This window comes from Micropterus salmoides, unplaced genomic scaffold (genome assembly GCF_014851395.1).
Source record: "Micropterus salmoides isolate LMB-PRFRI ecotype aquatic unplaced genomic scaffold, ASM1485139v1 Ms_hic_scaffold_8, whole genome shotgun sequence".
Classification (NCBI taxonomy): Eukaryota; Metazoa; Chordata; class Actinopteri; order Centrarchiformes; family Centrarchidae; genus Micropterus; species Micropterus salmoides.
This window is the reverse complement of record NW_024044570.1, coordinates 33,902,679-33,962,685: the sequence shown is the minus strand read 5'-3', so window position 1 is coordinate 33,962,685 and position 60,007 is coordinate 33,902,679. Positions and strand designations below refer to the sequence as shown.

General features: G+C 41.9%; 2 protein-coding genes and 1 pseudogene across 2 annotated transcripts; 1 reads left to right on the top strand and 2 right to left on the bottom strand.

Annotated features, from left to right (window-relative positions):
• Nucleotides 1–15,291: 15,291 nt before the first annotated feature.
• Nucleotides 15,292–35,103, bottom strand: LOC119894224 (olfactomedin-like). Its single transcript, XM_038706854.1, has 5 exons — nucleotides 34,970–35,103; nucleotides 34,676–34,834; nucleotides 34,119–34,331; nucleotides 31,877–32,009; nucleotides 15,292–17,172 (listed from the first exon to the last, which is right to left on the bottom strand). Exons 1-5 carry the CDS (start codon nucleotides 35,090–35,092, stop codon nucleotides 16,325–16,327), a joined length of 1,476 nt encoding a protein of 491 aa, XP_038562782.1. The 5' UTR covers nucleotides 35,093–35,103; the 3' UTR covers nucleotides 15,292–16,324.
• A 5,451-nt stretch (nucleotides 35,104–40,554) lies between these two features.
• LOC119894225 (olfactomedin-4-like) lies at nucleotides 40,555–49,500 on the top strand. The gene is made up of 7 exons (XM_038706855.1): nucleotides 40,555–40,712; nucleotides 40,855–40,977; nucleotides 41,127–41,345; nucleotides 44,186–44,339; nucleotides 44,696–44,923; nucleotides 48,179–48,347; nucleotides 48,535–49,500. The coding sequence occupies exons 1-7, from the start codon at nucleotides 40,659–40,661 to the stop codon at nucleotides 48,968–48,970; spliced, it is 1,383 nt and encodes a 460-aa protein (XP_038562783.1). The 5' UTR covers nucleotides 40,555–40,658; the 3' UTR covers nucleotides 48,971–49,500.
• A 4,755-nt stretch (nucleotides 49,501–54,255) lies between these two features.
• On the bottom strand, nucleotides 54,256–58,432 carry LOC119894226 (annotated as a pseudogene).
• Between the last annotated feature and the right edge of the window lie 1,575 nt (nucleotides 58,433–60,007).

Genomic DNA, 60,007 nt, shown 5'->3' with positions numbered 1-60,007 from the left:
AATTTAAATTACTATCAAACCAGACACCAAGGTTCTTTGCCACAGGCTTAATGTGATTTACTAGGGAACCAGCCGATGGCAGTATTTGTTTTGCCATCTGCTGACCCGATGACCAGGATTTCTGTTTTGTCTGAGTTCAGCTGGAGGAAATTATTTGACATCCATTTTTAACTTCACAAAGGCAGTTAAGTGAACTCAGCATTCCAGGGTCTGTGGATCTAACGGGCAAGTATATTGTGTGTCATCAGCATAAATATGAAAAGAAACCATGTTTATGGATAATATTTCCAAGGGGAAGCAGATACAAGGAAAACAAAATGGGCCCTAAAACCCCTGAGGCACACCATATTTAACTGGACAGAACAAAGAGACATAGTTGTTTACAGACAAGCAAAACTTCCTATTTGACAGGTAGGATGAAACCATTCTAGGGCAGTACCAGAGATCCCCCCCAGTGCCTCTCTGTCTAACATGATGTTGTGATCAATGGTGTCAAAAGCAGCGCTAAGGTCCAGGAGTACCAGGACTGAGCACATACCTTCATCAGCAGACATTAAAAGGTCATTGGTGACTTTAAGCAGGGCAGTCTCAGTGTGTGGTACTTCCTGAAACCAGATTGAAACTTTTCAAATAATTGTTATTTTCCAGTACAGTGAGCAGCTGTTTGGACACAATTCTTTCTAGAATCTAAAAGTCAGTTTTGAAATTGGTCTAAAATTATGTGGGAGGGAGGGATCTAAACCAGGTTTCTTTAAAAGTGTGTTCACGCAAGCCGTTTTAAAATAATCAGGGACACAACCGTAGATAGGGAGCTGTTGAAAACAGAGATCAATGGGGCCCAACAGAATCTATTACTTTCAGTAAAAACTTTGTAGGTATTACATCAAGTGGGCTGGAGGACACTCTCATTTGTGATACTGTTTTTAAAAGCTCAGACAAGTCGATGGGATAAAATTGGTTAAACTCTCTTGTTGCTGGTGAGGAACCTCTGAGTAAGAGGCTGCGGGGGTAATAGAGACTCAGATTGACACCACCTTATTGGTAAAATAAGATAAAAATTCACATCATCATTACTTCCAGCTGAGGCCCAATGTCTCTTTGGTGGGGCTGGACGGTGGATCCCGTGTGTGTGTGTGTGTGTGTGTGTGTGAGAGAGAGAGAGTAGGTCAATATTGACCACTATTTTTGAGGTCTCATCGGCCAAAGTCACAACTTCTTAAATGGACCCAGCATGTCGCTCTCTAATTTCCTGCTTTCCTTCACTGTTTTGTGTTTCAACACATCTCCAACAGCAAAGTTCCTCCCAAACCTTTTCCATCTTGTGCTTGGTGTATTTTGTCGTTGGATCTTTTTACATTTTGCTGGATTGTTTCATAGACCTGCTGCTTTGTCAGTCCCACAAACCCACCTCGTTCATCAATATGCCAAGTAGTGTTATATTCCAAGCCATATCCAAGTTATTATGACCTTGACTCCCAAACAAATGGAGCCACTTACATACTCCTGGCACCTCTGAGGGGTACCTTGCCTCCCTGCCAAACATTGCTGGCTGGAGGTGTTTATCCCCTTGTTGGGTGTAGTCGGGCAACTTTGAGAGACCTGGAAAATGTCCACATTTAGATAACATGCCATTTGTCATTAATTTAGTCTATAGCATTAATATTTAGTATATCTGTCAATTTAACAATATGTACCTTAACTCTGGATGGTGCCAGTAAGCTTCTCAACCAAGCCATTGGTTTGAGGGTGGTAAGTTGTACAGAAGCTTCTGTGAATCCCAAGGGCTTTGCATCTTAAATTCCATTTTGTAGAACAGACATTAGCATTTACAGTACAGCTTACTAAGAAATCATGTTTCTCATGAATGTTGTACCTGGATTTTAAACTCTGTCCCCTGGTCTGTAAGCAGTTTTGAGGTGCACCAAATTGTATACAAAAAACACAATTTGTCACCACCTCTGCAGACTTATTCTTAAAAGGGTAGGCCTCTGCCCACTTTGTGCATTTTTATATTAAACGCTACATGTCACGTTACGCTTGGACACAAACTGGCCGTGACCAGTTTTGCCTCCATTTTTCTTTTCCTTTTTGTTTGTCGTCTTGTCTTTTTTTAATCAGTGTAACTGTTACCCGACACTATATATATATATATGTGTATATATATATATATATATATATATATATATATATATATACAAATTTTCCTCCATTTGGTGTTAATGGGGTGACTGTCTACAGGCGTGGCTTGATTGATGGGGTCAACCAATGTGCACCTGCATCAGGTTTCCCCTTCCCTAATTATGAGGACATACCAACTCCATGTTTTTTAAATGATATGCTCAAAAATCATGTTTGGGTGTACAGTGCATTACAGTAATCCAACAGAGTGGTAACAAATGCATGGATTACTGTTTATTTTGGCCAATTGCCTCAATTGAAAAAAGCTTGTTTTTACGACTATCCTTGTCTGTCGAGCTCAAGGTCAGTCGATTTTAACCCCAAGGTTAGTGATCATTGGCTTGATGTAGTGACTCAAGGAACCTAGATCGACACGGGGGGGTCACAGTAGTGCCACCAAAAAACATCACTTCTGTCTTCCTTTCATTCAGAATTAGAAAGTTTACAGCAATCCAAGCCTTTGTCGTCTAGACACAAGTAATGGTCCAACAGTTTCATTCTTTTTAAGAGGCATATAGATCTGAGTATTGTCTGCATAACAGTGGAATGACATACCATGCTTCCTAAGTATGGAACCAAGCGGGAGCAAGGAAAGAGAAAGTGCCTAATACTGAGCCCTGTGGGACCCCACAAGAGAAAGGAGCAGAAGAGGACACAGACTCTCCACAGCTGACACAGAAAGTTCTACCTTCCAAGTAGGACCTTAACCATTTCAGTGCACTGCCCTTTATGCCCAGTCACTGCTCCAAACGAGAGAGCAGGATTTCATGGTCCACTATGTCAAAGGCAGCAGTCAGATCAAGAAGCACAAGAATAACAATGCCCTGTGTCGGTAGCTAAAAGGATATCATTAAAAACTTTTAGAAGAGCTGATTCTGTGCAATGTAGGGTTTTAAAACCAGATTGGAAGACTTCAGGAATATTGTGCTTGTCCAAGAAGGCCATTAACTGACTGCAGGATCCAGACCAAGTTTTTTAAGCGACTATCAATAAAAAAGTGAAGAAACTTTTCACACACAGCATGGGAGGCATCAAAACCGACAGTTTGCGGGACATTGAGGACTGAGTCAATAGTCTTAAACAAAACATGAGGCTTGTACAGTTTGACAGAATAATTTCAGCGAAATATTTCCTTTTAGCTTCTTTCATAATTGTCTGATAATGCCGCCATTAGTCCCTTAACATTTGAAAATACATATGAAGTTTATCCTCTTTTCCATTTGCGCTCAGCCCTACGGCACTCACGTCTGACAGCACGGGTCGTGTCATTCAGCCAGGGTTCAGCTTTAGTTTTAGATTGCTTGATTTTCAATGGAGCCACAGAGTCTATAACAGTTTGGCAAGTGGAATGAAACCATGAGCTAAGCTCCTCTGAATCATTAGGACTCAGTTCTGACTGAAAACGGAAGAGAACTGAATAGCAGTGGAAGGGCTAATAATAAGGCAGCACCGTGCAGTAGCGTGAGGTTTAACTGTATTGCAGGCAAGAACAATCTCAAATATCAGAGGCCGCAGGTTCCGCGGATTTACCCCACGCCAGTAGGGGCCGCATAGCTGGATCTCATCCAAGCCGACAACCAGGCGTCGACAGGGTCCAGCAATCGCCTAGGAATGAGGAGTCGAGGCTTCAGGTGGTTCTGTTCCTTCTCTCTGGTTTGGGCGCTTGTTGGTATGTTTTCCGCTCTGTGGTGCAGTGTTCTCATGACCCCTAGCTTGTGCTCCAGTGGGTGGTGGGAATCGAAGAGTAGGTATTGGTCTGTGTGTGTGGGTTTTCTGTAAACACCAATCTGCAGGCTCCTGTCCTCTTCAATGTGTACAGCGCAGTCCAGGAAGGCCAAACTGTTGTTGTCAACATCTTCTCGTGTGAACTTGATATTACTGTCCACAGAGTTGATGTGTTCTGTGAAGGCTTGCACTTCCTGGCTTTTAATTTTGATCCAGGTGTCGTTCACATATCTGTACCAGTGGCTCGGAGCTATTCCTCTGAAGGAGTTGAGGGCCTTATTCTCCACTTCTTCCATGTAGATGTTTGCCACAATCGGGGATACTGGTGAGCCCATGGCACAGCCATGGTTTTCTGACGAGTCTGTAACTTTGTGGAAGATTTACTGCTTAAACAGCAGAGTGTGTGTGTGGGTGTGTGCAAGCTCTGTGGACTTGGCGAACTCCTGTATGGTGCAAGAGTCTTGCTACTACTGTTGAAAAATAAGTTAGCTTGCTGTATGATAGTACTGCCACTGTACTCTTTTTGTGCCGAAACATTACCATGGTAATGTGAATCATGAAAATGTACCATACTTCTATGGTAAGCCACCTCCACAATACCATGCCAAGGTAAACTACAGTAAATGTGAATCCTGAAATTCAAAGTCCCTGTATTATCTGACATCAGAATACTGACTGACGTTTGAATAATGAAAAAGTCAGACATCAGTCCTTCCTTCTGTCCTCCTCCTAATGACTGCCTGCAACGTTACCTGGTGGAGAGTAGCAGGTGGTTTGTCTCGGGCAGTACCTGAGTTTTCAAAATCTTAATTAGGGGTTGTACCAGAACAGGTTTACATGGTTTAATTTTCAAAAAACACCATATTTTTCTCATACTGCACATTGCTGCAGCTCTCTTTGACGCTAGCTAGAGTGATGCATCTTACTTGTACAAAATCTTTGTTGGGAGTTGCACATGCGCAGTTCCCAGGTAATGACTACTATCCAATCAGAAGCAGAGAAGGGCGGGTCGTAAGAAACAAGGTAGTGTGATTCAACTCAAAGCCGCTTCAGACTGAGACCGTAACCTAGCAGATATATAAGTTAGTACCAGTCGACAACCACACAACATCATTGTTCCACATCTTACCATTAGGACTAAACGTTGAACTGTTGCCGAAAAATGCTTCCATAGCGCAAATCGATAGACTCGATTGTACTCGGCCCTGCTCCGTTTTCAATTGCAGATAGTACCCAGAGATAGCGACGCCACACAAAACTGCTGCGACGTAATGTTCAATGCGACATGCACACCAGCGATCCACACAGCTCTTAAAATATATATACAGTCTACGGTTAAAACATTTCAACATTCCTCAGAATGTAAAGACAGATAAGCGGCATGAAAACCTTCCAGCTGTGTTTTCCTCTGCAGTCGTTGCTGCAGCGGTCTGTATGACGGCGGGAGCAGAGGGCTCTGTGAGTGGGCGGCTGGGCGGCCTCACACGCTCCTCCCGTGGGTTGACGCAGGCTTCCCCCGCAGCCACTTGCGGAGCTCCTCAACTCCGAAAATATTCAAGCACATTTTTGTTCCGCCATCACTTCTCGTAAAACTGTCAATATTCGAAATCTACACAGCTGATTTCTCACCTCAGAACTTCTCAGAAGTGGATTTAGTGATGAAATTCCATACGAAAACTGTAAAATATAAAACTTTCTGTTGCTGGCCTCTGTCTGGTGCACACACTGATGATGCAGTGAGTAGTGACTGTTCTCTCTGACCAATCAGCAGTCTGTCGTGTTTTCACGTTACATTTTAGTATCCCTCAGCTCGCTTGGAACCTCTACGGAGGTGAGGTGATACAAAAAAAAGTATCACCTCACAACATTACATTAGTACAACATTTCTACAATGGAAAACCGAACAAAGGCGAGGCCCTTTGTCGAGCCAAAGGGCCTCCGCTCAGACTAGCTTGGTTTGAGGGCGTGCCTGACCCCGCCAGCCGCTTGGCAAACTTTGTGACGCGTTTTCATTGTGACGTCACAAGTCAAGGAAGTGAAGGGCTGGACTACAAACAAGCTGTTTTCAAGCGGTTCTGAGCACATCTTTCTGTGGGAGATGGGAATTCCCTTTGAGCTGGACTTTGGGCTTTTTCACTTTGCAAACCTGTTACATGCACAAAAAAGATATAACTCAATAAAGGAGAGGGGAAAAGCCAAAAAGCATAATACCACCACTTTAAAACCCATGCGTAGGCCCATTGAGATTCCCAAAAAGGCAGCGAAAACTAATGTTAAACATTTCTTGAAGGTAAAGCATTCTGTTAGAATTTGCAAAGGCCTTTATAACTTTAAACAAACTACAAAATAAAAGCCCTAGCCTAAAAAAAAAAACTCTACATCCTAAAAACTAAGGAGAAATCAGACATCTTCTTAAATGGTACATGCTGGATAGTAGAATTCCTGCTCCAACGGTGGTTTTCCAGTACAAATCCAGTAGAACCATAGGCACGCACACTGTACACTGGATCTGAGGAGAAGCATGGCAGTAGATTAGTAATACATTACATGTGTAAGCATAGTGAACTGTTAGTTTATTCTCACCCAGTGATGCTCATCTTTCTTTTTCCCTGGACTTCGGTATGCATTTCCGCATGCTCTGCATAGTTCAGACAAGTTTTCTAACACATGTAATTAATGTCTCCATAACACCTTAAGCTAAAAGAACAAGCTGCTGATTACTGCATTATTGTTATATTTTGAATTGTCACCTGCCAGCTGAATTGTTTCCTTTTTAAAAATAAAGACATTTCCACCACAAATTGGTGCAGAATATTTCTCCAGAAGTCAAAAATTAAGCGTGTTCAAAAACATCTGTGGGAGGACCCTCAGACTCCCCACTCATGTATCTCAGCATTGATTACTTCAAATAGGGTTAAATGGTTAAAAGGTGTATTGTCACACCCCTAATCTGAGCTCTTATGTCCCCACCACTTTTCAACAAAGTTACTTTGCGCACACACAAATACTTGTGAATTGCTGCTATATAATATATAATTAATTGAATAGATAGTATGTTGATTTAGTGGTAAATAATACATTTGCTGAGTGACATTAATGTCCACTGCTCAATTTTAAGGTCTGACATAACGTTACCATTCATGGTAACATTTTAATTATGACATTTTCAGGTAAGTAGCGAAGTATCACTGCTCCTAAGTCAGTCCTCTATTCTCTGCGACGCTTTTTCTCGCTGTTTTAATACTGCAGCCGTGTTTCTGCGTTTTTTTGCTGTTGATGCCCATTTATCTGAATTACATACACCTGGCTTGACATAGTCGCACCTTCAGAGCCTGGTTTGGCTTTTGTGAAACTGATAAAGCCAGGATGCACTGATCACACTAGGTTAAGCTTAGCTTTCTCTTATCCTGGATTTCTAAATTTTGCTTTTGTGAAAAAGCCCTGAGTCGATGAGCAGAAAAAAAGTCTGAACTGTCAACAACAGAAGACAGACAACCACTTAAATACAGGAGGGGGGAAAAGACTAATTACACACAGGTGGCACTACTCAGACAATCAGAGACAAACACAGGAAGTACAACATGACGAGACACTAGAGCAGACTAAACTAAAACAGGAAGTACAGTTAACTGAAACACAAAAGTCATGTCACAAAAACAATGTCACAAAATGAAACACGGACAACATAAATGACTAGCTGGCAAAAACCAACAAAACTAAAGAACACAGACAGTAAAACAAGACTAGAAACACTAATGAACAAGGAAACCTGACGAATAAACAAATGACCAAAGTAATTCAATTCAATTCAATTTTATTTATATAGCGCCAAATCACAACAACAGTTATCTCACAGCGCTTTTCATAAAAGAGCAGGTCTAGACCGTACTCTGTGATGATATTTACAGAAGTCCAACAGTTCCCAGGAAAAACTTCCTTTTAAGAGGCAGAAACCTCGAGCAGAACCATGACTCAGGGTGGGCGGCCATCTGCCTCGACCGGTTGGGGTGAAAGAGAGGGGGGAGGGCAAGAGAGGAACAGAGAGAAAAAGAGAGGGATGGAAGGAGAGAGGCAGCCTAAACAATATACACACAGAGGTACAGACAGTAAAGGTGATGTTGCTATAGACTAAATGAAAAATGGTACAGATATTTATAGTAGTGTTAATGATAATAATCGTAATGTTAATGATTATGATAATAAACAATAATAACAATAGACTAGTAACAATAGTCGTTGCAGCAGAGGGTGTCCAGCAGGAACACGGGGGCAGCAGGTGACCCGCAGCCACAGATCCAGACTCCACAGCTCCAGAGCCAGAAACACCTGCAGGAAGTGATAGGAGGAGAGAGGAGAGGACGAGAAAGCACAAGACTACCGGAAAGGGGAGAAGTTGTGTTAGTAACATGCAATAATGGGATGAGGTTGCATACAGAGGGAGAGAAAGTAGAGGAGAGAGGAGCTCAGTGCATCATAGGAAATCCCCCGGCAGTCTAGGCCTATAGCAGCATAACTAACGGATGGTTCAGGACTCACCTGAGTCAGCCCTAACGATAAGCTTTATCAAAGAGGAAAGTCTTAAGCCTACTCTTAAATGTGGAGATGGTGTCTGCCTCCTGAACCCAAACTGGAACCTGGTTCCACAGGAGAGGAGCTTGATAGCTGAACGCTCTGGCTCCTAGTCTACTTTTGGAGACTCTAGGAACCACAAGTAACCCTGCATTCTGGGAGCGCAGTGCTCTGGTGGGGTAGTAAGGTACTATGAGCTCTTTAAGATAAGATGGTGCCTGACCACCAAGAGCTTTGTAGGTAAGAAGAATGATTTTAAATTCTATTCTGGATTTTACTGGAAGCCAATGCAAAGAAGCTAAAACAGGAGAAATATGATCTCTTTTCCTGGTTCCTGTCAGAACACGTGCTGCAGCATTCTGGATCAGCTGAAGAGTCTTAATGGACTTTTTCGAGCAGCCTGATAATAAGGAATTGCAGTAATCCAGCCTAGAAGTAACAAATGCATGGACTAGTTTTTCTGCATCATTTTTAGACAGGATGTTCCTGATTTTCACAATATTACGTAGGTGAAAAAAGGCGGTCCTTGAAATTTGCTTAATGTGAGACTTAAACGACATGTCCTGATCAAAGATAACTCCAAGATTCCTCACAGTGGTGCTGGAGGCCAGGGCAATGCCATCAAGGGAAATTATATCTTTAGATAATGCGTCACGGAGGTGCTTAGGCCCCAGAGAACAATAACTTCAGTTTTATCTGAGTTTAACATTAGAAAATTACAGGTCTTCCAGGTTTTAACATCCTGAAGGCACATTTGAAGTTTAGCTAACTGATGAGTTTCATCTGGTTTGATCGATAGATACAACTGTGTATCATCTGCATAACAATGAAAGCTTATGGAATATTTCCTGATAATATTGAAGGGGAGCATATATAAAGTGAAGAGGATTGGTCCGAACACAGATCCTTGTGGAACTCCATGACTGACTTTGGCATGCATGGAGGACTCATCGTTAACATGTACAAATTGAAATCGATCTGATAATTAGGACTTAAACCAGCTTATAGCGGTTCCTTGAAATGAAATGCCAATGAAATGTTCCAGTCTCTGCAATAGGATCTGAGGGTCAATGGTATCAAATGCAGCACTAAGATCTAATAAAACCAGTACAGAGACAAGTCCTTTGTCTGATGCAATAAGGAAGTCGTTAGTAATTTTCACCAGTGCTGTCTCTGTGCTATGATGAGCTCTAAATCCTCACTGAAAATCCTCAAATAAACTATTGCTCTGTAGAAAGTCACACAGCTGTTTAGCAACTGCTTTCTCCAGGACCTTAGAGAGAAATGGAAGGTTAGATATAGGTCTATAGTTGGCTAAAACATCCGGATCAAGTTTGGACTTTTTCAGAAGAGGTTTAATTACAGCTACTTTAAAGTACTGTGGTACATAGCCTGTTGATAAAGATAGATTGATCATATCTAGCATAGAGGTGCTGACTAAGGGTAAAACATCTTTAAGCAACCTAGTCGGGATGGGGTCTAAAAGGCAGGTTGATGGTTTAGATGAATAAATTATTGAAGTTAGTTGGTAAAGATTGAGGGAAGCAAAACAGTCTAAACATATATCTGGTTCTACAGCTGTTTCTAAGGTTCCTGAGTTTAGAGATAAGTCGGTGCCACATGAAGGCAGGTCTTGGTGAATGTCATTTCTAATAGTTAGAATTTTATCATTAAAGAAGCTCATGAAGTCGTAACTACTGAGAGCTATGGGAATACTTGGCTCAATAGAGCTGTGACTCTCTGTCAGCCTGGCTACAGTGCTGAAAAGAAACCTGGGGTTGTTCCTATTTTCCTTTATTAACGACGAGTAGCACGCTGCTCTGGCATTACGGAGGGCCTTCCTATAAGTTTTAAGACTATCTTTCCAAATTAAACGAGAATTTTCCAGTTTGGTGGAACGCCAATTCCTCTCACGTTTCCGCGATATTTGCTTTAATTTGCGAGTTTCATTATTAACAGTAACACAAACGACTTTGGCAAGGTGGTGATGCTGCTACTCGTCGCAAAATTGGTGGCACTGGTAATACAGTTCCCCATCTAGTGATTACATTGCATTAACACTTCAAATGACATTTTAAAATTCAATAACGTAATGGATTCAGTGCTGTTGTGTGGTTTTCCTTAGCCTACTTATTAAGTCGCAGATCTTAAGACTCAAAAGACTCATCACCTGCTTCATTCTTCTTTTATACAAAAATTATTCATTTGGATAGCATGGCAATAAAGAATGTGTATCATTTGTTATTTTCATATTCAACCCCTGTTGAATATAAAAATATCGCGGTAAGTTAAAAACCATTTATGTAGCCTAAGCAGCTGAAATTTGTTCTATTTATGATCGGTGTTGTATCCTTACTGGTTATCAAACCAACTGGTTGCTGTGCACGTGCGCCTGTTTGCAACAGCTGTGGGGCCTGTAACATGAAGCGAGTTCAACCTACCCAGGATATCTTTATCTGGCTTCACTAACCCTAACAATCACAATCTGGATAAGCGTCACACAAAGCTGTTTATCAAGACATGAACAAGTCCACTGGCAGCAGAACGTGATATTTTACAAACTAAGAGCAAACTGCAACACTACAGACATACGAAATGGTCATGATATGCTCACATGTCTGCACATGTGGGTATATCATGACCATTTCGGAGACAGAAAACTCTTCATTACCTGCGCCCTCTTCGCAAACATGTTCTACCGAGACTGGTGGAACATGACCAGTCTCGGTGATAGCCTATAAGATAGCTAACCTAAAATAGCCTACATTAATATTAAAATTAATTTCAGTATCCCTACTGAACTGCTCATAATATTCAGCCTCACATAAGCAAAATGAAACCCATTTATTTTAACGGCTGTGACAGGCGGTGTGAAATGGACTGGGGAGAAAAATAAATAAATTTCAAAGCAGTAGGCTTACTGTAAAATCCTACAATAAGTAGTAGCTTACAAGGCTTTTAATTAGTCTCTGTAGGATGATATCGCTATACAAAAGTTTCTCCACATCAAACATAAACAGCCTAAAAAACAGTCTGCAGGACACTGTAGACACTGCGTCGACGGTGACGACACTATGGGAACGCCTCTGGGCGTGGCAGGACTGAATTATGAATGAAACTACTCCAATCCTATTGGTGTTGCTAGAACGGTAGCGTGTGACGGCATAACCGGAGGCGTATATAAGCACGTCAGCACACAGGACACATTAGCCCTTTTCTATGAAGCAAGGTACTCCAGGCGGGGTGAGGTATGGCGGACCGACACAGTGTCTCGTCCCCCTTCTCGGGGAACAAGGGTTACATACGTAACCCGAGACGTTCCCCTTCGAGGGAACTCGAACTGCGTCAGTGACGACACTATGGGAACGAGATACCCACTTAGGCCACGCCTGAACCCCGCCTGCCCCCAGCGTGCAAAAACCTGAGGAGGGCCCTAGAGGCCGCCATGCCTCGAGTAGAGTGCACCCTTACGGCCATAGGTGAAGGCAAACCGCGCACCTGATAGGCCAGGGAAATAGTCTGAACGATCCAGTTGCTGATGGTGTTGCCGGGGCTGTGCTCCCCGCTGTTTAGAAGCAGGGAGCCCAGCCTTGGGGGAGGGAGAGGAAGCTCCCTGCTCCTACTCGAAGCCTCAGGACCCTCTTCCCCCGGACCCGCCAAGACTGAAGGACAGTCCTCAGATCCGCCTTCCCGCGTTCCCAGGTTGGTTGAGGAGGACCCCGTGAAGCGACGCTCTGCCTCTGGCTGCGGCGGTAGGCGCTGGACGAGGGCTGCGCCCGCCTCTCCTAAGCCATTGCCGTCCTGGAGCCTGACTGGCGGGGGGAGATATCGCTCAAATGCCTCTCCCTGTGTTTTGGCGTGCTGAAACCTGCTGACGACAGTATCCACTGCTTCGCCAAACAGGCCATTAGTCGAGAGGGGCGCATCCAGGAGAAAAGCCTTCTCCTTCCCCTGGATGCCCAAGGTGGTGGAGCCATAGATGGCGCTCCGTAGCCACCAATGCTGCCATGGAGCGGCCAATGGAACGGGCCGTCTCTTTGGTAACACGGAGAGCTAAGTCCGTAGCTCTACGGAGCTCGGCCAGGTCCTCCTCAGAGGGACCACCCCTAGGTCACAGTCTCAAAGAAGATCGGCCTGGTACGCCTGCAAGACGGCCATCGCGTGCAGGCTGGCACCAGCTCGACCTGCTGCCATGTAGGCCTTGCCCACCAAAGGCAGGCATCTTATCCATTGTGCCACCACCACCAGTAACTTATACTGTACATTTATTTAGTTTGGCTGAGGGAGTGGCTGGAATGACGGATGGAGTGGCATCACTTCCATCTGCAGATGGGAGCACTCTCACCACCTAAAAAAGTAAAGCATATTTTAAACTTAGCACACTTTTAAAAGAAATGGAAGTAACTTGGAGGATGAATTATTGTAATGTTAAAATTACCTGGGTTAAGTCAACAGCCCCCCTGGACAGAGGAAAGATGCCTGTCTGGCAGAACCCAGCTTTAATATTTTGGGCAATGACAGCAGTGGGGTAGACATTTTTGAGAGAGGTGAAAATTGCTTCTTCCCCACAGCAAGTTCCCTTTGCACCAGACCCATCTGGAAAGCCATGGTGGAAAAAGTAGTCTTTGGTAGGGTTGTGGATGTGTGTGGTATGGGCAGGTATGCACAGAATTTTAATTTTGTTTTCCCTGCAGTAAACAGGTTTGGATACTCGTGTTGGTCCATGATTAAAAGAAGTGGTCGCTCCTCAAAAGCATACAGCACAAAATGCTAGAGCCATTTGAAGAGGAGCTCCAAATCAATGTAACCCTTCTCCTAGATGCCATAGAGTGCACTGGGAGGCCCATCCAGCATTTCTTCTTTGGAAGCAGCCATGTTTGTTGATGAAAGTTGATGGATTGTGGGATTGTGGGTCCCTTCTTAAAACATACTTTTATAGGAGAGCTTTTCCCGATCTTATTTGACTTTATTTTATCCCTTTTATTTTATTGAATTTTACTAATTTTATATTAATTTTTCATGCTCTTATCTTGTTTTTTTGTATTATTCTTTACACTTGTTAAAGCACTTTGTAACTTGTTTTTGAAAAGTGCTCTACAAATAAGGATTATTATTATTATTATTATTTTTATTTCTTATTCTAAATGTATCTACCTTGTACTGTAACTTCCACTTTAAGTTAAATACTTTTTATGAAAAGTTAGCTATGAAATTACATCACAATCAGTTCAGTTAAAGTTCATGTTTAATTTTTTAAAGAATGCCAATTTAAAATATTTGATTAATGTTATGTTAACTTACCTTGCCTGCTGGAGCCTCACCCAGCATGTTAGCCACCTGCCTGCTAACCCCAAGCCTGATCCCCAGCCTGCTAGCTCTGAGCTCCGGTCTGCTAGCCCCCAGTCAGCTAGCCTCCAGAAAGGCCAGCTGGAGGGTGATGTGGATCCTGCCATCGAGCGGCCCGGACACCGGCCCACACCACAGCTGATCCATCTCTGCTGACTCCAATACCCAGAGCCCAGTCGACGGTCTCCATCACTGTGGTTGAGTCTTGGCCGACTCCTGCACCCAGATCCCAGTCGGTGGTCTGACCGACGCCTGTTCCTGGGCCCTTGTCGGTCATCCAACTGACACGGGCTCCAAGCTCTATATTGGAGGTTCAACCGTCTCCTGTGTCATAAAGGCTCATCTTGTGGTATACATTTTCTGTTTGAACTCCTTTAAAAATCTTTATTTTGTCTGATAGCGGCTGCTGGTGGTTCTATAAAAAATAGCGAGAGAGAGTGGGCAACCCTGCCTGGTACCCCTCTGAGGACTAAAGCTTGGCCAAGTATGATCATTTTTCTTGAAAGATGCTCTTGGGGAACTGAACAAGATTTTAATCCCAGTCTACGAAAGAGTGTCCAAATTCAAATTTATGTAAAGTAGCTAATAGAAATTTACAATTTACCCTGTCAAATGCTTTCTCTGCATCCAAAGAAACAACTGTAGTTTCCAAGTTATGAATAGTGGCATAGTCTATTAAGTGATATTGGGAGATAACTGGACGAGAGTGTGGGATCTTTGTCTGGTTTAAGGAGCAGGCTGATATTAGCACTATTAGCAGAGTTCATTGTTGGAGGCAAATCGCAAGTACCCCTAATTTGCATTACCATCCCATACAATGTGGGCATAAGTATTTCCCAGAATTCCTTGTAGAATTCAGCAGGAAAACAGTCTGGCCCAGGGGTTTTATTATTCGGCATATGTAAGAGGTCTTCATGGAATTCAGCCATTACACTCATTTAAGTTAGCAGAGCAGCATGTGGGAAATGCTACAACACCCCCAATCAAAGAAAATGGGGTAAACACATTTCAAGACTTGACATTGTACTGAAATGTTTGTAAATGTTTGGCCAGTTATAATACAACCTGGGGATTTCATTATGTTCATGATGATTGTGATTCTGATGATTTTGACCCACATACAGGGATTTTTAACAGAAAAGTGTTCATGTGTTGTGCTATTCTACTAGATTGGCATTAGGGATGGACAGTGTCAGTGGATTCATCACTTTGGGCCAGATAGAAATATATTCGCGAAAGTTAGCATGCTAACACACTAAACTAAGATGGTGAACATTTCGGTTAAAATAGTCATTGTGAGCATCCTAACATTAGCAGACCCCCCATGCATTAGCACGGCCTTAGTAAGCTACAAGCGCGTCTGAACACCTGACACACCAGTCTGCAATTACAGCCAACACCACAATAACACCATTTTCTGTTGGGAAGAAAATGCTATTAAAGTTAGATACAGGTTTTATCATATTATTGGTTTTTATTGATTTTCACCTTTATTCCAGTCAGTGTTTCTACATGACATACATTTGCTACAACATAAAGTTTGTAATATGCTCTACAAAACTTTGGTGGCCTGTCCCCGTCTGGAGCTGTCCCCGGAAATGTCCCAGTTTTTAACTGTGTTGTACATAGACTGTATAAGGTGTTAACAGACCTGAAATCAGATTTACGTGGCCAGAAAGACTGGACAGCAGAGTGTACAGGTGTCGTGCCAAAAAGTGATCACTGAAAACTGATCCGTGGGAACACGCGCAGCTGCAGCTGCTTTTATCTGGATCAAACAGACATAACGTGCAAATAAACATCACTTTATGTCCGCGGTAATAGCAAAGATATGTCATTATGATAGGCCTACTTTTAACATTGCTTTTAACAGGATAATCACAATTGTGGCCAAATAAGTGTTTGCAGTTTATCGTAACCAAGCATGACATTTACGTGATTATAGGCAATAATTGAAGCCTGTTGTTGCCGATAGATTATGTGTTTGGCAGGCCTATGTCTAATATCCTTGTTTATATTTGGAAAACAAATGTAGCCTATAATTGACATGACTTACTGCTGAGTTATATATAAAATTAAGACAAGATCTCTTTTGCAATTATCCTTATGACTCTACATTATTTAACTTGCTGTGTACCAACCAATCCGGTTTTACCTTTAAATGGCCAAACACACAGATAAAATGCATTATTCTACTTGACAGAAAGTAATTGAAGCCTCTACTTATTGACTGAAAGGTAGTTTCTGCCTCAAAATGACTTGATTTCATTCTGAAGAGTTATATTTGACAGATTATAAAACTGAAATCGTCCCTATTTTTTATTTCAGAATAACATATTTTTAATGACATACTGACCATCAAACCAAAAATGTCCCGGGTTTTCATTTCAGAAATTTGGTCACCTTATACAAATCATAACATGGAGTCTTTAAGATGGATCTTGTCTGGCTCTCTATCTTGTCAGTTCTATCTGAAAATGGCTAACATGGGGACAACAGCTTCAGATCAGAAGTTGGCCTGGTAGGCCAGCAGATATCCATCGTTGTACATGTAGATCTGTCTGTTGATGGGGTTATAGCTCAGGCTGGCCACTCCTTTAGCTACCTTCTCCAGTGGCAGTGCTAGTGAGTTGTTGTCTTTGCCTGTTGCTGTGTCGAAGGCGTAGAACACCTCCTCCCGATATTCGTCCACAAATCGAGTGGCATATAGCACACCGCACACCATGAAAGCATTGCTCACTGCCTTCTTGAACAGCCTCGTCTCCCACGTCTGGGAGACATTTAGTGTCTCGGCCTCACTGTCCCAAACTAGCCGACTCACCACTAGATTACCATGGTTACCGACAGTGGCATAGATTGCCCATAGTCCCGTCTCGTCTGCCTCCACATCCACATCACTATTGGCACGGCACTCATAGTAACAATACGGGAACTTGTTGTTGAAACCCACGCCGGTGCCTGGAAGTGTCACCCGTTTGACGGCGTTGCTCTTCAGGTCGTAGCGACAGACGTCTGCAGAGCGGTAGCAGTTATAGTACAGCGCTTCACCATATAGAACAGCACTGGGACCCTCAATGCTGTTGGGGTGACTGTGGGATGGAGCAAAGGTAAAGTCCTTGTTGTTAGCAGAGGCCATGAAGTCTTCGTAGGTTTGGTAAACACGCAGGGAGTTGCCCCAGATGTGGCTGCTGAGCAGAGGTTGGACCCAGTAGCTGTTCTTCTGCCCCTCGCTGTCCATCTGGGCCTGTTTGCCCCACGAACCAGAGATGTAGCTCTTACCGTAGGGACTGACCTTAGTCATGACAGGTTCGCTAATATTTGTGATCAGGCCCTTGAGGCAGTACCTGTCCTGGCCTGGAAACAGACAAAGATGAGAAGGGTCTGAAGATCAGGTGATGTACAGTACAGTATCACCTTTTTTGTCTATTAAAATGTTGAGGAAATTATAATAAATTTGGGTGGAATCGCTTTCCATAAGAATAGTAGACTATAATAGTAACATAGAGTAGGCTATAACATGTTTTGAAATTGTATGTAAACCTCTGTAAAATGTTAATACAGTAACCCTACCTAAAATCCTTTACGTATCCTTGATAGAGGCCTGATACCAATGCTGGATTTGTGTCTTTACAACAAACAACACTCTGCTTTAATGCCTTATCTGCGATTGTTTCTATTCTGGTGTCTTTTTATGACAATATTTAGTATTTAGTTAATGAGCATGAATAGAAAAAATTAAGAAATATTTTAGTTTGAAAAGAGGTCTGTGCATCCAATGAAAGAAAAAGTTTGAGAATCAAAGAACCTCTTGTCCACCAATTTAATCTTCATGAAAAATTACAAATATTGGGAATATTACAGTTTTTTCTGAATGCTTAAGCGCTAATCGTGATTCTTGTAGCACTATTTCTAAAACTATTAATACGTATAGCAAAACCACTCACTGAGTTTGCAAAACTAAAAGCACAAACACTGCTTTGCACTCAGTTTGCAATTTTGTAACACACACTTTGCAAAACTGTAGGCACAATTCACTGCACAACACTCTTTTTGCAGAACTTTAAACACAACTCACTGCTTACACTCAATTACCAAATTTCCAACACACTCCTAGCAAAATTATACACATGTATGGCTATCATTAACACTATTTTGCCAACTGTCTGGCACACTTTCACATGTTAAAACTGTTTTAGATAATTAGTTCACTTTGCAATCAGCCTAAGCACTATAAATAAGCCACAGGTAAGCTGTCTGTGTGGAGTACAATGGAAGGAGCAGTAAGAGTGAGAAGAGTGAGAATCAGAGGAGGCCGAGGAGGCCGAGGGAGAGGACGTGGAGGTGAAGAAGTTGGAGGAAGGGGACGTGGAGGTGAAGAAGTTGGAGGAAGGGGACGTGGAGGTGAAGAAGTTGGAGGAAGAGGACGTGGAGGTGAAGAAGTTGGAGGAAGAGGACGTGGAGGAGCAAGAAGAGGACGAGGAGGGGAAAGAGGAAGGGTAAGAAGAGTAAGAAATAGAATAACTGATGACATCAGAGCTACAATAGTGGACCATGTCATCAACCATGGGATGACCCTGAGGGAAGCTGGCTAACGGGTTCAGCCTAATTTGAGCCGCTACACTGTGGCAAGCATCATTAGGACATTTCGAAATCAGAATCGGTAAGTACTTTGTAGCACTGCCTTACTCTAATGAGAAACACAACAGTACCATACATGCAAAAATAGTGAAATTGTTACTTAACAGAATTGCTAGACGTCCACATGTTGGGGGCAGAGGAAGAATGTTCACTCCAGAGCAAGAGACCCATATAGTGAACATGGTGATTGCCAATAATGCAATAAGACTGCGCGAAATAAGGCAGCGCATAATTGATAATGACACCATCTTTCAAAATATACACAGTGTAAGCATTTCTGCACTAAGTCGTGTACTTGCGCGCCACAGAATAAGAATGAAGCAAATTTACAGAGTTCCTGTCGAGAGAAACACAGAACGTGTAAAGCAACTGCGATATGACTGTGCAGGTAAGCTATAGTGTCATTGGTTCTGAATTTGGAAGTGCATACTGTAGTGCTGTGCATGGGCCTGATGTGTTGCATTTGTTTTGTCTTGTCCAGAGAGTGATGGAACTAGAAGCAGATGCCATGGGACATGAGCTACTTTTTGTAGATGAGGCCGGTTTTAACCTCAGTAAAACCAGGAGACATGGCAGGAACATTATTGGACACCGTGCCATCATCAATGTCCCAGAACAACGTGGTGGTAACATAACCATGTGTGCAGCTATAAGCCAAAATGGTGTTGTTCATCATCATGCAACCATAGGCCCATACAACACTGCACACATTATTGCATTCCTGGACATCTTACATGACATGCTCACTGTTCAGAGACCAGAGCAGACCCGATATGTCATCATATGGGACAATGTTAGTTTCCATAGGGCTGCTTTGGTCCACAACTGGTTTACAGACCACCCATTCTTCATGGCACTCAACCTCCCTCCATACTCTCCATTCTTAAATCCCATCGAGGAGTTCTTCTCTGCCTGGCGCTGGAAAGTGTATGACTGTCATCCTCATCAACAGGTAGCCCTTTTACAGGCAATGGAGGAGGCATGTGGAGATATTGACCAGGCATCATGTCAGGCCTGGATACGGCATTCAAGGAGATATTTTCCCCGGTGCCTTGGACTGGAGGATATCGCATGCGATGTGGACGAAATTTTGTGGCCGGACCCAGAAAGACGACATGATGTAGGCTGATTGTCTTTTTTTGTGAAATTACTATTTTGTGTTCTGACTTTGTCTTGGTTTTGATGAGTGTGAATAAACACCAATACTTGAAGTTTGGATCCTTGTATGTTTACATGACACTATGTAGTGGACCTAAATTTATTAGTTATGCATTTTAATAAATTTATGAGAATTGATACCCAATTATGAATTATTATTCATAAAATCAGAATTTCCTCGTAAAGGGCACCACCGGAGTTGTTATAATCCTAGAGTCTCCGGACCTCTAGGTAGTTTTGAATAATTATACAATTATTACTAGTGATCAGTTAGTTAATAATCGCACAATTATCTTAAATCAGTCAGTCAGTCTCATATCTAAAGGGTCAATTCTCTTGGCAGGAACTATAAATAGGCAACACACACAGCTCTTGATTATATTACAGTGAATTTATTCTCTAACTAAGGTGATAAAAGACGGTTGGATACAGGGAACATAAACATTTGCTGAACAATGAGCCTGGAGGTTCGATTGTGGGAAGCATTCGACTCATACGGCATAGAAGAGCTAATGAAAGTAAACTAATGCTATAGTTTAGGAGTTAAAATGGACATCTGATCACAGGACGTGTGTTAAGTCTTACTGCTTGTCGACAGCCTGCTTTTGGCCTGTTGCACGGGTCCCACGCTAGCTGCCCGATCCTGGCTTTTTGCTAGGGATTCTTCGGGGTTCTCCGTGTCTGATTGAAAACGCCTCCTCCGTCTGGCAATTCGGCTGTTTGCAGGTTTCCTTGGTTGTAGCTAGCGAGACCACGTGGCTTGGTCTGACCTCGGTGAAGTTGGCTCGACGAAAAGGCTTAAAATGGAACTTGGTCGTTCCTGAATTAGTCCAGTGTAACTTAACGGACTGATAACTTTAACAAACAAAAGAAATAAAGAAAATAAAACAAACTGAAGGCAGATCGATGTCTCGGCACTTCAGGTGTGTAGCTTCAGGCGAACAAAGGCCTGTTTGTTTCGCTGGCCGAGTCTGGGCGTGTTGTCTGGCGAGGCACGCCACGCGCGTGCCGAAGCATCCAGGGGCCAGAGTGGAAGAGCGAGAGGGAAGAGACAGAGCGAAGAGTGAAGAGACTCGCGAGCAGGTCGCGTGTCGCTCTTTTGTTGCCTGGGGCGTGGTTCCCCAGGGGGCGTCTCAGGTTTCCCAAGGGACTGCCTTTCCAAACTTAATGTCTAAAGAAAAGAAATCTATTTGCACGTATTATAATCAAATATTTTCCACAATCGAACCTCAATGGTTGAACGGTTGTACTGTTCTAAGCATTTGGTAAATTGTCACATTATTGGTCAGGATTTTTATACATTTAACCGCATTTCCGACGAGGGCATGTAATACTTATTTCGTCCACTTGGGGGAGCTCAGGTTACATGAGGAAAGCTTGGATTAAATCAAAGATCGTCTCTCCTTAGGAACCGGGGAATATTGTTGATTCATCCTTAAATTCAAGCTGGCGATTAAGAGTGTAGTAAAACATTTCTTTGTCATCATTTCTAAAGGGATTTTGTAAGAAAGTATTATGAACAAGCATTGATTACATCAGATGAAGGAGTGTCTTGCTGAAAATAAAAACATTGCACAAGTAACTTCTTTTCAGCACTAATATCAACAACAGATAGCAACGACAGTTAACATAACTACTCAAATAGAGGCAAACGTATTCAGGTAACTAAAGATTTAATTAAATTTAATTAGATGCTTTGAGTCTTTTGGAGAATGCAGTCCTTTGTCATCCAAAGTTCAGTGTCTGGAACATGTCACACTTAGGTGAGACAAGGAGTATCCTTTTGATGTGGTAATAAACAAAGAATAAGGTCAGTTTCCACGGAAACGTGTGTGGTGGGGTAAGTTTTGATAGGCTGTTCAGGGAGATGCCAATGGCTGGCTCGTGTCCCTTTGTCAGTTTAACAGTCAGGCCCCGCGTTATCAGCTTCGGAATCAAAATGGTACCAGTTTTATGGTCGGGCTAGCACTTAGAGAAAGCAACTTTGACCCCTCCCCATCTTCTCTGGGGAGGAGAAAGGAATTTAGGGTAGCTCCACATTTATTCATGAAAAATGCACAAATCCACACTGTTGTTCACTACAGTCCCCCCTTCGGCCAAAATGTTCCCTCCGATAGGTAACGTTTTGGACGCAATGAGAAACAACATGTGTGGTTTGTCAGGTGCAGGTCGACTTTGTCAGGAGCTGATGATGTGTTGGTCAGCTGCTGGTCAGGTACTGATGATGCTGGTGAGGTGGAAGGAGTCAAGCAGAGCAGAGCAGGTGGCAAAACACAACATCTGTGATCAGGTTGATGTCCTTCTAAGGCTACTAATTCTGCTAGTCACTTAGGGTAACCCCAATTAGCTAGTCTTAAAGTAGCAGGTGCCTGCTGTGTTACTTAATCACCTGAAACAAAGTAAAGCGGAAAATTAATTTGGGAAGCAAAACAAATATCTTAACAAATTGACAAGTCGTGTGTGAGCATGACCAACATTATTTTTCTCAGAAATTCATTGATATTCAGAACCATAACCTGCAGTGAGCTTGAGGGTTGTTTAGCTGGTTTAGGCTAACAGTCTAGTCTGAGGGTCTTCGCCCTTTCAAAACAAACTTTCATAAAAGAAGCGGCTTTTAGTCCTGAGAGGAACTGTTCTGAGTGGTATTCTATTTCTGCAGTTGCTGCAAGAAGATGTCTGCTCTGGAGCAGGTACTCTTAATTGGTATAAGGAACAATAAATTTAGACAGTAACCCCCACTTGTGACTAAGTGGTCAGGTTGAGAGCGGCTCCACCTGGTGGGTGGAAATTTTTGGAAATTCAAGGTAATTGGTTAAAGACCTCCACTGGTAACTTAGTGGTAGGTTTAAATTGCAACAGGGAGGCACAGAATAGTGGCTAGAGCTGTGGGTGGCGGACCGAAGTAAAAGATACCTGGCTTCCAAGTTCTGTTTTACAAGGCACGCACGCGAACTCTAATGACCTTTTAACCACTAGCAGCTATTGTCCCTAATTGAGGATTTCTGTTAATTAATTTATTAGGACGTTATCGTTCCCAACAAGTCCCATGGGATTTTTGTGAAGCTTGGTTTGGTCCAGAACAGGTGAATGTTTGTCTGTGACCACAGAAGGATCGGTCCAGTGGGGAGAGAACTTGTGTGCAAGTCTTCCTGTTCTCTGGCCGTCCTGTTTCCTTAGTGGAGCAGAGATGTGATGACACACTCTGTCCCCCCTTCGGAGCTTGTTGTGAGATGCATTTTGGTCGTTATAGACTTTGCATCTTTGTGTACTGTCTAAATTATTTTGGCCTGCGAGGAAATGTTTATTTCCTCTGGCTGGTTCAGTTAGGGGTTCCCTCCTGTCAAATTGTGTCTTTGACAAGGGAAAAGAAATGCCTCTCCGTTGTAAGGAGGCTCTGAGTGATGGTTTTGCTGGTTGAGACTGGCAGCAAACCTTACAGGTTTTGATGTAGTCTGCTACATCTTTTTGCATGTTTGGCCAATATGCTACTTGTTTTAGTGCATTGTGGGGTTGCACTGAACCCTTTGTGGCTTTTGTAAGGTGAGTCATGGGCGTGCATGAGCATCACCCCCCTGTGGCTCTGAGGCACCACGAACGCAGGTGAAGTGCGGGCGTCTGAGACATACGAGAGAATGCCCGTGACGACACGCAAAGAAGAGCGCACCAGGTAAAGGTGTTTCAAGCCAGGGATTGAAGCAAGCTCAGTGTTGGAGACAGGCTCTGCGTCAGAAAGGCAGAGGAGCATTTTGCTAATGGTGGGATCAAGAGTTTGAAGCCGAATTAGGTCAGAGTCACCAAGAGAGTCAGGGACTGAGATTTGTGGCGCAGGGGCGGCTGTCACAGACAAGCCTGCTGCCTGGGCTCTGGTGGCATCGCAAGTCATAAGGGCGGGATGGGTGGTGAGCAAATCCGCTTGGGAGTGCTGGGGTGTGTCTTTAACAGCACCCTGTTTGCCTAGTGCTGTAAACTTGGTGTCAAGTTCAGCTGTAGGATGACTATATGTGGTGTCTGACCCCCCTCTCATGCCTTTATGTAAAGTCGTGGAGGATGGCTCTGGTGGTGACAGTTTGTGCACCCATCTGTCTGTCATTGGTCATGTTGCCTGTGGGAACAGAGTCGCTGGTAGGCAGCAAAGAGGAAAGGCTGACAGTAGCCTTTGAAGGCTCAGTGTGAATCACTTCCTTAGAGAGGTCAGGAGGCAAGGAAGAAGGCATGTGCCCCATCTCTGGAGTCCTGAGCTCACAGTCATGAGTGTCGGTGCTGATCGGCCAATCCAGTGGAGTGGTTTTGGGGATCAGTGCGTCATTTGAGGTGGTAACTAAAGCACAGAGGCGGGTTTCTCGTCCTGTGATGTATTCAGACAGTGAGATAGGCAGGGGTCGTTTCACCTGTGCCCAGATCGTCAAGTTCTGAAAGTCAAGCAGTGGCTCAAAGCGGTTAAGGAAGTCTTTGCCAATGAGTAGAGGAATGGCGTCAAATGGTGAGACATACACCGGGTGGATGAGGTCCATGGGACCGATAGACATGTGGACTAATGTCATGGCTGTCAGATTGAGGTTTTCAGGGCCGAGTGGCTGGACCTCAATGTCACAAGTCTGTAGTTTCAGGTCTGTGTGGGAGCGGGTCATAGCCTGTAGCTGCCTGAAGAGGGCTGATGACATTACAGTGATGTCTGCAGCTGAATCAAGAAGTGCTTCCTGCACCAGAGTGTTTTCAAGTGTTACAGGCAGGTAGAATTTCCGTGAAACTCCCCTTTCAGTAAGGTGACACAAGAACTGTTGGGAGGGCGGACTGCCCTGAGTGGCTTCGGACTGTACCACCAGGAGTGTCCTGGAGGGAGCAGTTCTCTCAGTCCATCTGTGTGAGCGTGTCAGTCGTTTTGACAAAGTGTCAGGAGAAGGGGACTTTGGCTTTGCAGCAGCTGCGGCCAAGTGCTCTGCCTTCTTATCTTCCTGTTTGGACAGGGTTTGGAGCAGGCGCTTAAGCGCTGTAATTTCCTCCTTACTAAAAGTGGGTGTGTCAGACTCACTTTCAGTGTTATGCTATTTGTGTCTCTATAGTGGGATCTCTGGAGTGTAGCTCTCTGAGATCGCCTGTCCCAATTGTTTTGGGATTGTGCTGCTTGTGTCCCCCTTCCGTGAAAAGAGGTGGGTTTCACAGCGGTTGGGCGTGTACCTGGGCCGATGGGTTTCAGGCCTCAGATTTTGGCTCTTCTCAGACCAAGATGGCTCTGAGTGACGTCGACCATGCTCATTTTGCTGAGGCAGGCTGCACCTCTGCTTCTGGCTTGGTCTATAATTCTGGGAGGTGATGCAGGTTGACGCAGGTGTTTCAAGACCAGGAGCTTGTTTTGGCTCCACCTGTAGGGAATTGATGCTGCGAGTGAGGACACCATGGGGCTCAGAATGCTTCGTCATGGTGAGTCTCTGCTTTTCAAATCCTTTTGTAGCTAACTCGCGTAGCTGTCGACTGGTTTGGGTGCGTGGGCAAGCTGCCACACCCAGATGATGACTGGTAGTGGGGTGGAGGTTTTGGATAAAAAGATATTTGAAGTTTAACTCTTCCTCCATATCGGGCTCATTTTTGGTACCAAAGTACGCTTGTCTGAGTCGGTTGTAGTACTGCTGAGGAGGTTCTGGCCTCCCTTGCTTAACAGCAAGTGCAGCTGTTAGACCTGATTGTGCTGTCAAGTCAGAATATTCCTCCACCAGTGCCTGGCAGAGCGAGTCATAATCTTGTCTGACATACCTGGGCTGGCGTTCAATAAAGCTGCTGACCTCTCGACTAGATGTCACCTTGATCAGGTAAATCTTGTCGTCAGTGGTGGCAGCAGGGAATTTCCGCAAGTAGTATTCAATATCTTTTAGATAGATACTGGTCTCATTTGAGCCTGTAGACTCAGGCTCGAAGCGTGTTATGTGGCGAGCGATTTTGTCTAAGTCCCTGTCAGAGGGGCTTAAGTCATGGTCAGCAGTGGCGGCGGATGCAGCCGAGGGGAGTAAGCCGTCTTCACCTGAGTAGGTGGAGGGCTATTTCTCTGGCGCTCTGTCATATGATCCTGTGGGATCAGTTGTGGGAGTGGTCGTGGAGACCATCCTCCTGAGGCTGGCAAAGGGGAGCAAGCCTTGTCTCTCTCTGGTGGGAGTGTTTTGTAGGAGGGAGTATGTTTGGCTGTCTCACATGAGAGCTGGAACTCTCTTCTGGTATCAGCCAACTCCTCCTTGTTTTCCTGCTGTAGCGGGGATTGGGTTACTCTGTCCCTGTCCTCTAGCTGTCTTCGCATTTCTTGCATGCGTTTTTGGTCAGCTTCTCTAAGTTTGCTATAAACCTTGACTCGTAATTTTAGCTCTTTAATTTCCCCCACTGCTTGTCTAAGGAGGGTTTCTGATTGGTCAAGAGATTCAGTTGTGTCTTTAACTTTACTTTTGGTCCACTCTAACTCCTGTTCTTGCTGAAAGAGTGAGTGTTCAAGCTGATTGGTCTTTTCCTGCAGCTCAATTTTCTCCTCATCGACTCCACCCTCCTGTGGGAGGTGGCAAGGAGCCTGTAGGTCAGTGATGCGTTCTTCCGCTTCACTTAGTGACTGCCTGGTGTTTTCCAGCTGCTGTTCAAGCTGGTGCGTGTGCTTAGACTGGGCAGACATTACAATAGCTAGTTTTCCTAGCATCTGGGACAAGGCTTTGTCCTTTGAGGAAGTGGCTAGAGCAGTTGTTAGCAGCTCTGCAAAAATTGTTCACCGCATCGGTGCCTTGTATTTGGCTTGAGTAGCCAGGTACCATGGTCTCGGTCATGTGGGCCAAGATGGAGTCAAAGTGTTCCAGTGGGTCGCCCCCACTGGCTGCCACTAAGCGTGGGTCTGCCATGTTCACAGGCAGGTGCTCAAGTGGTTTGGTTAAGGACTTTGCTGTGAGTCCAAATCAGACAACAAACAAGTGTGTCAACTCAGAGGATATACCTACAAATACAAAAATAAATGGGTGTTGCTTCTATAGCTTCCTGGAGCTGTTGATGTTCCTTTAAGTTAATTTGGAAGGCTGGAATCTGAAGAAAAGGATCAAATCAAATCTATGGACTCAGTTATACAATTTGCTTTAACAAAATCAGAAGTGGACTACAGGTGTTAGCTGGTACAGCAGACCTGAGCCAGTCAGTTAAACAGAGTTTCAGCTAGTGTGTTTACTAGTTGAGAAAAAGGGAATGTCAGGTTGGAGAAAGCTGACTTTCAAGTCAGACTTAAATGCCCAAACTGAAAATTCAAATTTAGGGTGAAGGCAAAAATAGGAAAAGAAATTAAATCACACTTGGGATTAAAGTTAAATGCTATAGATCAAATCAAAGTTCATGTTACAACTAGCTTGACAATCAAAGCTCAAAGTCCTTAATGATCAAAGTCAAAGTTGGAAAAATTGTTTGAGAAAAATTAAATTTTAGAATCAGAGTTCAAAATCGGAAAATTAAAATTTTGAGATTAAAATTATTAAATTTCTAAAAGTTCAAAGTTACATTAACAAAAATCCCAGGCTGATTAAAGTGGATTTAAAAAAAAAAAAAATCAAAGCTGATTAGACTGAAGGTTTTTTTAATTACCCTTTGGTAATTATCAAGTTATCAAAATTCCAATTGCTATAAAAGTCAGAGTCCAAATTACATTTATGATGAACAAGGATTAAAGAAAGCCTAGTTGGAAAGCTATCAATTCAACTTATCAAGCTTAATGTAGGTTTCAGAATTCCAATCAGTCCAAACAACAAAAGGTTAACAAAAATTCAAATCAAGATGTTATTCTGTATTTATCTTATTCCTGCAAGGATCAAAAATAGCACTACAGAAAAGGCTTCAAAATGACAAAGTCAAAATCAGGGATATTGCAGCAGTAATGAGAATAAAGCTTTTTATTCAAATACAGCTGGATCAAAATTAGAAAAGCGAATCTTTGAATAAAAGATTGCATCAAAATTAATAGAACTACTCAGTGTAATCCTAGGTTAGGGTGCTAAACTGGCTCAGTACCTTGTTACAAGCAAACACCCAATAGATCTTTAAAAGTTATTCAAGGAAAAAGGAGAGCCTGTGCTCTATCCTACACTTAAGGAGTAACACTCCTTATTAATTTAATCTGAGAGTCGACACAATGGTTTATGTGTCTCAAGTTAACAAGATCTATCACCAAAGTCTGGTTTAATTCACTCGATTCAAACGCTCATCTCTGTCACTGATGACGCTGAAGTCGATTTAATGCAGAGCATGCAATTTATTCCGCCAGCCAGTAGGGGAGCTGTGGCTCCGCCTCGGGCGCGGCCTATTTCTCAATGTAGAAGAAGAAGCAGCTTCCTCTCTGGTCCTCGGACCCAACAGCTGTTAGCTTCAGGCTAACGCAGTTAGCAAACCGTCGTTGCAGCAACGGCAGTAAATCAGAACACTGACGGACACAGTCCCGCTCAAAATGGGGGAAGGACTCGCTCCTTTGTTTCAATGACTCAGCTTGCTTTCAAGCTTCGATTTAGCGTTAACTTAGCTCGGTAGGTACAACGCTACAGGCTAAACTCGGCGTCTTCACGCCTGTGACTCCACTGCCGGGCAGCTGTATTTGTTGAAGTAGCTAATTCCAACAGGATACCGGAGTTTTGCATATGACATAACAATCCACGGCTCAGCGCGTCAGACTGTTATTTATAGCAGCAAACAAATCACATTGGCACAGCGCAACTGTAATCTGTCTGCCTCTTATTAGGCCTTAAAATGATCAATATCGGTTAAGTTTCTCTCAACCAAAAGGGCATTTCATCCACTCGTCAGCGGAGATTGTGTGTAGCTTTAGCTCAGATTTCTCATATGGCAACGTTACAGGAATGCATTCAGTTTAACATTAGCTCGGTCCTCATAGCTCAGCTCACTACAGCTCTGTACTGAACAACAAAGAACAATGGCCCGGCGGCCAAACAAGTTGCACAAAGCATTTCATTTCACAACAAAGAACATGGTCAAAACTCACACACACTTTCATCACTAACGTTAAGTTAAGAGGGAAGACAGAAGAGTTTCTAGGGAGCAACTTACTGGGCGATAATTATTTCAGTGGCAAAATTTTGGAGGGAATTTTTTTCTGGGACTCTTAATAACTTCTCTGCATCAGGACTGTGTGTATAGTCTATTATAGTATGTCACAAGGCCTCACACGGGGCACCATTATGTAGTGGACCTAAATTTATTAGTTATGCATTTTAATAAATTTATGAGAATTGATACCCAATTATGAATTATTATTCATAAAATCAGAATTTCCTCGTAAAGGGCACCACCGGAGTTGTTATAATCCTAGAGTCTCCGGACCTCTAGGTAGTTTTGAATAATTATACAATTATTACTAGTGATCAGTTAGTTAATAATCGCACAATTATCTTAAATCAGTCAGTCAGTCTCATATCTAAAGGGTCAATTCTCTTGGCAGGAACTATAAATAGGCAACACACACAGCTCTTGATTATATTACAGTGAATTTATTCTCTAACTAAGGTGATAAAAGATGGTTGGATACAGGGAACATAAACATTTGCTGAACAATGAGCCTGGAGGTTCGATTGTGGGAAGCATTCGACTCATACGGCATAGAAGAGCTAATGAAAGTAAACTAATGCTATAGTTTAGGAGTTAAAATGGACATCTGATCACAGGACGTGTGTTAAGTCTTACTGCTTGTCGACAGCCTGCTTTTGGCCTGTTGCACGGGTCCCACGCTAGCTGCCCGATCCTGGCTTTTTGCTAGGGATTCTTCGGGGTTCTCCGTGTCTGATTGAAAACGCCTCCTCCGTCTGGCAATTCGGCTGTTTGCAGGTTTCCTTGGTTGTAGCTGGCGAGACCATGTGGCTTGGTCTGACCTCTGTGAAGTTGGCTCGACGAAAAGGCTTAAAATGGAACTTGGTCGTTCCTGAATTAGTCCAGTGTAACTTAACGGACTCATAACTTTAACAAACAAAAGAAATAAAGAAAATAAAACAGACTGAAGGCAGATCGATGTCTCGGCACTTCAGGTGTGTAGCTTCAGGCGAACAAAGGCCTGTTTGTTTCGCTGGCCGAGTCTGGGCGTGTTGTCTGGCGAGGCACGCCACGCGCGTGCCGAAGCATCCAGGGGCCAGAGTGGAAGAGCGAGAAGAGGGAAGAGACAAGAGCGAAGAGTGAAGAGACTCGCGAGCAGGTCGCGTGTCGCTCTTTTGTTGCCTGGGGCGTGGTTCCCCAGGGGGCGTCTCAGGTTTCCCAAGGGACTGCCTTTCCAAACTTAATGTCTAAAGAAAAGAAATCTATTTGCACGTATTATAATCAAATATTTTCCACAATCGAACCTCAATGGTTGAACGGTTGTACTGTTCTAAGCATTTGGTAAATTGTCACATTATTGGTCAGGATTTTTATACATTTAACCGCATTTCCGACGAGGGCATGTAATACTTATTTCGTCCACTTGGGGGAGCTCAGGTTACATGAGGAAAGCTTGGATTAAATCAAAGATCGTCTCTCCTTAGGAACTGGGGAATTTGTTGATTCATCCTTAAATTCAAGCTGGCGATTAAGAGTATAGTAAAACATTTCTTTGTCATCATTTCTAAAGGGATTTTGTAAGAAAGTATTATGAACAAGCATTGATTACATCAGATGAAGGAGTGTCTTGCTGAAAATAAAAACATTGCACAAGTAACTTCTTTTCAGCACTAATATCAACAACAGATAGCAACGACAGTTAACATAACTACTCAAATAGAGGCAAACGTATTCAGGTAACTAAAGATTTAATTAAATTTAATTAGATGCTTTGAGTCTTTTGGAGAATGCAGTCCTTTGTCATCCAAAGTTCAGTGTCTGGAACATGTCACACTTAGGTGAGACAAGGAGTATCCTTTTGATGTGGTAATAAACAAAGAATAAGGTCAGTTTCCACGGAAACGTGTGTGGTGGGGTAAGTTTTGATAGGCTGTTCAGGGAGATGCCAATGGCTGGCTCGTGTCCCTTTGTCAGTTTAACAGTCAGGCCCCGCGTTATCAGCTTCGGAATCAAAATGGTACCAGTTTTATGGTCGGGCTAGCACTTAGAGAAAGCAACTTTGACCCCTCCCCATCTTCTCTGGGGAGGAGAAAGGAATTTAGGGTAGCTCCACATTTATTCCATGAAAAATGCACAAATCCACACTGTTGTTCACTACAACTATGACAAACGTATGACCTCAAATTGACATCTGTACACAGAGAAAGCAAAAGCCAGATGTGTTTTGTATTCATACCATCAGTGTGTAGTTGGCACATTGCGTGCTTAGTAGATGATGGCTTGTGTTTACTGTTTGATACGAAAACACCATTTTTACGAAGGTGTGAAGAGTTAATCTAGCTGTGTTCGCTTTTGCAAGAGAACTACAATGTTTTGATAATTGGGTGAAAGGTTTTCTTATTTGTGTGTAGAGTTTTGCAAAAATAGCCAATAGTTACAAAAAATGTGCTTAAGCAATCAGAAAAAACTGTAATATGCAAGTAATCCACTTGGAACTGTATATTATTAAGTTTCACTCCACATATTGCATTCCATACATTGGGATTTTCAGAATATACCAGGGCTATCCGGAAATGTTGGCATGTAAGTGGCACTGTTCATGTTAAGGGATCAATCTACACATGGTGATTGTAAGACAAAATCTTAAGGAGCATTCTTATGATTTCTAAGCAGAATCATGGATGTTTTATTCAGAGACATCACTATTACTGGAAAGAGTAAGTTGCTCTGATTCAAGCAGCGTGTGTGTTGTCATCTATTACACTGCGATTTTGAATGCAAAATTAACATCATCAATCATCAATCATCAATTTCTTTCCAGTTCTCCTCCATAAAATGCTACCCCATAGTTTGAGAACCACAGTTTAAAAAAAATGTGTCAGGTTCCTTGGACAACTAGATGCATCTGTTGAAACAAACTTACATTTACAATCAGTTGGAACTGAGTTTAAAATCCCGGGATTCTGGTTCAACAATATTTGGACTGTCCAGTTGTTTTACTGACAAATAAGGCCAAATCGATTGCAATTTTTCACTGACGTCTTTCTTAAAATGCCTTTCGTACTGTGCTGCACAATCGAACATGGTCAGAGGCCAACTTACTTAATTTTAATGCAGGTAATGCACATTTTCCCACAGAGTCCTCCTGGTTCTTCATAGTTATTGCAATGACTGAGTGAGTGCTCTCTTACACACACACACACACACACACACACAGCACCATACTTACCTCTGAAGTCTTTGGGGATTGACTTGCAGGACTCAGCGGTGTTCTTCAGGTAGCGCAGTTTCTCTTTGACTGTCTTCATGTTTAATGTGTTTGACATTTGCATCTTGTCTACATCTGCACGCAATTTACCCACCTAACACACACAAACACACACACACATATTTACAACAATGTATCCAGACAGCTATAGACACATATATACACGGTAAGCCATATTTATCTTAAAAACATTTCAAATAACTCAGGTATGTTTCTTCATATTATCATTCTTTCATATCTGCGGTATTCCTGTGACATGTTATTATGAGCAAAGTTAGTTTTTTCAATTACTGAGATGCAATGGTCAAAACTGAAGCCACTTTTTCAAAACTTTTCACACAGTCTGCATTACCAACATGCATCTTGGCCAAACAGTTAATCTCACCTCTAAAAGTCACTCAAACCACCAAAACTCTTCATACAAGTTTCAAAATAAACTCGTTCAACCAAAACACTGGCAACAATTCTCACTTAGAAAGCATTCATTGTCACTTATAACACACTGACTTACAAAACACTAACAACAGGAAGCATTACAAAAATTTGAGGAACTTTTATCTTCAAAACGTTTTTTTAATATAAATCAGTATTTCATATAGAATACAGTTGTTCTCACTTTTGGTACATTTCTCAGATCAGAATTGAAATTCTACTTGTTCAACCTCCACATCATCTAGTCACTTGTGCACATAGCAATTTCTCAGGCTTTTGAGAAATTGCTAATTGCTTTGACACATTTATGCAAATGATTATGCACAATTGTCTGCTGTTTCCGACAATATCAATTCCTTACTGTATACCATGTTGATCACAATGTATTATACTGGTTCTCTGTTGAATAGTCTTACCCAACAAAACATCTACTCAAAAGTGCATTGCCTAAGTCACTACATGCAAAATAGTTGAACACGTAATCTGCAAAATGTTTTTTCTACATGTGTCTATTAGACTTTTTTTTGTAAATGTGTCCTACAGTAAATTGATGAAGATATCTGTTGTGATGTGAATATGTATCTGTGGCCCACTAGATAGGAACATCAACCTGAGGGGTGTTTCCATGTTTCCATTTCTTATTTTGTAATTGTTTCTGTCATGCTATGCAGTGCTGTAAAATAGTCTAATAGTTTATTTTCTCTCCATCACAATGACATGCTCTGTCAACAAATTACAGTGCATACAGTAAATGTGTAACTGTGAATCCTATCCCAATCCAATTTCTTGCAATGTATAACTCAATACTGTTGAAAGTGATCTATGCCATACTGAAAAAGTGCAGCCTTGTGCATTTTCAATCATTGTCATCCAAGCATAGTTTACCAATATAAATAGTTGTGCAAGTGTTACTGTAAGGATAATTCTAGAAATGTACCAAAGCAACTGAGAAAAACTGTAAAAACAACATATTTTCACTTTATTGACTGTACTATAGTATATCTAACAAGAACGAATCAGAAATTCAGAAATTGGCCTCAATATCCTTTATTTTTTTCTATATCATAGCATTCAATAATTTACTTACGGTAAAGTTCCTGAAATGTCAGTGCTGCAACACAGTTTCTCAGTTGTTTATACAGTAAAACTGGTACCTGAGACACAATGACCACAACCTGTAATTGATGCACCAACACCTTGAACCAATTCTGCTAAAATACAAGTACATGTCCTGCTTTACATGCAGCTTGCAGTTTTAAAGTAAAACCATATTCTAAACACTACACATATTTCTCTACACACATAGACGTAAACATGTTCGTAATGTTCTGCTAAGATTTTCTATATACATCTGTTCAGTTACTGCCAAAATGCAGAACATTTCCAATCATTCTGTTTTTGAATGTGTTTTTAACAGTTTTGGACAAAGTGTGTTAGCATCAGAAAAATGTGCTGCAGATATAGTGTTTTGCAGGTAAATTAGTAATGAGAAAAGAGTTCATTGATTTAGGAGAAAGTGGTCATTGAATGGATTTTGTGTGAAAGAAATGAAAAAGGATTCACAGTTTGGTCCACATACATACATACACATACGTTTTGCTGACTGTGTGAGTGAAGAGTGTTTTTTGACAATGTGACTTCAGTTTTGACCAATGCAGGTTAGCAATTGAAAAAAACTAATATATCATTCTTCAGAGTTTAATAAATTTTGACTTTATGTAGGCTATTACTCCACGAAATTGTTGTGTCTTCAGTGGATGTTTTACTGTACCTCTTTGGAGAGTTTCTGTGTTTGGCCGTTGTTTAGCTGCTTGTGGATGACACCAACATCTGTCTCCAACTGGCTGAGCTCCTGGCCCAGCAGGCGCAGAGACAAGACTGAGTACAGACCCTGGTCGTGAAGGTACTGGTGAGGCTCCAGCCGGGCCGTCATGTTCTTAACCAGGGCCTGGATCTGAGGGAGACGCTGGCTGGATAACGTCACCTGCAGTTAACACAGACAGAAAATGCTGTTGTTGTGCTGCTGTTTTTTGAAAACTGAATGTGTTTTCAGGATTCCAGGTTCAAGTTCATATTTTCTTTGGGGACTGTACCTTCACATAGTCACAAGACTCGCAAGAGTCTAAAATGCTGAAAGTAATCATAATAATCAGTTGTATCCAATCAAAATGTCACATTAGAGTAAATGCTTCTAACCTGCATTGTATGGCTGAGCAGCACTGTATTCATATAATCAATCAAGTCAGAGGTGTAATTGGACTGGACCCAGTCTGAATTAGGTACCACTCTCACCGATGTAAAATGATGCTGGTCGACCTTATTTCTCACCTGTTCCTGCAGGTTGTTCAAAGATCCTTCACAGGACTGAACCTGCTGCAGCACGGACTCGAACTTCACAGCAGGGAACGTCCACAGGTTGGAGTCCACCGCACAAACACATGAGCCATTCTTCCTCTGGCCAGACACTTGCTGAGCCTGGCCATCACCCTGTAGTCACACATGTATAAAAACACTGATGTTGTATAGAGCAGATTTACAAGGGAATAGACCTCAGTCTAACGTCAGCAAGTGCAGAATCTTTTCCTAATTTCTTCTAAGAGTAGGATATCGGGTGTGACTCACTGACGACAGTAGCAGAAGGAGCAGCAGCAGCATGTTTAGAGCTGGAGAAATTAATAGACATACAGAAGCTGTTAGTACTGAAATCACCACCCCTCCTCTTCTCTTTTCTCTAATAAACACCATCTCAACAAATATTTTCCTGTCTTGCTTCTTGTCACTGAGGAGTCACTGCAGAGCTGGATGTGAAACTTTAAAAATGTGGAACTATGAATTTTCCCATAGTTTCCCTTACTTTACGCAATGGTTAGTATTTCCCCTTTGTAGGATCCTCTGCAATCCCTCTGTTCCTCTGCTCTCAATCTCCTGTTTTGCAACACATGATGTTTGCAAGAATGTGTTACAAACCTTGATAAAACTTCACAATGCAGTAATGGATTCTATAATACTATCAAAATACTGAGAAATACAGAATAATGTCGGTACATAACTGAATACACGTATGACGCTGAGGATGAGAGCGATTGAAGGACACTGATCCGGATATATGTTACCGAATCAACCTAAATTGGATTAAAAATTATTGTCTTCATTTTTTTCTGGGAAGCGAGTGGCGGCGCTGAATGTAGCCAGTGAGATAGTGTACAGGGGTTCTTCACTTTGATTAATATTAGCTTATGTAATTAGTAGGTGGGAAATAATTGTTGATTTGCCTATTTGTTTAGTCATTAACCAGGGCAACAGCTACTCCTCCTGGGCCATGTTCTTCAAATGTGGGTTAACTTAACTAATTGTTGGCAGACGGTACCACAGCTTCATCCCGCAAGCCATAAGACTGTTGAACTCTTGAGCTCTTAAACTCGTCACAATGACACTTTCCTTGCACCATTTTGATTTGGTCACTTTATATTACTGCCACACTAATACTGTACTTATTGTACATACATATTCTACTGAATTGGCTCCACCTGCTTACTTACCTGCTTTTTACAACCTGTTTACATATCAGTATAATCTTCATACCTACCTGTTCTTACCTGTACACATTGCAGTTTATATATATATATTTTACTACATGTTTATAAGCTATTTATCCATCATTGTGTGCGTGTATGTATCTATCTATCCATCTGCCACTCAACGTAATGGAAAAAAAAATGTTGAACATTTTCCATGTCCCAACCCCTCATTTTCCTTTTATGATGCATAATACCTGTGAAAAGTTTCATTCAGATATAATATTGACTGGTAGATCAATGGGCTCAGTGTTTTCATATATTATAATCAAGATAAAATGTTATTTAATTCAAAATTTCTCTACCACAGTAAATTAATATAGTATAGTATTATCATTTAACTGTTCTTTTTCATATTCTCATTTGTGTTATTATTTGGTTTAAATACTATGTAATCAGAATAATATTTTTGAGTTAGCACTACAGCAGCCGTGGTTAGTAGTATAGTTAACTCTGTGCAGGGTCACGAGGGGGCTGGACCCAATCCCAGCTGTCAAATTGCTAGTTCATCACAGGGCTAACTCATAGAGACAAAGGCCCAATCCCAATGTCCCCCCTAAGCCCTGAACCCTCACAGACTTTACTGACATCACTTGGAAAGTGATTGAGTTCAAGAGGCTGCAAGGGCTCAAAATGCTGTAAACAGGAATGGGACAGCACTTTGCCACTTTATCACGTTACCTTGATGATGCTGAAACACGTTGCACACTTTTTATTTTATGTTTTTGCCTAGAAGTACTGCAGGCTCTTGTCCTACAGAGTGGAAGAGAGGTAGCCTAAATGTTAATAAATATTTGTTAACTGACAATTGCTATAGTTGTCAGAGGTCACACAACTCTGGAGCAACCAGGGGTTAGGATCTTGCTCAGGGACACAATGGTGGATAGGTCACAGTGGAGAGTTGAACCCAGGTCTCTTACACCAAAGGCCTGTGTCTTATCCAGTGCGCCACCAATACACTTCCACACTAATGGCACAGTCACCAGGAGCAATTTGTGGTTCCCAACCTTCCGGTTAGTGGACGACCGCTCACTTACGCCACTTCAACACTTTCCTAATTAAGGTCTATCTGAAGGTCTATCTGGTTTGCATTGCATGTGTTCCCTCAACCAAGTCCAGTTGCCCTTGACTTTAACCTTCTTTGGATAACTATGACCTGGATGACTGAGAATCTTCACAGACATTTGCATGTGTTTTGTCCCCTTCATAGAAATCTGCAGTTACTCTGTGGGCTGAAAACACATGTACTGTAGCTGTTGCTAAAGCTGCAAAACAGTCATTCTGTGGACACCTATGGATAGTTAACTGTTCATTATTAACTTATGTAGTAACTGTTATCAGCTATTTGTCTTCTTTTTGAGGATTTTTGCATTATTCTTACTTGTGATATTAAAGTTAATATTACATGATAAAATCGGGAACATGTTGAATACTGTAAAAATATTATTAAAATACATCCAAATTTAGTTTTTGTCACATTATTAACACATTTGGGGATGGGAAGATAAAATTAAAAACTTTAATTTTGAGTGGCACCCTAATATATATATATATATAAATCCCCCCTCTCACCCCTTGCGGGGTGGTATTTGTCATCCTCAAGCTCGGGTCCAGAGGCCTGGGAGTTTGAGGGTTCTGCGCAGTATCTTAGCTGTTCCTAGGACTGCACTCTTCTGGACAGAGACCTCTGATGTTTTACCTGGAATCTGCTGTAGTCACTCTCCCAGTTTGGGGGTCACAGCCCCCAGTGCTCCGGTTACCACTGGCACCACTGTTGCTCTTACTTTCCACATCTTTTCTAGCTCCTCTTTCAGCCCTTGGTATTTCTCAAGCTTCTCGTGTTCCTTCTTCTTGATGTTGCTGTCGCCTGGGATCGCCACATCTATCACTGCAGCCTTCTTCTGCTGTTGGTCGATCAACACGATGTCTGGTTGGTTAGCCATCACCAGTTTTTCAGTCTGGATCTTGAAGTCCCACAGGATCTTAGCTCGGTCATTCTCAACTACCTTAGGAGGTGTCTTCCATTTTGACCTTGGGACTTCCAGACCGTAATCATTGCAGATGTTCCTGTACACTATGCCAGCTACCTGGTTATGGCGTTCCATGTACGCACTTCCTGCCTGCATCTTACACCCTGCTGTTATGTGTTGTACTGTCTCAGGGGCATCCTTGCACAGTCTGCACCTGGGGTGCTGCCTAGTGTGGTAGACCCCAGCCTCTATTGATCTTGTACTGAGTGCCTGTTCTTGTGCCGCCATGATTAGTGCTTCTGTGCTGTCCTTCAGTCCAGCCTTTTCCAGCCACTGGTTGGATTTCTTGATATCAGCCACTTCTTCTATTTGTCTGTGGTACATGCCGTGCAGCGGCTTGTCCCTCCATGAAGGTTCTTCGTCTTCCTTGTCCTCACCTTCGGGTTTCTGCTGCCTGAGGTATTCACTAAGCCCTTCATCTTTGGGGGCCATCTTCCTGATGTACTCCTGGATCTTTGTCGTTTCATCCTGGACAGTGGTCTTGACACTCACTAGCCCTCGGCCTCCCTCGCTACGCTTGGTGTACAGTCTCAGCGTGCATTGTGAGGAGCTTTCTTGTCTTGATGTCAGTCGCCTCTATCTCCTCCTTTGGCCAGTTTATTATACCAGCGGCATATCTGATGACTGGCATGGCGTATGTGTTGATGGCTCGATCTTGTTTTTCCCATTCAGCTGACTTTTCACGACCTGCCTTACTCTCTGTAGGTATTTGGCTGTGGCGGACTTCCTTGCTGCCTCCTCATGGTTTCCGTTAGCCTGTGGCACCCCAAGGTAGATGTTGTAGATCCTGGTAGTGTGGATCAGTGAGTCGATGTCTCGCTCATTTCTGGTATACAGCTTGATGTCATCCATGTAGAGGAGGTGACTGATGGTTGTTCAACTTCAGAACCGGTATCCGTAGCCAGTTTTTGTGATGATCTGGCTGATGGGGTTCAGGCCTACGCAGAACAGCAGCAGGGATAGTGCATCACCTTGGTATATGCCCCACTTGATGGTGACTTGTGCAATATGCTTTGAGTTGGCTTCCAGACTTGTTTTCCACAGCCCCATTGAGTTCTTGATGAAGGCTATTAGTGTCCTGTTGATCTTGTACATTTCCAAGCATTCCAGTATCCATGTATGTGGCATTGAGTCGTAGGCTTTCTTGTAGTCAATCCAGGCGGTGCACAGATTGGTCTGCCTGGTCTTGAAGTCTCAAGTGACTGCTCTATCAACCAGTAGCTGGTGCTTGGCTCCCCTGGTATTACTACCCATTCCCTTCTGGGCCCTGTCCATGTATTGAGCCATGTGCCTACTCATCTTAGCCGCTATGATGCCTGACAGGAGCTTCCATGTTGTGCAGAGGAAGGTTATTGGCCGGTGGTTAGATGGAATTGTTTCCTTCTGGGGGTCCTTCATGATCAGGACTGTCCGTCCTTGGGTTAACCATTCTGGGTGGGTCCCATCCATCAGCAGTTGGTTCATTTGTGCTGCCAGGCGTTCATGGAGTGCAGTTATCTCCCCGCTGACCTGTCGTCCTGGCTCCCCCTTGCCGTAGCATATTTGTTGTACCTCATCAATCTCTAGTTGTGATAGGAGCTACAGTTTGCAGATGTTAGAACACTGAGCTAGAAGTTGTTTCTTTGTCAGTGTTGATGATGGGTTTCGAAGCATCCATATATCCCATAGTCATATAACCCCTCTCACTGGGATCGCTTGTATAGTAGCATTGCATCAGATCCATGTTTTCTGCTCTAGTCCATGAATGTCTTGTTCCAGTAGCCCATTTGTCATCAGGTACAAAAACCTGACGCGGACCTTGTTAGCGACGTCCGAGCCGGTATGGCTCTTTTATTTGCGGTTTCACTCATGCCTGAGGTAGGCTGGTAGCATTAAGGACCCTGCCTAAGGGTCCACCTGGATACCTGGATACGATCACCTGTACCAAAGTCAGTGGCATTAACCACTGAGCTATATATATATATATATATATATATATATATATATATATATATATATATATATATATATATACTTGTGTATAATCTCTACGTATATACAGTCCATTTACTACAATACTGCACAACCTGTTTAGTTTATACATATTACTACTACTGTACACCAATCTACTGCAATTTTATATTTTATAAACATATAACATATGTTAGCTACTGCACTAATGTCTTAAATTCTAATTACATTATACTTACCAGTTTAATAAATACAGATTTGTTTGAGCATTGTTGGAGGGAGCTTGAGATCTAAGAATTGCATTGCCAAAAACTGTTTCACATTAATTTTTGTACTTATGACCCTAAAGGACTTGATCTTTGACTGACTAGTCCAGAATTTCATCATCAGATATTTTGTGTGGTCAGTGCTGGGTGATCACTTTCAGTTCCTGAATATTTCAACACAGATAACGTGTGTGAATTTCTGCAAACTCCAGATCAGAAATGTTTCCATATTAGTCCCTGCTTCCCTTCCACATTTGGATTCACACATCCACTCACATCTGAACTTTAAACTTTCCTGTGTTGCCGCAATCCCAACCACAAAGTGGAAGAGACCACTTTCTGAAATCACACACATGCACATTCATTCACCCACTCACATGCAGAGGTTAGTGGGAGTGTTCACAAGTTAGAAACTGCTGCCAGCAGTCAGACACGCTGTCATATTCAAACAGAGTTCAGGGACGGTTTCAGTGCTGCCCTCTGACCCACCATGAAGCTGCGTGTGATCGTTACACTGTGTGCTCTGTTCACCATCACCCAACAGGTATGAAAACACTTAAAAAGATTATTGTTCCTTTTTCAAAATGACTTTCATTACAAAGGTCGCTGCCCACTTCAAACATAGATATATTTAAATATGGTATTTAATATTTATTATGACATGCCATGTTTGATATTCTTGACAGGTATTTTCACAAGATAAGTGTACGTGTGAGTTGACTAATTCAGAGAAGGCATTCCCTCATGACAAACTCAGCACAGTGGAGGGCAATGCATCAAAATGCAACAGCAACATCACCCCACAGAAGGTAACTAGTTAACAGTGTTATTTTCTAAACCAGACTGTAAAGAACACAAACTCAACAGTTGTAAAACTATAAAAAATTGAAAAACAAAAACAGACTCCTATATGCATGCATTCATGTGTGAACACAGAGTCTACCTGCTCTCTCTGCAGACTCTGGAGCTGGAGATTCTGCTGCTGGGTTTGGAGCGACGTCTGCCCCAGCTGCAGGAAGATGTGTCGATGCTGGAGAGGGAGGATGACGGAGACCTCTACGCAGTTCTCAGCCTGTATGTGATAGAGAATGAACTGATGGAGATCAAGCAGCTCATTGACAGGCTCAACAGCACCACCAAGGCACACCAGGGTCTGACTGCTGACACCACTAAACAGGTAGACTCACAAAGCACCAGCTGTTCAACACTGACACCATTCAAGAAGGCAGCGCCTGTGTGCAAGTCTGCTCAAAATGTAGATTTATTTATGGTATCCATAGCAAAACTTAGGCATATAAATATCTAGTATGATGTTTTTAAGTAGCAATAAGACTTTTACTGCACTGGTCCTTGGAGTTATGACCATGCAATCTACTAGATGTCTGGCTTTAAAAGTCATTTCTTCCAGTACACTATTATTGGAACACTTGCACCTTTTACATTTCCAGTCAGAGACAAAAAATTCTTCTTCTTCCTGGTCAAAACATGGTGCCTACATTACCTGCAATGCAACTCTAACTGCAAAAACTTCAGTCGGAGATTTGTTTGTTAAGCTAGTAATGGCGAATGTAGCCATGGGCGCTGAACTCAGACAAAGTCATCAGGTCCCAGCAGATGGCAAATACAAATACTGCCATCTGCTGGTTCGCTAGTAAATCACATTAAGCCTGTGGCAAAGAACCTTGGTGTTTGGTTTGATAGTTGGTTTCGAGAAGCACACCACAAAGCTTGTTCAATCATGTTTTTATCAACTTAGAAATGTAGCAAAAATTCGATCTATGTTAACTTTTAAGGACACCGAGACCATTTTACACGCCTTCATCTCATCACGCCTGGATTATTACAACAGCCTTTTCACCTATTTAACCCAAAAATCTATTGATCGACTTCAGACTGTCCAGAACTCAGCTGCCAGGCTTTTAACCAGAACAAAGAAATATGACCACATCACCCCTATTTTAGCTTCATTACACTGGCTCCCAGTATGTTTTAGAATTGACTTTAAAATTCTATTGATCACTTTTAAAGCTCTTCATGGCCTCTCGCCTTGTTATGTTTCTGACCTTTTAGTCCCATACGCACCAGCACGTACCTTGAGATCCTCGGGCAGAGGTCTGTTGTCTGTTCCAGGGTCTCGACTGAAAACTAAAGGGGACAGAGCGTTTGCTGTCAGGGCCCCGAGGCTCTGGAACAGCCTGCCCGAGGAAATCAGGTCGGCTGAGTCAGTGAACTCTTTTAAGCCCCTTCTTAAAACATACTTTTATAGGAGAGCCTTTCCCGATCTTATTTGATTTTATTTTATCCCTGTATTTTACTAATTTTATATTTATCTGTATTTTAGTCTTTTCAATGTTTTCATGCTTTTATCTTGTATTGTTTTTGTATTATTTTCTCTTGGGTATTATTGTCTTTACACTTGTTAAAGCACTTTGTAACTTGTTTTTGAAAAGTGCTCTACAAATAAAGATCATTATTATTATTATTATTATTATTATTATTATTATTATTATTATATGGGGCAGGGTCGTTAAAAGACAATTCCAAGGGCCCCTGACAGGGGCCCCAAAAATAATTATAAACTAATATCTAATTAAATTATATTATACACTATATAAATCATCATCACTGAGTATAAATATATTTCAAATATAATAAAATGAATGATCTCTTTTGTTTTTACTTGTTTTTGGCAGTAAAAGATTGACCAAAAACTAAACATCCATATTGACCGACCACTCCCTTGTATCTTGGTTTGGTCCTGCCTTAGCGCACACATCAGTGATGGTGTTTAGATGCAGTCAGTAGATGCAGCAGAAATACAGTGAACACAATGTTGCCTAGTAAACCAAAATCTGGTTTTCAAAAAAGGAAAGAGAGTCAAGACAAAGGAAAGGGTGTCAGTCTGGAACCCAGTTTTTCCCCAAGAAAGGTGGGCAGCCTTTAGTCTGTGAGTGGTGTTAACCTGTTGTCCACAGTGAAATAAGCTAGCCAGCTACAGACTAGTGTTAGACTACATTTCATCAACATTTAATCAGTTCAGGGAAACGTTTAGCAAGAGATTCATATTAACTTGTTGTCCCTGCCCCTTTTAGCAGACTAACAACAGATGAGTCAGCAGCACCCCAGTCTCCACATAACTGTAGCCTCCCTGTCCCAGTGAAGAAGGGGAGCAGCATGGCAGGCATAGCATCATGCCAGGGAGTCTGGATTTCTCTTTTGCTCTCTTTATCATAACAAAAAAGACAATGAAATATTTCTTTCTCACAAATTATTTTCTCACATAATGATCATTATGAAATAAATAAAAATAAAACCCACCTGCCTGTATGTACTGGATGCTGGACAGCAGCATACCTCAGCCTGCATGTAAGTTACAGACTATATTAAAATAATCCAGTTTGATACGTTCATTTAGATTGAATTATGGCCATTAATCACATCTATAGAAACAGACTTTATTATTCCCATCATGAAGGGCAATTTATTTGAGAAGCAAATAGTGAACTGCATCCTGTATGCAGACTTGCACGTACAAATCACAAGCAGTAAATATTGCTGCTAGTGCTAGTACTAATATTGAACTACAAGAAGTGTACATATGTATACATACTGTATGCATGAGAGTTTGCATGTCCGCTTGTGCCTGTATGTATGTGCAAGTGAAGTATTAAGTTTGGCAATACAATAAAACAATAAAAATTACACAATAAAAATATAGCCAAAACATAGAAGTGTACTGGTGCAGAGCCCTCTGTTGACTTTAAATTTATCACTCAGAACTCATCACAGAGGTATAGAAACAACATCTTTATACGAGGCAACTAACATTATCCTCTGACTACCAGCTTGCATTTTTAACAGCAGTCCCAACCCATTTTATTTTGAAAAACGATTACCATATCAATAATGAATAATGTACATTGTTTATCAATGAATGAGCCATTCCAGTTGTCAAATAACATGTAATGCTGCATTCAAGGGCATTCATATTTATAAAAAAATGCTGCTGTCTCTCAGCTCGAGGACCTTAGTGCAGAGATGCAGGAGCTACAGACATATGACACCATGCAGGTGGTGAAAAGACTAGAAGACAACCACCGTCTTAAGAGAGACCTGGACCAGTGCAAGAATGGATTTCACCCCACCATCCAACCCACTCAACCTCCACACAGTATGTCCCAAAAACCACACCACATACAAACGGGAAGATATCTTTCTTTCTTTTTGTTAACTTCCACTGTAAACCACCAGATAGATAAAAAAAATAATAAAAGTCTGTATAGTTCACTTAGGATTTAGAAACCAACAGAAGATGATTGGACTTGATCTTGACCTGATCTTATTTGTGTTCATAATAAGTTGTATATTTTACCTGAGCCCCCCAGGAAGCTCTCAGCACCAGTCACCTCAATTAGAAAGTTATGGATATAGGAAGTTATACCAGTGGACGCCTCGCTTGACTAGATGTGGTTTCCCCCCCATTTGCACAATTTCTTTCTTTCTGCTTCTTTTCATATTTTCCCCAAGGTAAATGTCCCCACGGTGAATTTCAGAACATTACTGGCCCGAGGGTGTACACAGCAGGAGAGTACCCTGGCTCCTACAAGTATGGAGCCTGGGGTCGGGATCCCAAACCAGAGGCGGGGAAGGAGAGCTGGTATTGGCTGGTAATGTTGACCTCCAGCAACAGATATGCCAACTACATCCGTCTCTACTCTAGCCTGAGCTCTCTCATTGTTGGGTTAAGCATTCCAGGTAAAGAACTCTTGTGTTCTAGTTTGAGTGTTAATGTTAGAAATGTACAACCTTTCAGCTCAGTGTGCAGGTTTTTTTATTTGGTTGTCTAGTAATAGTCGAAGATTCAATGCTTCGATAGAAAGAGCCTGATTCGTTTGCCAATCTCACAGTTGAATCTTCGCAGAGGAGTTATGAAACTAAGATCATTCCATTTTGGCTATATGGGGGAAGCTCAACATCTGATTTTACATAGAACTACCGGTTTTCTCCCACTAAGATAAAATAATGCCTATTATGATAAAAATATCAACATGTGAAGCTGTAAAAAAAGATGTAAAAAGAAAGAAGCTTTTAATAAATCTTTATAAAGTATAAGAATAAATACAAAATTGTAAGCGTACCATGTGTGTGTGTGTGTGTGTGTTTGTGTGTGTGTATGCATAAGAAGAAGAGACAGCACCGCTGTGCCGGTGTTGTGCCGAGTTGTGCGTGTACCTTGCCGGACACTTAATTCATTTATCACCACTGAAGAACGGCACAAAGAATATTATATCATTTTTAACAGTACTTATAGACCTGCGAGGAACCACCAGGTGCATGCAATTCTCTGCGGGCATGCACAACTCTGCATAAGACCGATGAATGGCAGACGAGCAGGGCAGAGAGAAAAGGGTAAAAATTAAGTCTCAGTTTAGCTGGAAATGTACAGTGTCATAAATGATTCGAACGTCCCACGAGGTGGGAACTCTGCATGCAGCTCTGTCTCTCATTCCTCTTATCACACACGCCCACACATGCACACTGACCACCATTCCCAAAGGGTAAAAGTTACAATCTTGGATTTATTCACATGCTTTAAAAAGATTTATGCTTGGAGGGTATGTTGGTGTTTCCACCTCTAGAACAGGAGCTTTGGACCGCTGGGAGCACCCAATATGGGCAGAGTCAGCTGATAGTTGAATCTGCAGTTTGCAGTAGTTAGTGGTTACTGTAATGTTTGCAAAAAGTAAAGCTATCTGTCCATCAGGAAAATACGTAAGTCACAGAGGGAAAACCGGAATATATTTAACTTTCCTTCATAACCGTTAAAGCACTTTCTGCGAGACAAACTCCATCTCTAGCTCAGCAATGGAATGAGCAGTTGGTGTTGTGTTGGGGAAAAAAAGGTTGGGGCATGGCTGAGAGCGGTGACTGTGACATCACAACCTTATGAATCCTTGAATCTTTGAATCCTGACGGCTCGTTTAAGGCACAGTTTCTGAATATGGGCTTTGTACATTTCTCCATGGATTGTGTGTTTTGGTAATTTCACAGTACAGGTGCTGGTCATATAATTAGAATATCATCAAAAAGTTGACTTATTTCAGAATTCCATTCAAAAAGAGAAACTTGGATATTATATTCATTAATTACACACAGACTGACATATTTCAAATGTTTATTTCGTTTAATTGTGATGATTAAAACTGACAACTAATGAAAAACCCAATATTACTTAAGACCAATACAAAAAAAAGGATTTTTAGAAATGTTAGCCAACTGAAAAGTATGAACATGAAAAGTATGAGCATGAACAGCACTCAATACTTAGTTGAGTCGATCAGTCTGTGGCACTGCTCAGGAGTTATGAGAGCCCAGGTTGCTCTGATAGCGGCCTTCAGCTCTTCTGCATTGTTGGGTCTGGCGTATCGCATCTTCCTCTTCACAATACCCCATAGATTTTCTATAGGGTTAAGGTCAGAGGAGTTTGCTGGCCAATTAAGAACAGGGATACCATGGTCCTTAAACCAGACACTGGTAACTTTGGCACTGTGTGCAGGGGCCAAGTCCTGTTGGAAAATGAATTCTGCATCTCTATAAAGTTGGTCAGCAGCAGGAAGCATGAAGTGCTCTAAAACTTCCTGGTAGACGGCTGCGTTGACCTTGGACCTCAGAAAACACAGTGGACCAACACCAGCAGATGACATGGCACCCCAAACCATCACTGACTGTGGAAACTTTACACTGGACTTCAAGCAACGTGGATTCTGTGCCTCTCCTCTCTTCCTCCAGACTCTGGGACCTTGATTTCCAAAGGAAATGCAAAATTTACTTTAATCAGAGAACATAACTTTGGACCACTCAGCAGCAGTCCAGTCCTTTTTGTCTTTAGCCCAGGCGAGACGCTTCTGACGCTGTGTCTTGTTAAGAGTGGCTTGACACAAGGAATGCGACAGCTGAAACCCATGTCTTGCATACGTCTGTGCGTGGTGCTTCTTGAAGCACTGACTCCAGCTGCAGTCCACTCTTTGTGAATCTCCCCCACATTTTTGAAAAGGTTTTGTTTCACAATCCTCTCCAGGGTGCAGTTATCCCTATTGCTTGTACACTTTTTTCTACCACATCTTTTCCTTCCCTTCGCCTCTCTATTAATGTGCTTGGACACAGCGCTCTGTGAACAGCCAGCCTCTTTAGCAGTGACCTTTTGTGTCTTGCCCTCCTTGTGCAAGGTGTCAATGGTCGTCTTTTGGACAGCTGTCGAGTCAGCAGTCTTCCCCATGATACTCATTTTGGGGTTTTCATTAGTTGTCAGTTATAATCATCAAAATTAAAAGAAATGAACACTTTAAATATATCAGTCTTTGTGGAATGAATGTTTACATTATACAAGTTTCACTTTTTGAATGGAATTACTGAAATAAATCAACTTTTTGATAATATTCTAATTATATGCCCAGCACCTGTATTTATATAGCACCTAGAACTACTTAATAATTAAAAAAGGGTGGAAATCTCAATATATGGGACCTTTTAAGTTTATCTGGTAATTACGGTAATCATGCTGAAATGGAAGGGTTGGTGGGGGGCAGATTTTCTATTCTTTTATATGCTCAAAGCGTGGGGAAATCAGCACTACAGTGGTTAGCCGTTTCAAAAATAAAAATTCTACTAATTGCCCCTGGACGTATACAAACACCTACAAAAATCACAACTGCAATATTACTTGTGTTACTGATTGTTTACATGGGGAAAACACAAAAGGCCCACTGATTCCTACTCAAGGTGTCTATACTGTATCTATTTCGCTTTTTTTAAGAGGCACAACCAAAATGAATTCACTCTTGATTTGGGTCTTTTCAAAAAATATTGGACATCACCAGACTTCTTCTTCAAAAAGCAAGTTGCCCAAAATACTATTGAATGTGTTTTTTAATATTAAGAAATGATAACAATACTTATGATGTGTCCTCCCCCTTATGTTTATCCTCCTTGTTCTTCTTGTTCTTCTTCCAGGTAATGTCCAGATCCACTCCTCTAACCCAGCCACCAACACTATCCAGGGTCCGAATATTGTGCTGTATGGAGAGGCCTTGTACTACAACTGTTACAACCTAGATGCTGTTTGTCGATTCAACCTTACCACCAAAACTATCACCAACTTACAACTACCCAAAGGCACCAGGTTCGCTGATCAAATCAGAATCAGATATTTGAATGTATGAATCAACTTTTGTAAAAGATTACGTAAAATTATGAATGTGCCAAAGCAAAGCATAATGAGTCCATGAAACTAAGATGCTGATACATTGTTTTCCAAGTTCTCATTTCTAAAAAGGAAACATCACTTCTGTCGTCTGTTTTGTTTTCAGGTTTAACTCAAAGGGTAACTTCTGCCACCTTGAGGAATGCTACCCGTTCACTGACCTGGACCTGGCAACAGATGAGTCAGGTGTTTGGGTGATCTATACCACCAGCCAGGACTTTGGCAACCTGGTGCTGTCCAAGGTGGAGGAGGATGAACCAATGACTCTTGGCCAGACCTGGCACACCTCGGTCTACAAGCAGGGGGTGACCAACACCTTCATGGCCTGTGGCGTGCTCTACGCAACACGGTATGTCAACAAAACCATGGAGGAGATCTTCTATGCATTTGACACCACGACGGGGGTAGAAAGGTTCAACGTTGGAGTTTTCATCAACAAGATGTCTCCCAACATTTATTCCCTGAACTACAGCCCTGTGGACCAGATGCTACATGCCTACTGTGACTCCTTCATGGTCTCCTATAAGGTCTTGTTTTGGTAGGGACATGTCTCTACCAATATTCAGTGACTACTGAGTTGTCCTTAGCAATAACTGTAATTAAAAACATGTAAATATAACCACTGTTGTCCGTCAGTGTCTGGTCAATGTATTAGGAACATGCAGGGTTAACAGATCTCATTCTCTACTACGAGTCCACTGCGTTTTAGTTCACAGGTATTTTGTCTTTAGCAATTGGTCTTTTTTTGTGTTAAAATATTCAATATGAATGTGAATCATGAGCTTGAGCATGAGAGTAATGTCAATCAGTGGCTCTCCTGGTAGCAGCACAGAGTCTCTCCCTCACCTGTCACACCGTTGCATGTGCATGGTGCGAGAGGAGAGGGAGAGACACATTACATTGGCATTTACAGATTTAGCTGATGCTTTTATTTGATGCAGTATTTCACTCTTCTCAGGGTTAACAAACTCAAGTACAGTTTCCATTAAATTGTCATGCAAATTTAAACCAGACATTTGAAATGTCGCAGAAAATTTAAAAAAATAAATGTGAAATAGGTGCATTTCCATCAGCTGGTTTGGAGTGAATAAACGATATGGCAAGCGTAAGGGATGGACTGAAATGAAAATTCTTGGCCGAAGCCAAAACTGAATATAATGAAAAAAATGTACCGAATACCGAACAAGTACATACACATTTTTTCCATTTATTTCGCTGATTTTGTTTTTTTTACCATTTCAGAAATTAAATAGCCAAAATGTGCTTTTTACTTTACTTTTGAAGAGACTATGGTGGGTGGGTCTGAGGCCCAACTTGATAAATAATGTTGTATCTGTTTTTGTATCGCGTAACATGAAGACTTCACAGCCTCTCTTCAGTTAGGACAACACTTGTCTTTGTAAAGAGAGACACTGACAGGATAAAGTTGTTAACCTGCCCGTCAGCTCGTACTGGTCCGTTTCAGTGGATTTACCATAAAGGCTTGAATACGTTTGCACTACAAATTTAGGTGCGGCTAGCTTAATCGCCCTCTCAGAAATGAGAAGCGGGTCAGACCGTTTCTTGCCTTCTCTATAAAGTCAGCCACAGATGATGTGGATGTGCAAGGAGACGATTCAGCAGAACAGTGTCTGTAAACAGCAAATCTTGCGTCTTTCTCAGACACTTTAAAATGCTTCCACACTGCCGACATGTCAACATAATTGTTCTGTGAAATTTTCCACCAATTAATTTCGGTGGCGAACATTCGGTGCATCCTTAGCAAGCGTAGTTACGTCAGTAGTTGACGTTACACATAGCTGTAATAAACAAGACGTGAGTGTTGGACCAGAAAAAAATTAACTCATGGAAATGATGGTCACTGCTCTTTCAAAAAATAGAGAGAGGGCCTCTCTCGTATGCGTATCAAGTGGCCAAGTTGCTACCAGCCATGTCTCCGCACGTTATGGTAATATCCAGCATGACGCCAACAGCGGAAACAGCTGATCAGACATGAGTTACAAGTTTGCTACGTCAGAACTTAATCGGCAAAAGTGTTTCCATCTCCCATTTAGCTCGTTAACTCTTTTTTTGACAAAGGCAAAAAACACCTCACACAAGTGTCAAAACGAAATTAAGGATTTTGTTTCGAATTTTGCTATTTTCATCAGCAAGAACTTTTCTCTTCCATGTAAATTTACTCATTTGGCAGTCACTTTTATCCCCCCAAAAAATTTAAATAAAGTTTTCATGTCCCAATAACCCCTAGACCTGCTGCATGAAGGGTAATGATACTGGCACTTAGATGGAATCACACCCAGGTTTCTCACACCAAAGGCAAGAGTGTTATCCACTTGCCACTAGGGCTGCAGATAACGATGATTTTAGTATTCAAAGCTTCTATAGATAATTTCAACGATTCATCGATTCGTCGTTTAAGAAGTACTTTTGCTTGTGATAGATTTTTATTGGTCCTTTCGTAAATTCATAATGTGTCATACAGCAAACATCAGACCAACATCAACAGACAAACAACCAGACAACTGCTTTACGAGCACAAACATCACCCGAGTGCTATCCAAGTTATACTAAAGGCTTGTGCAGACTACACGACTTTCAGGCCAGCCGATGGCCGTGCTGTTCTGACTACACAACTTGCCGCCATGTGACGGGAGTCTTGAAGTCGTTGTGGCGTTCACACTACGTGACTGATCGGTGACAGGGGGTCACGCACTACACGAGCTGACAGCGGCTCTGTCACCCGACACTGGTCTCCAAACCACATTTTGTCAAGAAAACACATGTGAAATATAAAAACGGGAAATGAGCGATCCTGTACACGAAACAGCTGTTTGTTATAATAAAGGTAACAATTATAAAGACAAAGTATATGAGTGAAAGGATGGATTAGCACACGCAGGTAGCAGGGATTGTTTGAGCAACAGAGAGACCTGGAGGTGAGTAAAAAGGTGCAGGTCCCGACACCCAGTTAACTCATGACTGTGAGATTATGACTCACGGTCCAAAAAGGAGAACAATCGCACGTGTACATTTTCAGCTGAGGTCTGCGACTTACTTTGGCTTCAACTCAACAATCAATCATGATTTCAGTTTAATGCTAAAGTTGCTGTTACTGTGACCTTGTTTGTGGTCCACTGGCAGAACACCGGGTGTTTTCTGATCAGATGCCGTCTTGCTGTTGCTGAGGTGACACAAGTTTCATTTTACGGTGGAGGGCCTGAAACATTTACTGTTAGCTCCTTTTAGCTTGAAATAATCCCATACTTTGGACACTTTCTTCTTTGTCCCTCGCTATTTTCTCTCTCTTCCTCCACTTTGCAAACAGCGGCATCATAATCACCCATCATAATCACCTCGTGTTGACAGTGTAATGTGCGACAGTTATAAATGTCCGTGCAAAACAGTGTGCTATATAGTTATATGGATTAAATGATGCATCGATGCAAAGAATTTACGTCGATGCATTTTAGTAATCGATTTAATCGATGAATCATTCCAGGCCTAATAAACACACACACACACACACACATTATCCTGCTTCTTTATGACTGCCAGGTTAGACCTCCACAAATTGGTACATATGAGTGTACAGTGGTGGTAGTGTTGTAATGCTAAAAGTAATATGAAATGTGACATTGTTGCCACTTATTTTTTCTCAGCCTTGCAGTGCACTCTGGTGCTAAATTTTTGTACTGAGAACATTTGTGGAGTATGATCTATGAATTTATTGTAACCTGTGAGCTTTAAGTCTGTACCATACAAACACTCACCTGTACTCTAAATTGAATATGAACGTACAGCAATACTTCAAATAGAACTACTTCTGGCAGTCCCAATTTTTGGAATTTTATGTAGTACTGTTAAATATAGTGTAGCAATCAGCTATCCTTCATATATCTGTAGTCCTTTGCTGGATGTCTTAGTCAGAGGGGTTGTGAGATAAAGATGGTGGTGATGTGATGAAGAATTTTAAATCTTTCCAGAGAACTTCTCCTCAGAACCCCTGCATTCACATGGCCTTGAAAGTTGAATGATAATTCCTTGAAAAAAAATGGACTGAGCATAAACAACAAAGGATGATTCAGTTCTGACAACCTAATCAACCTTTTAAGGAACATCTCATGATGTCTGGTTATCCTCAAGTGGAAACCTAGACTTGAGAACAAAGGACAAAGAAACTGACTCTGCAGTGCAGAGTTGGCGTTTCATGTCTGGTTTCCCTCAAGTGGAACTCAGGATGCCTGGGTGGCGATGGCGCAATGGATAAGACACATCCCTTTGGTGTGAGACTGGGTTCAGGTCCCTCTGTGACCTATCCACCATTGTGTCCCTAAGCAAGACACTTAACCTATCGTTGCTCAAGAGGTGTGTGACCTCTGACATGTATAGCAACTGTAAATATCAGCTAAATGAATAAATTGTAAATGTAATGCTGACTCTGCCGTGCAGAATTAAAATGTACATTAATAAACATTGTTCCAAACCAGCTTAGCAACCAAGACTGGAGCAAGAGTTTCAGAGTGGTAAGTTATTGATTCATCACACATTTATCTTTCTTACATAATGTTGTAACTGTGCAGTGTCTCTACATCACAGTAATACCTTCATGGTCACTGATTGTCTAACGTTCAGTAGGCAGGCAGTTATGATGTGACGCAACATGGTAGCGGAAAAAAAGGCTGGACTACAAACGAGCTGTTTTCAGGCAGCTCAGAGCAGTATGTTCTATGGGAGATGGGAACTCCCTTTGAGGTGGACTTTGGGCTTTTTCACTTTGCAAACCTATTATATGCACAAAAAAGGTATATAACACATCACAATAAAGGAAAATGAAAACCTCTTCACGGTTACTTCATATTATGTATTTGCCTATTAGGATGTAGTATGATAACTCCATTCTGTCCTAACTCAACATGTTGTAGCCAAGATGGAGTGTTAGACTCTTTGAGTAGACAATGAGGTAAAACATGTCCACCAGAAAATATATCATATCTTGCAATAAGAGAACATTTTATAAAGTTTATACTGAATTGTGCTGTGCATAGGCTATGTGTACAAATACTACACATGTATCTAAAATATAAATATTAAATATTTGTATTCATATTCCAAGTCCTTTCTGTGCGGAGTTCTTGTCTGCATGGGTTCTTTCCGTTGCTCCGTCTTCCTCCCATCATCTAAAGACATGCAGATTAATTGACCCTTCCCTAAGCCACGCCCCGAATATGCAGCTGACCAATCACAGAACAGGACTAGTTCTAAATGAGGTCTGACGCTTTTGTGGCTGCGCTCCATTGACGCTAATGCAAAAGGAGTCGTTTTCTAGCTTTTTTGTGGCCGGATTTTTCCAAGATATGGTCAAACACTGTTCCTGGGGCACTGGTAATAGTTACAGTCGCTACCCAGAGAGGTTGAACAGAGAAGTACGATTTATTTTATTTCCAAAACCTAAAACAAATCCAGAAAAACGTAGACTGTGGATTGTTCCTAATGTAATGTTAGTTAGCTAATGCTAGCTAACATTACTACTGAATGTATCGTTATACAACCCTACTGTTCTGCTTTTTAACAATTATAATAGTGAACAGACTAACCCAGCTGTACAGAAGCAGTGTTGATCCTTGTTGTCCTCTTTCTCAATAGTCAGTAATAATACGGTGGTTCACTTTTACTCTGTGATCATTTGGCTTTAGCTTCTTGCTTTATTTTTTTCAAGTCAGTTTGAGTCTGTCCAGGGTGTCCCCTGCCTTTCGCCCAATGTCAGCTGGGATAGGCTCCAGCCCCCCCGCGACCCTGTACACAGGATAAGCGGTTGACAATGGATGGATGGATTTTATGATGTTTTTTATTGACATTGAGTTCTTACAGTCAGTGTTACTACATTACAAACATGTTTTAACATACAAACATTGTTTGTGATGCCCTACAAATCCTATCAACATGGAGTACCTGGCTGCTAACATTGGCATACTTCATGGATCAAGCTATTTCTTGTTGTTAGGTGCTATGTGAACATGGCTAACATGCAATACATTACAACAACTTCAGATCAGAAGTTGGCCTGGTAGGCCAGCAGATATCCATCGTTGTACATGTAGATCTGTCTGTTGATGGGGTTATAGCTCAGGCTGGCCACTCCTTTAGCTACCTTCTCCAGTGGCAGTGCTAGTGAGTTGTCCTCTTTGCCTGTTGCTGTGTCGAAGGCGTAGAACACCTCCTCGCGATATTCGTCCACAAATCGAGTGGCATATAGCACACCGCACACCATGAAAGCATTGCTCACTGCCTTCTTGAACAGCCTCGTCTCCCACGTCTGGGAGACATTTAGTGTCTCGGCCTCACTGTCCCAAACTAGCCGACTCACCACTAGATTACCATGGTTACCGACAGTGGCATAGATTGCCCATAGTCCCGTCTCGTCTGCCTCCACATCCACATCACTATTGGCACGGCACTCATAGTAACAATACGGGAACTTGTTGTTGAAACCCACGCCGGTGCCTGGAAGTGTCACCCGTTTGACGGCGTTGCTCTTCAGGTCGTAGCGACAGACGTCTGCAGAGCGGTAGCAGTGATAGTACAGCGCTTCACCATATAGAACAGCACTGGGACCCTCAATGCTGTCGGCATGACTGTAGGATGGAGCAAAGGTAAAGTCCCTGTAGTTGGCAGAGGCCATGAAGTCTTCGTAGGTTTGGTAAACACGCAGGGAGTTGCCCCAGATGTGGCTGTTGAGCAGAGGCTGGACCCAGTAGCTGTCTTCTGCCCCTCGCTGTCCATCTGGGCCTGTTTGCCCCACGAACCAGAGATGTAGCTCTTACCGTGAGGACTGACCTTAGTCATGACAGGTTCGCTAATATTTGTGATCAGGCCCTTGAGGCAGTGCCTGTCCTGGCCTGGAAACAGACAGAGATGAGTAGAAAGAAAATAACAAATAAGGGTATAATTGCTTTACATTATAGTATGTAATTTGGAAAGCAATTCCAGGATAATATTACATTTCATAGCATAGCATTAAAACATTTGAAATTTTATGTAAAACTTTGTAGTGTTAATACAGTAACCCTATTTAAAATCAGTGGATATGATTTGCCTTGACTGACATATCAACGTGGTTGTAGCGTAGCATAACATTACAACTATAGTTACTGAGAAAGCAGTGTTGTTCATTTTTGTGCGGTCACAACCCGTTCACATATAAGCAATAAAAAAGTGATTAATTGATAAGTGATTCCATTAAAAAACTACATATAGCCCCTTAAACTAACCCTTAAAAATAAGGCCAATGATTTTTCACATTGCTAATATCTTTTAGTTAAAAGTCTGCACACTGTAACATGTTCATAGGCAACATATTTTATTTTACTGGAGGCAACGCATATTTCTTTTTCTCTCGGTTCTTAATAGTAATTGCAATGTTCTATACGTGAGGACTTTCTTCCACGCATGCACACGCACGCACACACACACACACACACACACACACACACACACACACACACACACACACACACACACACACACACACACACACACCATACTTACCTCTGAAGTCTTTGGGGATTGACTTGCAGGACTCAGCGGTGTTCTTCAGGTAGCGCAGTTTCTCTCTGACTGTCTTCATGTTAATTGTGTCTGACATTTGCTTCCTGTCTACATCTGCACGCAATTTACTCACCTAACACACACACGCACACACACACACACACACACACACACACACACACACACACACACACACACACACACACACACACACACACACACTTACATCCTTGTATATATACAGTTGACATTTAGTTTCTTCATATTATCATATTTATTCTGTTGATATATCACAACATTACAGTTAGGTCCTCTTATTTCTTTCATGTCTGCTTTATTCATATGACATGTTATTATGAGCTAAGTTAATGTAGCAATCTTATTATTACTCTTGCTGCACTATATTGCTATTTGCTGATGCAACAACCTAGTTTCTTCATACAGTTTAATAACATTTGACTTGAAATTACTCATCTAGGCTACTTCTCCGCAACTAAGAACAATTGCAGTGTATTCCAGTGGTTGAAGTATTTAGAGTTTACTTTAACAAAAGCACTACATATTACATTGCAAGTAAAACTCCTGCATTGAAAATGTTACTAAGTAAAAAGTATGTAAGTATAATCAGGTAAGTGTACTTGAAGTACTCAAACTAAAAGGTACTCAATGTAGTTAAATGTCCCCTATATCATTAGATTATCATTACTCATGTATTTATATAAAACAGGATTTTGCTGATGAAGTTGGTTAATGCGGAGCAAATTAATTAAAACTAATGGTTTTAATGATATTAATGAATCTGCTTCTAATTATTATATTATTATTATTATTATTATTATTATTATTATTCCATCAATCAATTGTTTGGTTTGTAGAAGTTCTGAATTAGTCACATTTACCCAGAGCCCAAAGTGACAGCTTCACCATGCTTGCTAGTACAAATCTCAAAATTAGAATTTTTTTATTTTATTTTTTTACATTTTTTAAAATAATTACAAGGAAAAACAGCTAATCCTCACTTTTGTGAAACTGGAGCCATGGACTTTTTTGCATGGAAATGTACTTGTCGTTTCAGCTGCATTTGTACATTTCTTATGTGTTGTGTACGAATAATTGTAATGGAGTAAAAAGTACAACATTTCCCTCTGAAATGTAAGTATCAAATGTAAAAAGTAGAAGTGCCATGAAACGAAAAATACTCAAATTAAGTACAAGTAACTCAAATTTGTACTTAAAGACAGCATTTGAGTAAATGCACTTAGTTACATTCTACCACTGTTGTCTTAACGTACGTTTTTACTGTACCTCTTTGGAGAGTTTCTTTGTTTGGCCGTTGTTCAGCTGCTTGTGGATGACACCAACATCTGTCTCCAACTGGCTGAGCTCCTGGCCCAGCAGGCGCAGAGACAAGGCTGTGTACAGTGTCTGGTTGTGCAGGTACTGGTGAGGCTCCAGCCGGGCCGTCATGTTATTAACCAGGGCCTGGATCTGAGGGAGACGCTGGCTGGATAACGTCACCTGCAGTTAACACAGACAGAAAATGCTCTGCTGTTTCTTGAAAACTGAATGTGTTTTCAGGATTCCAGGTTCAAGTTCATATTTTCTTTGGGGACTGTACCTTCATATAGTTACAAAATATGCAAGCCAGGTGAACAGAAGAGTCTAAAATCAGAATCAGAAATACTTTATTGATCCCTGAAGGGAAATTCTGCGTTACAGTTGCACACATTGCACAAAGGGCAAAAGGAATATAAATAAAGATAGTGGGATATAGAGAAGTATATAAATATCAGACTAAAAACATAAAATAATAGAAATAAGTGTGGATATGTACAATATTTACATAGTTAAAGGAATTGTTATGATACAGTATTTTCATAATTAAGAAATTGTTATGGTGATCAGTAATAACGCATAAATAGTGCCGTAGTAATCATAATAATAACCATCAGAGCAGAGGTGGAATTGGACTGGACAACAGTCTGAATTAGGTACCACTCTCACCAATGTAAAATGATGCTGGTCGACCTTATTTCTCACCTGTTCCTGCAGGTTGTTCAAAGATCCTTCACAGGACTGAACCTGCTGCAGCACGGACTCGAACTTCACAGCAGGGAACGTCCACAGGTTGGAGTCCACCGCACAAACACATGAGCCATTCTTCCTCTGGCCAGACACTTGCTGAGCCTGGCCATCACCCTGTAGTCACACATGTATAAAAACACTGATGTTGTATAGAGCAGATTTACAAGGGAATAGACCTCAGTCTAACGTCAGCAAGTGCAGAATCTTTTCCTAATTTCTTCTAAGAGTAGGATATCAGGTGTGACTCACTGACGACAGTAGCAGAAGGAGCAGCAGCAGCATGTTTAGAGCTGGAGAAATTAATTGTGGACTGACAAGTACAGAAACTGTTGAGACTGAGGAGGGGTGGTGATTTCACAACAAACACACATTTTGCTGACTTGCTTCTTGTCAAAGATGAGTCACTATGGAACCTTTAAACCACTCATGTGGATGTGAAAAATGTGAACCTATGGAGTTTCACAGCAGATATGGTTGCATATTTCCCCCTTCTTTTATGCAATGGTTATTACTTCCCCTTTGTAATATTTGCTGCAGTATTGTCTTCTGTTTTTAAAAATAGACCTACAATAACTGATGATGTGTCAAAACATTCATTAAACAATATAATACTGTAAGGTATTTTACAGTGTATTTTTATTTGTATAATAGGCAGAACACCGAAAAATATCTGTTCACCTGAACATGTGACAGGTGGGTCATTCGGCAGCACAACTTGATTAAAAGTTACATATTTATTAATATGATGACATTCATTAGCCAGCGGTGAGATAGTGTAGCCTGTTGCACCAGCGAGAACTTAAGGTATAAACTCCCAACCTGGTGCCAACCTCTCTCAAGCTCCGGTTAACTCCAGAAGAGATTTCTGTTTTCCTGTGTTTAAACCTGTCTGTCTGCTTTCCCTCCCAGGTTCACTCACCCTCGTCCTCCGTTCAGTCAGCTGGGCTCATCCACCGGTCCTCTGCTCTCGTGCTTCCTCCACGGTGCCCTCCCGGCTCCCCCTGCTCCTTGCCAGCCCCCCTGCTGCCACACCACTCCCTTCCCCGTTTCTCTCGCCTCACCGCCTCCGCCTCGCCTGCTCCTCGGTCCTCCGTGTCCACGTCCCCCGGAGTCCACCTCACCTCCATCTCCTCTTCCCCAGCCCCTCTGTAATCTCTAAATAAACCTCCTTCCAACTGTGCGTTGCGTTTGGGTCCGTTCTGTCCTGTCTCGTAACATATTAATGACGCTGCTCTGGCATTACGGAGGGCCTTCCCTTAAGTTTTAAGACTATCTTCCCAAATTAAACGAGAATTTTCCAGTTTGGTGGAACGCCAGTTCCTCAAGTTTCCGTATATTTGCTTTAATTTGCGAGTTTCAGTATTATACCATGGAACTAAACGTCTTTGTTTTATTTTCTTTTTTAGAGGGGCTACAGAGTCGAGTGTCATTCGCTGCGAGCCTGCAGCACTATCAACAAGATGATCGATTTGGGAGGGACTGAAATTAGCATAGGAGTCCTCTGTTACTTTGTGATCTGATAATGAATTTAGAGCTTCCTTAAATTCTGCTACAGCACTATCAGACAGACATCTTGTATAAACATTTTTGCCCAATGGCATGTAGTAAAACTCAAAAGTTATCAAACAGTGGTCAGATAAAGAGGGATTCTGTGGGAACACTATTAAATGTGCAATTTCAATACCATATACCAAAACAAGGTCGAGGGTGTGGTTAAAACAGTGAGTCGGTTCATGAACACTCTGAGAGAAGCCATGGAATCTAACAAGAGATAAACGCAGTACTGAAGCTGTCATTCTCAACATCCACATGAATATTAAAATCCCCTACAATAATAACTTTGTCTGTTTTAAGGACTAAAGTTGACAAAAACTCTGCAAATTCAGATAAGAATTCAGATACGGGCCAGCTGCTCGGTACACTATAACAAAAGAATTGGTTGCAGTGAT

Excerpts from the sequence above, each read along its gene's own strand:
- LOC119894225 (XM_038706855.1), top strand. The coding sequence starts at position 40,659 with ATGAAGCTGCGTGTGATCGTTACACTGTGTGCTCTGTTCACCATCACC. Across the intron at positions 41,346-44,185 it reads CTGCTGACACCACTAAACAG|CTCGAGGACCTTAGTGCAGA; the intron begins GTAGACTCACAA and ends GCTGTCTCTCAG. Across the intron at positions 44,924-48,178 it reads TGTTGGGTTAAGCATTCCAG|GTAATGTCCAGATCCACTCC; the intron begins GTAAAGAACTCT and ends TTCTTCTTCCAG.
- LOC119894224 (XM_038706854.1), bottom strand. The coding sequence starts at position 35,092 with ATGGTGTTTATTAGAGAAAAGAGAAGAGGAGGGGTGGTGATTTCAGTA. Across the intron at positions 32,010-34,118 it reads CACAGAAACTCTCCAAAGAG|GTGGGTAAATTGCGTGCAGA; the intron begins GTACAGTAAAAC and ends TGTGTGTGTTAG. Across the intron at positions 17,173-31,876 it reads AATCCCCAAAGACTTCAGAG|GCCAGGACAGGTACTGCCTC; the intron begins GTAAGTATGGTG and ends GTCTGTTTCCAG.